The following is a 72089-nucleotide window of genomic DNA, read 5'->3' as shown; positions in this document are numbered from 1 at the left end:
TGAATTATGTTTCCTTCAAAGGAATACTAGCTAGTGGATCCACGTAGTTGCTATGTTCATGTATTAGTATTACCTTGGCAAGTAGTCCGCCTTCCTTCAGTGTAGGGTTCTATGACACCTCATTCCACATTAGCTAATGTGGTATATGTTGGTTAAGTCAAGATGTTACCAAAAGGTAAAATGAACTAAAGGATTGAACTCTAACTAAGATAACCTAAGGGGTTTAACTTAGCCTAGGTAGGGGTATGGACTGTACCTAAAAATTGCACTAGTTAGCCTTAAGGGAAGTCTTAGGAGGATGTTCTTATGTATGAATATGTTTATAATGGTACATGGTATGTATATGATGAACTTGCTCACTGTTGATACTATATGTTGAGTAGTTTCACTAATGAATATGTGTTGGCCTACATTTTTAAAGTATGATGATATGTACTCTTAAATTCTATGATATGTGAAGTAGGAGTTTGGTCATAATTCTTGTTGAGTTGCTTGATTGAGTAAGGTTACGGGGCTTTGCTTGGTCATTGCACTTGTTTACTTTATAGGGGTTCATGGGTAATTGTCTTACTTTCGTTATGTTATAATAAACTCTTATTAATGCCTGTGATTATTATGACTTTATGATAGAGTACTTGACTATGTATTCAATTATATGATATGCATGTTGACTTGACTAGATTTTATGTTGCTGGTCTTGTGATGTACATGACTATCACTTAAAGAATATGTCTTATTGATTTAGTATGATCTTGTTGAATGTGCATAATGGTTTCAAAGTATATTGCATACTTAATGAAATGCCTTCTTTTAGCATATTTTCATGATATGTGTGCATATGGTCTCATACTTGGTACAAGTGGTGTACTAACCCCATTTCTTCCTTTTCACTAACATTTTGGGTTTCGCTCGTTGAAGGGCTTTTGGATACGAATTTGAAGAAGACTTGGAATTCTTAATGATCCAAGTTGGGTAGGTCTTAACTTTTCGAGGTTAATGTAATTATCAAGCCTATGATGTTGCTTTAGTTTTAAGACTCTCGTGTTTCTTTCCTTTTCATTTGGATACTAAACGTTGTATGACCTACTTGTGGTCTTGTATCTTTGATGTATGGGCTAGGCCTAATTTGATATACTCTTATTAGATGGTTATGAGATGATAGGACTATTTGAGACTATGTTATGTTCTATATACCTATATGCAATAAAAGTAGAAGACTAAGTAATCTCCCTATATGAAGGTTCTATGTATACTCGATATATATCTATTACGTATATGTCGAGGTCTATGTAAATTTCAATGTTAAAGTAGTAAAAAGTTTTAAATTTTCACTAATTTTGACTTGTGAATGTAATCATCTAAGCTAAGAGGCTAGTCTTAGTCCTAAAAGAGGATGACGCCGCCGAGTACGTCTAGGGGGTTTTCTCGGATGTGACAGACTTTTTCTCATTTCACATATTCACTTGGTGCTAAGCTTGAACTACCTATTTAATATATTCAAGACTTTATTGATCATTAGTTAAAAAATTAGGCTTTAGTTACTTGATCCCTCATACATCATATAGCTCTAAAGTTTCTAAGATGATAATGGACTTTCATCATAGAGCCTATATTATGTGAGAATGTCCTTTCACATAATTCTATCATTGAAACGTTCATGTGTGTGTGCATTCATATGTGAGAAACACTTTCACATAGCACCTCTAAACAACACATGATCATACGTATCTAATCATATACATTACATGCATAGTAATATATAATTGTGCATATGAGAACTATTCAATTGACACCATGAATATATCCTACTCATAGTAATGCATGATAGTGTGTGTGTACATATTGGTCATCATGATCACACAACATCCTAGCTATTGAGGAAACCACACTCCAAAGGATCATAATACATATTCAATATCTGTCAAGTAATGAACAACTTCATATAAGAGTATTAGGGACTATAGACCACACACTCACATCACATCATAGGAAGAAAGAACATATTACATGTTAGAATAGAAGACTCCCTACATGCGTAAGATCACATATTCAGACAGGGTTCATATAAGTAGGGTTCATGCTACAAGAGTACTCATCACTACTATTCATGTAGACCATACCTAACCCTAATATGATCTTCACATATAATCATAACATCATCAACACACCTAGATCATGCAACTAGAATGGAAGACTACACACATAAATTCATAGTCATGATAATCATAATATCAATCCACTTTTACAACTATTGACTTCAAGGACATGATCACAACATGTAAAGATAGTCAAGAATTTAACACCGCCACCATAAGTGGATTATACCAAATAATGTCAATTCCAATAATAAATACTAGAAATTTAGGTCAACTTACCAATTCTCCAATCTATGATCACCATTGATAAATTCTCAAAAACTCATAATCAATTAAAATAGATAACTTTAGGATTAAGCAATATACTATAATATAATCATAATTAAATGATCATCTAATCAAGATCACAAGACCCACATTGGAGGCTAATTTGACATATTAAGGAGATCATGGAGTCTTCATGGAATTGGATTTTTAAATAAATATAAAAGCATTGATTAATCATAAATTTATCATTGGAATGACTTTGAAATCAGTTTGACAATGAACCCATGGCTAGATTGAAAGATAGCAATTTTGACCTTATAATCTTGTTGGAAAACTTTTGAAAGGACTCCTTAGATGAAAGATTTACTAAATATAAAGGCTTATCATACCTTAATACATATAATCTCACAAAAAATTTGATAAGAAAGTACTTGAATTCATCCCCTATCTTGATCTTGAGCTTGGTCTCCAATAGAGGTTCTAGAGATAGTTTATTTTGAGAGGGAATGGTTTGATTTGAAGAAAGAATTCTAATTTGGGTTTTACGCTTATAAAGTAACTTAAAATACCTAAAAACACCTCAAATAACCTTTCATGAATTAATTAGGATGCTAGGAAAATTTCTAAAAGTTCCCTTCACTTGGCTGAGACCTGCAGAAAATTGCATGACCCAAACAGCGGTTGCAAGCAATGACCCATCGAGTGACCAACAGACCGTCCTGCAGGTCTGTGGTTTTGGTCAAAGACTTCGAATTGGGGCATATTATCCCACAACTAAGTGTGGATCAATGCCTCCAATCGACGGGCGTTCATTGGATTACGAGGCATCATTTGAGCTCATAGATTGGATTTTGGCAGTTTCTTGCCAAGGTTTGGGTCCTCCTCAAGGTTTCTTAGGGTGGTCCTGGGGAGCCATGCTGGAGTTTTTTACCCTTAAAACAACCATATACATGTTAGGGTCTTATCCTATCATTGTGGACTACAAACAACACTCCAACACAAGACATACTTACAATGGCACACTAGCACACAAACGTCTATTTTCTGAATGTCTTGGTCGTCCTTTGACATTCGACTCCCAAACTCTTTAAAATTATTATGATAATTTGTGACACACTTAATTAACAAGTTAGTAACTCATAAATCTCATGTGAGTCACTATTTTACCCTAGTTCATTTTGAGATTGTTACATTAAGAGTCATGTCTAGAAGTTTAGAAGCAACTCAAAAAAATTTCATTAAAGTTTTCAAGAGTCATTAGCAATATTTTAAATTTGTTTTTAAGACTCAATTTTCAAGTCAAGTAAAGAGGAATGATTTGTGTTCATTTAAAAAAATGTTAAAAGGAAACTAAGTATTCTCTAGGAGTTCATAAATGTTTTCACATTTGAGCAAGAGGGAACATCGATTCCAAGAGAGCCTTTAAGCTAAGATTTGAGTAATTATCTAAAACCAAAGAAAGAAGTTGTTTTAAAAACATATGAGCTAAGAATATTTTTGTAGTACTATTGAGCACCGATATAGGGATGCAAGTTCGTATTAACTCAAGTCTCCATAAACCATGTAGTCATCATGGGTATTAAAGAATCATATTATTTTGATGATTACTTAAGTTAAGCTGGTGGATCCACTAAAATAAGTAGTTCCATGTGTTGACAAAGTAGAGGACAATTTTTGAAGCATGGTCAAGATGTTGTATCACAACTTAGGTCATAGTGGTGGTTGTTAGTTAGAGAATCTCACGTAGAAACTGTATTACTTCGTTATATAAGTAAAGTTGAGTTTGTTTTTGCTTTTTTTTTAATGAACTAAGTTGTTTTCCACTGTTTCACAAGTATATATGCAATATATATATATATATATATATATATATATATATATATATATATATATTGCATGTGTCTATCTGTTTTATATTGAGGTAAGTTATTCCCGTATTAAGAAGAGCAAAGGTATGTGTTCCCTTCTTATTCTTTTCAAGTTAAGTCTTGTTTAGAATTCCAACTCACATACTCATACATCCTATGTAGTGATGTTATTTGAACTACATTATCCTATGATGCACACACGAGGTACTAGGATCGGCATTCTAGTGCATCATTGATCCAGTAAGCAGTACACAATCTATTGGAAATCCTCCTAGCATTTCTGAGGATCCATATCATTGTATTCTAGTTAGTTCATTAGGATGTTGTGGATTTTTTCCCAACCTCAATCTTAGCTGTTTTAAGAGGTTTCATAGAGAATTAGATGATAGACTTTTTGAGTCTTTTCATTATCATTTATCATGTACTAAGACTTAAGTTGTCATTTTTGATAAGTTGAATGTTTTATCTTTAAAATGTTCTAAGTTATCCTTTAAATAGTTAAGCTAATGCATTAAAATCCTGATTTTACTTTTTTAAGTCTTCCGCTGAGTAAGTAAACTAGGGTTCTCCTAAGAATAAGAAATGGTCTTTGAGTGTCAGCCACGTCTGGGGTGTAGGCTCTGGGCGTGAAAAACATGGTATTAGAGCATAGATTTTAAGTGTCCTAGGGAGTCTATAAACCCATGCATGTAAAGTCCCGTTTATTTGTGTGAAGCGTGCCACGTCTATATTTAGGATGCTGCAACACTTAGGAAATTATATCACTTCTTGTACACTCTTTTAGTGTGTTAGAAATTGATCTCTATAAAGTTTCCTTGTAATTATGTTCAGGACTATTTCTAATAACCATGCCTCCACGAAAAGCAGTAAGAGTTTGTTCAACGAGAAGAAATAGTGAAGCTTAAGATCAAGGTGTACCTAATGCACCAAACATGCAACCTCAAGGAGAAGTCACCAATATTGAATTCCGTGAGACAATTCGGATGTTAAAACAAGTAGTGACTAATAAAGTCGGGAAACAATGAGGATCTCAACAGGAAGAGGCTGACACTTGAAGGATTTCTAAGTTTTTTTAAGGTGAACCCTCCAAATTTCACTGGCTCAAGCACTACTTAGGATCAAAAGAACTTCATTGGTGAACTTAAAATGGTGTTCAATGTGATGCATGTTGCTGAAACTGGGAGAGTTGAGATAGCGGCATACAAACTGAAAAATGTTGTTATGACTTGATTTCATTAGTGGAAAGAGGGAAGAGATGAGGATACACCACCTGCGAGTTGGGCTTGTTTTAAAGAATCTTTCTTGGGGTGTTTCTTTCCCTTAGAATCTGAAGAGGCTAAGGTAAGACAATTTCTTACAATTAAGCAGGATTCTCTAAGTGTGTAAACCTGTTCAGCATTATAATATATTTTTACTGGAATAAAATGAGTTGACTTAGTCAATCTATCAACCACTACTAAATCGAATCAACTTCCCCAAAGTCTTGGAAAGACCAAACACAAAATTCATGGCTATCCTCTCCCATTTGCTTTATGGAGTAAAACCTCTTGATGTCATCAACTATATTATCTTTATCACAATTACTACTTTTTTCCATCCTAAGTCCGGAAATCACGTGGAGCTCCGACTAAATTCGGATCGCGCTCTCAAGGCCCATGGAGCTCTGACTACTTATTTGTAGCTATGCACCATGAAATTGACAATAGGTAATACACTACGATCATCCTAAAATAGGGCATGTTAATTGAATTTATGTACAACTTTTACAACAATGTTTATCTCATTGTCAATGCACAAACTTCTAGAAGTGAAGTATTCACAGTCGTAGCAAATGTTACTCATATACACATGTAGACTATATGCCGTTGAAATAAATTAAATAAGCAATAAACCTATCAACCTGAATATTTTTATATGACAATCGTATTGACATTAATAGATTTATTGTTCAGACAATATCTATAATTGTCGCATCATTCACCACTTTAGGCTTGCATTTCCCCCTTCTGATTTATTGTAACTAATTGCACATCCATTATAGTATTATTTGTATTGTTTTGAATGTGTGAAGGGATACATGTGCAAAAGACATTTCCAGAACTAAAAGTAATAAAAGATATTTGACATTTCCTTCATTGACGATCTCAACATAGTAGCCATTTCAACAAATAAATCTGAAACTCATAAGAAACATACTATAATATAATGCATATTAATAAACAATTTTGTTTCCCCATTTATTAATAAGGTTGCTTTTATGTCCTTAACTAATTTTGTACTACCGTTTATTGTATTATCATAAGCGTTTTTTTATAACCAAATAAGAAAAATATTTTTTTCGTAATTAAGTATAGGTTGTAGCACTCTATAAAACACATAGATCTCCATTAGTCATCTCGGTTCCAACTGATAATTGAGGACATTTATTCATCTGAAGAAGGTGAATTGATATTTGTTCATAAAAATGGAGTTCATGTTGATAACATGTTAAGAAAATAAGGTCAAAAATAACAATATTAAAGATGAAACAAGATAAACAAAATACGTTAATGTATGTATCACCTCTCATGATCGTAATTATATTATTACTTAGAGGGTGGTTACAAAATTGTCTTAAACATGATATTAACTATTTATTTCATGGAGAAGGTTATGAACGTGTAGGATATTATGGATAATGTTGTGGAGGTGTGGGAGTTACTCTACAATTAGTGCCCAGACGTGGAACTCTAAAAGTTCAATTCTCTTGTTAAATGTTAACACAAAATGTTGGCTGAGCATATTCCACTATATTTGAATAAAATCTACTTATTTGTTGAGTCCAGCCAGCCAGAGAAGAAACCTACAAAACTTGACTCTCTTGTTTGTGAACTTTCTTGCTCTCTTCTTTGAAGCACTCTTAGGAACTCATCTGAACTTAAAGTCCCATCACAATCTAAATCAAACATGAAAAATATCAAATCCACCACGTTATCGCTAAGTGATATGTTGCAAACCTGGTAAGAGACATCATTAGAAAATTCATAGTGAAGAAGGAAAGAGAAGAGGTTGTATAGACTTAATAAACATACTTGATTAGCAGCTAATTTCAACTCTTGTTTTGACAAAACTCCACTTTTCGCATAGCTTAAGATGGACTGTGAAAATGATGGTAGTTCTTTGCGTAGCTCAGCTAGGTTCATGAATTCCTTGAATGTAATGCATACATCTCTAAGCTGTTTTTCATCATCCAGATCTTCTACTCGGTCAAGAAACTTGTCGATGTGACTTATATCAGCAGATGCAACCATTGATAAAGCAAAATCTTTAGCAGAAATGCTTCCTTGTGACTTATAGTCATAATGGGCAAATTCTAATCGCGATATCTGAAATCCATAAAGGGAATTTGAATCAAATCTATCTTTTTTAGAAGTAACTATATTGTATTTGTTGGAGATCGAAAATCATACTTCATTATGTAAATCTCTTAAGAATTGAACAAATTTTTCTTGCTCAAGTCTCCCTTTGCCATCTTTACCAAAAAAGTACTCCAATAGACCTCCTTCATCTACTGAACCTGTGACTTTCAATCCAAATCGCATTCCATTTCTATGTCGAGCACCTTGTCTATTAGAAGTTCGCATCAGTTCCATCATTCTCTTAAATTCTTCCTTGTCAACTCCCCTGTTAATAAAACTAATCAGAACACCTGCAAGACGCGTGAAGCATGTTTTTTTCTAAAAAAATCTCGCAACATACCCGTCATTGTCAATGTCAAACATTTGAAATGCTTGCGAAAAGCTAGGTTCCGGGATGCTCAATAGTGTGACGAAAAATATGTACCTGATCCAAATGGAGTTTGAGTACTTATTGATACGGAAGAGCATGATACAGTAACTAGGAAAATTTCAAGAAAACTCACTCTGGAAATGATATAAGTCCATCATTATCTGTATCAAAGAGCATGAAAAATTGTGAAGGAGCACAATGTAGCTCGCTTGAAGCGGATTCTCCTTTGAGATTACCTCCTCTAATACCAGTTGTTTGAGATGGTGGAAAAACTGGAACAACTGCTCGCATTAAGTCCCCTGGAGTCATATACACTTCCCCACCTGGTTTTCGGTAAGATGCAAAGTACTCAAACACCTACAATCAACAATTTAAAGTCATTTAATAACGCATCATAATACATGTATAATTTATATATCTTGCTTCATGGATAAGTTTGGAATCAGATTCCTTTCTGATGCAAAACTGACAATGTGGCTAATAATATTCCTTACCTTTTCAGGAGGACTTTGCAATCTCAGCCGTTTCTCATACTTGAAGAAAACTTTTTTCCGGTATGAATCTGAAAATCGAAAAAAAAAAATTAAGACTGTAAATGTGAAGAAATGAAATATTTTAGGAAAATGAAAAAAAATATATAGATATTACCTCCAAATAAAAAGGTGGACTTCTTGCCGATGTCTTGTCCAGAATCGGCATAAGAAATATGATGAGAAGAAGATGAAATGTAATAGAGAGCTATGGTTGATGCAGCAATAACGAAGCCAGAACCGAAAACTGTCGGATTTTCATCAGAGGCATTTGATTTGGTGAAGATGGAACGGAGAAATAGTGGATTTTGAGCAGCAGTAACGACTCGAATTGCCGGCTTAGATGTTCTGAAAAATGCTGAAGAATGCATAGTAGTAATGTAATTACAAGGAAGAAAGTTTTCAGAGAGTAGGTAAGAAAAAAGGGTGATCCTTGGAAAGGGGGAAATGAGAATAGTATGGGAATTGACCAAGAAAGAGAGTTATGTTTTTGGTTCTGCTTTTATCGTAACGGTTTCCAAGGTAGTTGCTCATCGGTTTTGTGCACATCAAATTAAACACAATCTCCAATTTTAACCATATGCATTTTTTTATTTGATTTTTTTTTTTTGAATAATTCATCTTTGAGTTATAAAACAACAATTAAGTACCAATACCCAATATGTATTCAACGGATAGTTGAGAAGAAAATTACAATGTCACTTTATTTTTAAAAATATATTTTTTAATTTAATTATTATATTTCCACATTGAAAGATTAATAATTTTTCAGTTACTCTTTTTGTTTTTGTTTATTAAAATACTAGTATATGTATCGCGTGAATCATATTAAAGTATTATTTATAGTCATTTTAGATTGTAATGTCTTTGTTTAAGCAGATTAAATCATAGTACTTTTTAAAAAATTAACTAATAAATTGTTCCTCCCAATAGAATGATGTTCCTTGTCCAAAACCTTACTTAAAAAAACTATAAGAAAAGAAACTTTCTACTGAAGGAAAAAAGAGTACACATATCTATTAATACACATCTAGGTTGCCTCATTAAAACCGTTACAAAGAAAATTAGTGAGACAAAACCTCGTAAGGGAAAAAGAGTACAACGCATATTAACTCCTCTTAATGAGAATATCAATTCAAAAACCTGAATCTTCGCATTTCAAGCTTATGAACCATCTTCTTGAAAGTTGCAGTTGGTAGAGATTTGGTGAATAGGTCACCCACCTTGTCACTTGAACCAATCTTTTGCACATTTATATCATTATTCTTTTGGAGTTCATGTGTATAAAAAAGCTATGTGAAATGTTTTATATTCTAGCTACTTTTATGAATCCTTCCTTAAGTTATGTTATGCATGCTGCATTATCTTCATATAAAATGGTGGGTACTTTATCACTCTCCAGAGCATATTTTTCTCGAAAGAGATGTATTATAGACCTTAACCCCACATATTCTCTTCTTGCTTCATGAATAGCTATTATCTCAGCATGATTTGATAAAGTGGCTACGATAGATTATTTTGTAGATCTCCAAGATATGGCAGTCCTCCCACATATAAACACATAGCCTCTTTGGTATCGAGCTTTGTGTGGATCGGATAAATATGCATCAACAAAATTATGGCAACATTTGTTAGAATAAAATAAGCTCATATAAGTTGTCCCTTTAAGATATCACAAAATATGTTTGATCTCATTATAATGTCTCCTAGAAGGAGTAGAATCATACCTTGCTAATAAATTTATAACAAAAGTCATATCAAACCTTATAGTATTAGCAAGATACATTAGTGCACCAATTGCACTATGATATGGTACTTCAGAATCAAGGATTTCCTTATTCTTTTCTTGAGGTCAGAATCGATCCTTATTCACATTAAATGAACGAACAACCAGCGGAGTACTAAATGGATGCGCTCAATCAATAAAAAATATTTTCAACACTTTTTCTGTTTAGGTAGATTTGAACAAAAATATCATTTGTCAAATGCTCAATTAGTAAATCAAGACATAATTTTGTCCTTCCAAGATTTTTCATCTCAAAATCGTTCTTTAAATAATTAATTGTCTTTTCAAGCTCTATTGGAGTTCCAATAAGATTTCTGTTATCAACATAAATAGCAAGTACAACAAATTTCGATGTTATTTTCTTCATAAACACACATGGACAAATTGTATCATTTGTATAAACTTTCTGAACTGAATACTCACTAGGACCGTTATACCACATGCGTCCATATTACTTCAAATCATATAATGATATTTGCAATATAATTGAATACATTTCCCGAGATTTTGAATTACATGATTTAGGCATCAGAAATTCTTCAGGAACTTTCATGTATATCTCATTATCAAGCGATTCATAAAGGTAGGTTGTAACCACATTCATCAAATGCATTTTAAGTTTCTCGTGGACTATAAAATTAATGAGATAATGCAATGTTATTGCATCCCTAACGGGTGAGAATGTCTCTTGATAATCGACACTAAGCCTTTGTGAGAATCCTTGTGCCACAAAGCATGTTTTATATCATTGTATTTCATTTTTCTCGGTTCCTTTTCACACAAAATTCATTTACAACCAACATATTTAATACCATTAGGTGTTGGAACTATAGGTCCAAAAACTTTACTCTTGGCAAGTGAATTCAACTCCAATTGAATTACTTCTTGTCATTTTAGCCAATCATTTCTCTGTCGACATTCTAATAATAGAGTGAGGTTCAAGATCCTCATTATCTTGCATGATTTTTATGGCAACACTATATGCAAAGACATAATCAACCACTATTTCTGATCGAGTTAGATTAGTTTCAACATATCTTAAATTTACAAATAGTTCACTATTTCCTTGAGTTTAAAGTTCATTGATTCCTTCTGGATATCAGAATTATTAAAATGTTGAACTTCCATATGAGATTCTTTCATAGTGTTATCTTGGTATTTAATCTTTCTTTTTCTAGGATTTTGATCCTTAGAAACCAATGGTCTACCACATTTTAACCGTACTTTTGACTCTTTAGTTATCACACTAGTGGATGATCCTATAGGGACATCAATTCGAATTGGGACATTATCTGTAGAAATTTATGATTTAGTAATCCTTTTCAAATCTATAAATGTGTCTGGCATTTGATTTCCAATTTTTTGCAGTGAATAATCTTTTGTAATTCTTGCTCACAAATATAAGAATATGGATCTAAATGACACAATGAAAAAAAATTTCAAAAATCTCTTGTTTTGTTTAACTATTCCCCCCCCCCCCCCCCCCCCAGTTTTAGAAAATCCTCTTGTCAAACTGATAATTAGCAAATTCGAGTAGTAAATATATCTCCAGTCAATGGTTCAAGATATTGAATAATGGAGGGTGATTCAAACCTAACATATATTTCTAACATTCTTTATGGGACAATCTTAGTGAAGTTTGGTGGTGCCACATGTACATCACATCCAAAAATTCTTAGATGGGATATATTAGGCTCTTGATCCATAACCAAATGCAATAGAGAAAACTTATGATAATTTTTCGGTCTAAGATGAATAAGTGTTGTAGCATGCCATATTGCATGTCCCCACACATTGTAGGCAACCTTGTTTTCATAATCAATGATCTTTCTATTAAATGAATATGCTAAACTAATGGCTCGGCGAGGCCATTTTGAGTATGAACATGAGCAACGGGTTGTTCAAATCTTATCTCAATTAATAGGCAATAATCATTAAATGATTTGGATGAGAACGTTGCAACATTATCAAGACGAATAGACTTAATCTAATTATCAGAATAGTATGCCCTTAATCTTATTATTTGTGTCAATAATTTTGCAAATGTCAAGTTATGAGATGAAAATAAGCACAAATGAGACTATCTAGAAGAAGAATCTATTAGAACTATAAAGTATCTAAATGATCCATTAGGTGAATGAATAGATCCACAAATATCCTCATGTATACGTTACAAGAACGCAGTGGATTCAATCTCAACTTTTGTTGGTGATGGTCTCAATATTAACTTGCCTTGATATCAAGAATTACAAGAAAATTCATAATTTAAAATAATATTTAGGTCCTTTAATGGATGTCCATTTGGATTTTTTATAATTCGTCTCATCACTATAGAACCAAAATGTCCCAGACAATTATGTCAAAGTACAAAAGTATTGGAATCGGTAAACTTCTTACTTACTATAAAATGTGTCTCAATTGCGCTAATTTTTTTCGATACAAGCCAGAAGATAACGTAAGGAACTTTTCTATAACACATGTCCTCTCAAAGACATTATTGGTGATACCAATATATTCAAGATTTTATGCATCCATGGATTGAATATGAAAACCATTGTAACAGATATCTTTAAAACTCAACAAGTTTCTCTCAGATTTGGGAGAAAAGTGAAATTATATGATGAGTTTAGTTCCCTTAGGCAAAATTAAAATGACTCTTCCAAAACCTTCATTATATTAGTACTACCAAAAATTGTAATAACGTTTATTCTATCCATACTTAAATGAGATAAATATTTCCCATTTTAATGTCTTATATGTTGTACCAGAATCAATCAAACACATATATTCATATTTAGAATATGTTTAGAATCATCCATACCTTCACATTAAATGACATACACATAATAAACATATATTAAATATTATTTTTGTCAAAAGGCTATAATATATTTAATAACGATCAATATAATAAACTAATAACTAAATATTAGTTCAACCTTAATTTATTGCTTTCTCTAAGTCAATAACGAGTCGTCGGAAAAAAATAAAATAAAAATTATTTTTTAATCCTAGTTAATCACAAGCTGCATGTTTTTAGCATTAGATCAAGATAAAGACCTAATATAACACTATCACATCAGAATCATATAAATTAAGATGGAACATATTAATGAACTAAAAGAATATAACTAAAATAATTTGAAACACCAATACTTATGTAAACAACTCCCATTGCATGAAATTTATTTAAAATGCACGAGTATCCCCGAGTACCCCCCCCCCCCCACACACACCCATAGCCGAAATCTCAGAGACACACTTATACTATACTAAGGTACTATTACCCCTTGAACTTATTTTATGAATAATTTTCTACCCCTTTTTGGCCTATATGTCACTATATTATGGGCCAAGCATGTCTTGATATTTTTTTTCAAACTAATATCACATAGGCCGAAAGGGGTAGAAAATTATTTATAAAAAAAGCTCAAGGGTAATAGGACCTTAATTTAAGACCCCCAAAATGAGTTAGGGTGTCTAGAGACTCACTTGTACCTATAAGATTGTTAACATGTTGATTTACGTATTTTAAAGTATTCATGGGCTATTTGAAATCATTTGAAAGTCAAATGTTAAGGGACGACCAAGACGTTCGACGACTGTCACCAAAGGGGCCTTATGTGTTTTCATGTACTTACATGTGTTTCATTGGATTATGAAGTCCTTATGTGATTAAAAATAATGTTCATAGGAATCATGTTGAGTTTCATGAATTTAAGAGGCCAAACGTCCAAGAACGTTCAAGACGTTCAAAAGTTAGACCTTGAGACTTGCATGTGTGTGTCTTGAGTGTGCCTAGCATGTTTGAAGGTGTTGTGTAATTGTTTTGCGTGAAACTGATGTGGAGTTTCCTTGACATTAAGTTGTATATTTACGTTGAAAACATCCAGGTACGACTCCCCAAGGGCCCCGCAAGAAGCCCTCAAGGAGGACTCAAAGGCTATCGAGACACTGCCAATTGACGGAGCCAAAGGATACATCATTCCACAAACGCCCCGTTGATGGTGAGGCATCGATGGAAACTTAGCCTGGTGAAGTCTTAAGGCTATTGTCAAGCCTCAGACCCAAACAACGGTCTGCTGTACAATCCGTCGATAAACCTACTAGGTCTCGTTTGTGCCCATCGATGGTGACTGCAACTGCAACCTGCACACAATTTCATTAAAGGGGTGAATGGAAAATTCACCCCACCTTCTAACCTAACCCTAGTTTGTTTATTTGGTTATTTTTAGGTGTATTTAAGTGATTAAAACGTGACAACCCCATTCCTAATTCAATTGACAAAAAAATTAGACTTCCCTCCCAAACCAAACTCTCTCTAGAACCTCCATTGAAGGTGAAGCTCAAGAACAACTTAGAGCTTGGATTTCCATGGTTTCTTAACTATGTTTTATAGGTATTCTTCTACATTAAGGAATGGTTATCCTTCATCTCTAGTTAATCTTCCATCTAGAGAGTTCCCTTCAATGTTTTTCAATGGAAGTTCATGATCAAATCTCTTCTTCTTCAATCTAGCCATGAGTTCTTTCTCAAAACGTTTTTAAAGGCTTAATTATGATGAATTGATGATAATTTATTGATTTTAACGTGGATTTAAATCCAATTGCATTATGAATCTGCTCCCTTCCAACTCTTGTTTTAACTTCTGTATTGGCTAGTATGATCTTGATGTTAGGAGGATCGTAATCTGATTCAAGTATGCTAAATTGATTGTTATCTACTGCCTATCATGTATATGGATTATGAATTATATGTAATGGATCCAATGTGGATCAAGTCTTATCATGTATATGGATTATGAATTATATGTAATGGATCCAATCTGGATCAAGGCTTGAAGATTTGGTTGTATTGATTTATATTCTCCTATCTTCTATAAATTGCTAATGTAGTTCAATGTATCTTGACTCTATTGGAATTGACTTATGATGTCGTATAGGGTTAAATTGTACTTGAGATTCTTCAGATAATGTGTTATGATGATGAATTATCTGTTGTTTTCCTAATGTGGATAGATACTTGAAGAACTTGATCCCTACTTCCTATATTTTGTTAATATATGGCATTCACTATAACATTGACTCTATTATGCATGAATGTGGGATTCGTTTGTGTAGGGATAATTGTAACTTCTGCCTTAATTATATGTTATTGATAAGTTGTGGGTATGAATCCTTAATGATCAAAACAAAGGAGTGTTGGTAAGGATTGATTTACATTCCCTAGATGGTACAATTGACTTATTATGAATGTTGATTATGATGATCAAAGCAAGGAATACTAGTAAGTGATCTATGTCTCTCTACTCTCTAATGTGTTGTTTATATAGTGTACCTGTTAGTAGCATGATCTTGTAGTGTCTTACGCATGGTTTGTTTTATGATTAAAGTGCATTTAGCTACTGCTTTATATTTGAATTGTTCATGAAAAAGGCGTATTGATTAATGATGATCAAAGGTTGATGAATTTGTTAGAATGGGTTTTCCTCTCTACGTTTCTATAGAATTGTTAGTTGATATTATATGTCATTGTGTGGTATGATCCACTTAGTGTGGCGGTATTTACTTAATTGTCAATATATATGTGATGCGATCATTTCCTTGAAGGCAATTATACTATGAACTATGTGAAGCTTATGGCTAGTTTCCATGCTAGTTGTGATCTAGGTTGCATTGATAATGTTGCAAGTATATGTATTACCATGTTTGGGTTTGATTAGGTACTTCCTTAAATGAGTATAAATGGTTAATGACCCCTTACCTATGTACCTCTATATGAAAGTGTGAATATCTAAGGTTAGGAGTCTTAAAGTGTAATATGAAGTTAGCTTGTCTCATATTCTATTGTGTGATGTATGGTCTATGTTTGAATGTGCATTGTGGTCTTAAGAGGGTGGCTGACTCAATGTGTTGTTGATAGTCATTATGTGATCATGTTGACCAATGTACACACACTCACACTTCATGAATGCTTACAAGTATTATAGGTTCATGGTGTCTAATGAAAGATATTCTCATGTGCACTTGTGTCTAATACAATGCATGTAAAGTCTATGTCTATGAAGCATGTTATGTATTCCCTTAACTAGGAAAACTTGATAGGTGTACTGGTAGGGAAAGGGTATGGGACCATGTCTATGCATTGCATATGTGCTCCTTGATAGGATAGTTCCTAGGTTTGGCTTTCTATGTCCATGAGTATGAATGCATGGTTATGTTATGAATGTGCATAATGTCTTAATATTCACATCCAAGGAGCACCCCTTAGAAGTAACATGGAGTACTTGACCTCTCGGGGGTCTTATACAAGCCCATAGTTATCATTCATCGCATTGTCATAGGTAAATTTAGCGAAAAATTTCAAACTTTTCATAGCACTTCATATACTAGAAACTTTACCTCATATATACATAAAATATCACAAGTACATATTTAGACCATAAGTCTCTTTTTCATCCTAGACACAACATCATAAGAGTACTTCAGGGACACGATCGTTACAACATTATACATAACTTTACAGTAAAGACATGACTTGGAAATCCTTGGACTTAAGGACTCCTTTCCTTGAGCTTGAGGATCACATATCAAGCCCTTCACCTTAGAGACCTTCTTAAGCATCCATAATCTACACTTTGTATAAAAAGTAGAGAAGAATGGAGTTAATACAAGAATGCACTAAGTATTGCAACCATGCAAAAACATGCCTAAGATGGGACATTTTCTTAAAATCATACTTCATGCCTTTTTGAGTAAATCTTGATAAAACCTTTATACGATAACATTTATATCATTCACATACTTCATATAAACATATTCAAAAGTCAAACATCAGATAAAATCACATATCAAATTTAAGCCACCTTTAGGATGACTTTACAGTGAGCTATTCTTCTTTATAATGAAGTTCTTCGTTTAATTCCTTAACCTCCCAAGTGATCGCTCTCGTGATACTTGGTGAAACGCATCACCTTAACGTCACAAGGAAAACCATTACCATTTATATAGTCTAACACATACCATCATAAGAGTATAACACATGATAGATATTTTTAAGCCAAAGCCTTAGGAAATCTTATAGTAAACTCTATCCACTTTGCACATATATAACTTGCACTTCACATCACTACATTATAAGACCTAACACACAATACTACTCTAAGTCTATTGGTGCAATTTATATGTGAAGCCCCATAACCTCACATACACTTAGTAAACCTATCATAAGACCACAAACCTTAACACTCTATTTTATGCATCAACAAGTAAGTGAAGGTAACTTCATTCATGTCAACAAGACCCTCGTCATATAGTCATTAAGAATAACATGGTGCATATAAGGACAAAACAACATAACATAGCTCCATTAGGACTCTTACCATGCACTTCATCATAACCAATAGACAAATACAAAAATTCATGCATAAGAAACATATATATAGACACATGCATTAGAACACCTTCCTAGAACTTCCTTAAAGAGTAACTTGTGCAATATATAGGTGAATAACCATACCCCTACCTACACTAAGCAACTACCCTTAGGTTATCCTAGTTAGGGTCCTTACTTTACTTCTATTGTCCATTTTACTTTGGGGAAAGCCAACATGGAATTCGGTGTCATCCCCTCACAACAAGAGGTTGCCTTACTTGCCAAGGTAAGACATGAGTATCATGCTAGCATATTAGGTTATATCACTTGCTAAATCCTATGGGAGCAACATAGTTATGGAAACTTGGAGGCATATGTGTGAAAACCCTCATTCACTTTTGGAAACCCCCTTTATGCCTATCGAGGCATTGTAGTTATCCACCTTATGAGGATTATGGTGACCTACCTTCCTACGATGGGAAGGGACACCCCTCACTTCAAGTTCACTCGGCACTAAGCTAAGTTCCCTTTATTTAAAAAGTCTTCATGAACATTACTTTATAAAACATAGTCTATAGAATATTCACTCCCCATATGCTAGCTCATACGTTATAGATGAGAAGTCCTTTCATCAACCTATATTATGTGAGAAAACCTTTCACATGGACATAGCATATGTAAGAATCTATAGTTTATGATACTCTTGAGCACACCTTTCAAGAGCCCCTCTATTGACTAGATCATCATACATGTGTGTGTGTCCATACTTGTGAGCGAACCTTTCACATAAGACCTTTAGACCACACATATTCATACTCCACTTCATTCATGCATAAGTGTACAAGTGTAACTATATTAACCATGCTTTCATATAAACACATTTAGACACTAGGTATAATCATACTTCATCATACTACATACTTCACATTATAGCATGTAAGACATTTCATACCATACTCATGCGTTCATATCTATGTACATAAGAGACCAAACCTAGGAACTATTCTTTCAAGGTACAAATGTGCAATGCATAGACAAGGTCCCATAACTTTTCCCATACTAGTACACCTATCAAGTCATTCTAGTTAAGGAAATACATAACATACTTCACATACATTTATCTTTCATGCACAGTAGTAGACATTTAGTGAATATGAGATCCACCTTTCATAAGACACTAGAACCCTTTAATACAATGTAAGCATTCATGATGTGTGAGTGTGTGTACATTGGTCAACGTGATCACGTAATTTCTATCAATAACACCTTGAGGCATCCACCCTCTTAAGACCACAGAACACAATTTAGCATAGGAGGCAACACAATCTTCAAATTACATTCAAGACTCCTAGCGCTAGCTATTCACACATTCACATAGGGGTACATGGGTAGGGGTCATCAATCCTTAACACTTCATTAATGGAAGCACCTACACATGATCTAAACATAACCCATTACATGCTCATGACATTAGCAACACAACCTAGATCATAGTTAGAATAGGAAAGTAGGCATAGGCTTCACATAGGGTGATTCATCACCAACACACATTCACAGAATAGTTGCCTTCACGGCCATGATCATAACAATATATATTGGAAATAAAGTAAACACCGCCACCGTGTGTGAAACATACCACACAATGCGATACAAGTCTTCAACGACAATACTGTAGAGAAGTAGAGAAGTAGAGCAATTCTTCATAATCCTTTAGCCTTTGATCATTATTGACCATTACTACTCTTTCATCAACAATTCAAGTATAAGGCAGTAGATAAATATGCTTTAATCATAAAATAAACCATGCATAAGCCACTACAAGACCATGCTATAACTAGTACAATACATCACCAACATACTAGAAAGTACAAGGGCATAGATCTTTAACCAAATTCAATTGCATTGAGCATCAACCGTATTTCATCATTAGTGTCAACCTAGGACAGCAGCTAAGGACATTATCACCAATTCTAAATCATAAATTAATCATAAAAAGATTGAGATCATATTAAGTCCACTACATCATCAATTTATAGAATGCGAAGGGAAGTTAATCTCTTACCAATTCTCACTCACTTTGATTATAAAATAGTCATACTCACAATTAATCAATAATAAAAATAGACGGAAGTAGTTAAAGATACCATGGATTAAACGAAATCTTACTACAATTGCCAAGAAATCGAGATTACAGTGAGCATCATAGAATTACAATAGAGAGGAATTAGAGATCAAGTCTTCAAGCATAAATCTACATTGGATACGAACACATAATTCATCATTATAATATATTATAGGCAGTATCTAAATTAAAATTAACCCTATCCCAACTCATGAACCAATTACCATGGAGTCGAGATACATAAAACTACATTAGCACTTTATAGAAGATAGGAGAACATGCATCAATACTATCTAATATTCAAGCCTTGACCCACATTTGATCCATAAAATATAATTCATAATCCATATACATGATAGACAATGGTTATCTATCAATTTAACATAATCAAATTCCTATTCATGCATTATAATGTCAAGGTTACAGCGATCACATAGAGACATTGGCTAGTCATGATCAAATCTTTATACATTGATCCAATTGGATTATTAATCACCAATTCACCATGAATATACACAGTAAATAGTATATATAAGCAATTCAACATAATAGAATCACAATTCAATTAATAACAAACCATGACCACAATGCCCATGCAAGGCTAAATCGATTTTGGGAAGGGACATGGGTTCATAAAGTAATTGGAATGAAATTTAATATAAAACCAACACATTAAAATCAACTAATCATGATTAAGACTTTGAAAAAATGTTTTGATAAATAAATCATGGCAACGTCGAAGAAAAAGAGGTTTGATCATATTTTCTCTTTGAAAACTTTAAAATTGACTCTCCAAGTGAAAGGTTACTTAGAGATGAAAGATCACCATACCTTAATATAGAAGAAAAACTCTAAAACTTGATGAATAAACCATAGGAATCCAAGCTCCAAGCTTTTCTTGAGCTTCACCATCAATGGAGGTTCACGAGATAATATTTTTGGAGGGAAAAGTCTAATTTTGGTGAATTTGTATTGGGAGTGGGGTTGATCACTTTTTTAATCCCTTAAATACACCCAAAAATAACTAAACAAACATAGTAGGGTTAGTTTAGTACGTGGGGTGAATTTTCCATTCACCCCTTTAATGAAACAGTGCGCAATCATGCAGTTGCAGGCCACCATTGACGGCCTCTAGGTCCATCGACAAGCAGTCTGTGGCTTCAGTCGATGGGGTCTTAGGCTGTTCATTGGCTTAGCCTTATCGAGGATAAGTGACCATCGACTACACACTTTATTTGTCAACAAACGGGGCATCGTTTGGTACAGTCGATTGACACTGCCAAGGTAGTGTCTTGACAGCCTTTGGGTCCTTCTTGTAGGCCCTTTTGCGGGGCCCTTGGGAATTCGTACCCAGGTGTTTCTAACGTGAATATATATCTTAACATGTTTTATACCTTCCATGAAAGTTTCACCCAAAATGAACACGAAAAAAACCTCTAAACATGCATGGCACACTCAAGACACAAATGAACGTCTCAAGGGCTAACTTTCAAACGTGTTAGACGTTCTTGGACATTTCACGACCTCCAAACTTCATAAAACTCCATACACTGCGTATACAAATCATTTTAACTCATTTTAATACTTCATAAGCTCATGACACACACATAAGCATATGAAAACACATAAGGCCCCTTAAGTGACTTGTCGTCGAACGTCTTGGTCGTCCCTTGACATTTGACTTCCAAATAACTTCAAATCACCCAAGCATACTTTAAAGCACTGTATTAACATGTTAAAAAGATTATAGGAACAAGTGAGTCTCTAAAAATCCTAACTCATTTTGGGGGTCTTATAGTTTATCTAAAAGGATTTCTCATAAATAAATTTATGCATTGATGTATGAATATGTGTGACATTAATGTGTTATGTGAAAGGTATGTGATGTTTTTAATTTTTTTGTTCTGTAGACTTGTTGCCGATGGTTCAGGTCTTAGCGGATCTTACAGAGGTACTTTTATATCAGCAAGTATCCTGGATGGGGCAGGTATGTGATGAATTTCAATTTTTAAATATGTATTATAAAATTTATAATATGATATATTCAACATCAACTATGTATCATTAAAACCTATACTGATTGTTATATGTGTTAAGATTGCATACTGTCATTAGCTTATAGAATTGTAGACACGGAAAATGATTGTTCATAGACATGGTTCTTCCAACAATATAAAAATGTATTTGGTGAGAGAGAGAAGAAATATGTTGTATCTTCTAGAAATGAAAGCATATTAAAGAGGTGTAAGTATTGTTTATCAAAATATTCCTCATTTTGCATCCATATGACACCTTTGAAAAAATATTTGTTTAAACTACAACAGAAGAAAAACTAACACTGAGTATTCCATGGCCAAGGCTTATCGAAAAGAGAATTTTGAAGAATTAATGGCTAAATTGGAAAAATTAGATGACAGAGTTAAAAAGTATCTGTGGGTATTAAAGGTGGTCTAACACCATTGAACATGGGGAGAATGATGATTTCTAAATTGCAGAATGTATCAATGATTGAGTTTTTGGAAGAAGGTAGAATTTTGTTTGGTTCTTGAAATGGCAAAAATTAAGAAATAGCATCTTACACAAAGAAAACATTAGGGAGGAGGTTTAAAGAGATGTTGCTTATCAACGCATCAAAATATGCGAAATAAAGATAAACGTATATAAACTATTATATAACTACCCTTATTTACTATTATAACGATGTGTATAACAGTTGAAAAATTTATTTTTTTCACGATTGCAGGTTGTTGCATCTTCTGAAGTTATCTTTTCAGAAGGTGGGATAAGATACAACGTTTGTCTTGAGAAAAAATCTTGAACATGTGGTAGGTTTCAACATGACGAGACAGCTTGTGCGCATGCGATGACTATTTTCAAGAAAAAAATATTATAGATGTGCACCCCTACTGCTCTGATTACTACAAACTGAAGCATTAACACACACATATGCAGTTCCAATGGAACCAATGCCAGATAGAATTGATTAAACCATTTTGGAATGTGTTTTGAAATATGTTATCTTTGCCTCCAAGATACAAAAAAATGTAAGGTAGACTAAGAAAAAAAGTAAGAAAAATTTAGATGAAAAGCAAATCACAAACACAAATTGTTGTGGACGTTGTGGAAAAGAATGACACAATCAAAGAACATGTACTTTCAACTCGAAATATTCTTGATGATTAATTTTGGAGATTGCTTTGATTTTTAATGTATAATAATAGTTCTCAAATTTGACCTTTTATAAAGTACTTTTTTCATACTACTTCCTGATGCAATAAATGAAAAAAGTTTATACTTTTAATTCTAACTTCTTCTTTTTTTTTGAATTTTAATTTCTGATAAATTAAGTTTGTTATACATATTGTGTATTTGATAATTAATTTTCTTACCTTTCGTATTCAGCAGTTATGATATGTGTCAAAGTTATACGATATAACATGTTAAAATATTATAAATATTAAAAGTATCAAGTTGAATCATTTGTATCAAATACAAATAATATAGTATCAAATGTTATTTAAAATAAAGTTGAGATGTTTGAAGCAATTATGTATCAAGTACATAATAGTTTTTATGAAAATTTTGTATCAGCTTTAAGTAATTTGTATATCAATTCTAAGATATCTGATAAGTAAAATTGATAGCAATTTTGTGTATTTGATACTTAATATTTTTGTGATTTTAGTGTGAGATAGTAAAATAGAATCAATTGTTGTGATGTGTACAAAAGTCATAATATACAACATGCAAAACTATTCTAAATATTCAAAGTATCAAGTTTGCCTATCTGTATCAAGTGAAAAGACTATAGTATCATGTAACATATACATTATATTTTTTTTTTGTATATTTTGTATCTGACTTTTCTGAGTTTAGTCAATCTTATAATACACAATTTGTACCATGTGTTGTGACTAATACAATTTTGTTATTTATGGAAGCATTAGTGTATCATGTTTTGATCTATCTTACAAGATATTATGAGTTGTACATTTTAAATTTTTTATTTTTTAAACAAAAGATGGCCTGTCATTGATGAGATAAGGATACACACTTAGAAGTTTGGCATACCAAACTTGTACCTTTGGTGGTTAAGGATCAGTTGGCAAAAATAAAACTATACAAAGGCCAGTGGAAGTCACTAGCTACGGATCTAAGGAGGTTCAGAAATAAGGTTTCCATCCTTTGTTATTTTTTATCTGAAGGTGGACAAATTCATTCTATACAAATTTACAAGGCCCTTAACAAGACTAGGAAGATTAGTTCAATAGTTGAAGACATGGTAAATATCAGTTGAGAGGTTAATTGAAGCAAGTTTGTCCGGAGGTTGATTTATCTCTCTAAGGCAGTGAATAATGGTGAAACCATGCTCTTCAACTATTTTTTGAATCTTGTTAACTGGTATGTACATTCTCCAATGGATACTCCAATTTCCAGTGATAGCTTTAGCAAGTAGAATGGAGTATGTTTCTCCAATGATCATATTTACTCCTCTTTATATGCATAGTTGCATTCCATGTAGCATGGACATGGCTTAAGCCCAACTGCTGGTTCCTTCTCCAAGCTTTATAGTGAAGGCTATGATTACTAGTCCCACTGCGTTCCTCAGAATTCCACCTCCACTAAAGCTGCCATTAACACATGATCCATCAGTATTAAGTTTAGCATGCATAGTTGGTGGTCTAATCCAATTTACTCTTATGGCATTTTCATGATTAATAGAGACGTCAAAGTTTTGGTTAATGTTATCCCAAGAGTTCTCAACTTTAATCCTGCGAAAATTTGACTGTAAAGTAAAAAATAAAATGTTAGTTATGTTTCTTTTTTATCTATACACAGAGGGCTTAATTGTTTCATATTTATGATTGCATCTGCTCCTCCATAACTTCCAACAGATAAACATGGGACACTCTTGTGATGTATGCTGCCACCAAATTTAGGACTTTCTTAGTCCACCATTTTGTAGCAGGTTCTTCAAATTAATGTTGGTGTACTCTATCCCAATGGGCATTGCATGTAGCCTCCAAATCTTCTTTGCGTGTTCACCTGCATAGAAAATATGTTCTGCACTTTCCAAAGCGGTAGGAATATTATTGTTAGTGCGAGATAATGGGATACTAAGCCTTGCAATCTTGGCATCTGCGGGATGTCTGTCAATAATGGTTCTCCAAGTTAAGAAGGACATTTTGAATGGGATGTTCTTATGCCACATTTTTCTAAAAGTTGTGGTTCCAATACCCTTGTGCCTACAAATATTTCAGGCCGATGTCACAGTGAAATTGCCCGCACTAGCAAGGGACCAGACAGGTTTATCTTGTTCTTCATTGTTCAGATTCAGCCCTAATCTTGTAATAATGACCTTAATCTGATTGGGAGGTTGGTTCTGCAACATGCTTCAGTTCCCCTTTCCATTTCCGAGGATTTCTTTGACCATGACATTATGGACACTAAAACAAGGAGGGAGAAGTTTGTATAGGGGTCCAAGTTGGGACCAATTATCACACCGAAAATATACTTCACCTCTGCACACGATCCATTTGAGTTCATTTTCTGCTTTCTCCCTAATGTTACACATATGTTTCCCCCATGTAGATTGTCCTTTCCTCCAGGTAGCTAGAGCAAGATCAGTATTTTGGAAGTATTTGTGTTTCACAATATCAAACCACAATGAGTTTCTGGTTCTAAGTTTCCTCTATTTCTTGTATGAGAAAGCATTGCATACGTCGCCAATCCTTCTTATATTAATCCCACCTTCTTCAAAAGGGAGACAGAGGGTTCTCCAAGTAATCCAATGATGTTTACCAACCCTCCTCTTTGCCAGACCAAAAAAATCTAGCTAAATATCTTTCAATATTATCAAGAGTAACTTTGGTGGGTTGTATTACAGCAAGCATATGGGTGGGGATGGCTAAGAGTACATCCTTGATGAGAACAACTCTTCCCCCAGTCGAAAAAATATGTTATGCCACCCTTTGATTCTGTTAATAATGTTCTTGACTAACTCATTGAAGTGAATAGTCTTCTTCTTCCCACTAATAAGAGGTCACCTAAGATATTTTATGGGAAATTCCTGATGATTCATACAAGTAATGAGCTTTATCTTGGCAATAAAACTTTGCTTAGCGTTATTAGCTACAAAGAAACAAATTTTGTTCTTGTTAATCAATTGACCTGAAGTATTCTCATAGATGCGGAGGGTTCTAAGGCACATCTCAAGAGTTTCTTTACTCTCATTGCAAAAAAATATTGTATCATCTGCAAAGGAAAGATGATTCACATGGGGACCATTCTGGTGCATATAAAAGCTTTTGTAACCCCTTTCTTCTTCTAGACAGATCATTAAGCATTTGAGATAATAATTCAGAGGTAAGTACAAAAAGGGAGGGGGAGAGGGGATCGCCTCGTCTAAGCCCTTTACCTGATTTGAAGAAGCCTTGTCTATCTGCATTGACAATAACAGAACACCAGTTATGGGAAATGTACCTGTTGATCAAATCAATCCAAATTTCACAAAAACCCATTTTCCCAAGTACCATGCATAGATACGTCCATGACACCCTATCATATCCCTTGGTCATATCTAATTTAATGACCATATTGCCTCCTCTATTGGGTTTTTTGATGTCATCATTGATTTCCTGGGTCAAGAGGATGTTTTTGGAGATAGCTTTACCTTTTATAAATCCGGATTGATTATTGGAAATAATCTTAGGGAGAATGGGGCTGAGTCCGCTATTCAAGATTTTGGATATGATTTTGCTTGTCATATTGGATAGGCTGATTGGTCTGAGGTCTGTGAAGTACTTGGGGGTTTCCACTTTGAATATCATGACTAGACATGTGTGAGTGTAGTTGGTGAGCTCAGCACCTCCAGAGAAGGTCTTGATAGCCATATGCAGGTCTCCTTGGATAAGGCTCCAAGCACTTTGAAAAAATCCCCCGCTGTACCCATCTGGACCTGGAGCACTATCTGGATCAATAGAGAATGTTGCTTCTTGGACCTCCTGGAATAAGGGGCTAGCAATAAGAATTTCAATGTCTTGCTCAGTGATTTTGCTTCTCAGTTGACCAGTGGACTTCAAATTCTGTCTCTGCTGCTCCGAGGAGAAAGTTTTCTGGAAATATTATACTGTTGCTTCTGAGATCGCTTCTTTCCCTTCAATCCGTTGATATTGCCCATCCATGATTTTGTTGATAGTAACTCTTTTCATTCTATTCTTCAACACCCCATGAAAGTAAGCTGAGTTAGCATCTACTTCCTCTAACCATTTGATTCTTGTTTTTTGCCTCAAGACATTCTCTGCACCATTAAGAATTTAGTGTATTCAGCTCTATCCCTTGATAAGGCTATTTTATTTTCCACATTGTTGTCATAGATACTCTTTTATTCTAATAGAACAATTTCTTGTTCCCATTTCTTAGGTTCTTCGTAAATGTCTCTGGAGGCTTCTCTGGACCAATCACTTAAGGCCTTGGCAGTTCTTTTGAGCTTTTGTTGAAGTATATAGAGAGAGTTGTCAATTACCTCTTCTTCCCAATTCGTATGTAATACCTACAAAAAAATCTTGGTGATTAGTCCAGACATTAAGGAATTTAAGTATTTAATGTTGTTAGTGTGATCATTATTCCAGACATTAAGCAAATGGGCATGATCAGAGGAGGCCCTTGATAGGTGTGTCACGCAGGTGCCTTCATAGATATCAAGCCATTGAGAGTTATACAACAATCTATCCAATATTTTCCATATAGTGTCTGGAGGGTCCCTTTGGTCACACCATGTAAAAGCTGGGCCAGAGAAGCTTGCATCTTGTAAGCCACAATCATCAATACAAGAAATAAAGTCTAAGTTATTATTTAAGCTAAAGGGTTGCCCTCCCAATTTTTCCTCGACATAATTGATTGAGTTAAAATCTCCAACTACACCCCATGGGGCATGTATCATTGTTGCAGTATTCTTTAGATCATCCCAGAGCTCCATCCTTTCCTGTTCTGTACACTTAACATACACAATTGTTAAGTAAAAGTCACTAGGATTATTTTGAGAGGAATTTTACACAAACCTGTTGTTCTTTGTTCTGCACCAAGTTAACATGAACTTGGTCAGACCAAAAGATCAAGATTTCATTGTTGATATTCTTGTAACAGTAGTTATAACCAATTTTTCTCCTAAAAACATCAATCTTTTCAGGGCCGACCATAGGTTTCTGTAGAATGATCATTGGGAGATTGTATTTTTGTTTCATAAAGTTCAGTCTCTCAAGGGAATCTCATGGATCTTATTCCTCTAATATTCCATGATACAGTGTTAAAAATCATAAACATTAGATTTCTAAATCTTAGTAGGTTACTGTTTTGCTTTTTTCTCTGATTTAAAGAGTTATCGACAATCCCTTTGCTTTCGTATATCCCTCTTGGGAGAGGTTGTTGTAGAAAGTAACTTCTTGTTGGACTTGTGTTTTATCATAATCCACAAATTCTATTGTTTTGTCACTACCCCTGGCTATGTCATCATCTGATTTGTTGCCTTCAATGCTAACTTGTGTCATTTCCAGGTCTTCATCCCAGGTGTTGTTTTGATTCTCTTCTGCCTCATCTACCAAGTCTAGTATATGAATGCTCACACTTTTATTGTGTTTGTAGGAGTTCATTTTTTTCTCCATAACCTTGTTCCCAGCAATTTTATCTATGAGGTTTAGGCCCAGAACAAAATTTGGTTTGACTATTTCTCCATCCTTTCCCTGCGGTTTGTTTCCTTTGTTTTAGTAGGTTATTTCCACATCTTTGGGGAGGGTGACCTTGGCAGTGGGCTTTCTTTTCCTGCTACTTTTTCTGGTAGTGTTCATGTTCATATTTATTTGAGATTTTGCTTCCCTCTGTTGTTCCTCCTGGAGTTTGGACAAGTCTTCTATCTTAACATTCTTATTGTTTCTTGTTCCCATTCTTTCCTTTTGAGCTTTGGTTTTCTGCTGCTTTGCTTTATTCTTTTTGTTATTTCTGCTTTTGATGTGATCTCTGATTGTTTTGATGATAGTTTGCTCTCCTTCTATATGAGGTTCAATGATCTACATACCATTATTTTCTTCTTTATGTATATGTAAGATCTTCTCTATTTGTGGGTGCATATGGTTATGTTATTTCAACATTTGAAGGCGGTATTTCTATGAGAGAAGGCTTGATGTACATTGTCAACATGAAAAAAAAAACATGCCAGTAATAGTAAGAAGTTGTCGACATCGTTTGCGGTGCATTTTAAATCGAATGTGGGTGCCAGAACCTAATATTTTGGGTGTAAGACCCATTTTTTGCACTATGCATCAACCCCAACAAAATGCCCGCAGGATTGGTTGGCCCAGAGGAAGTGACGATGAAGACGATATTCATTGCAAATTGAGTATTTGTGATTTAGAAATAGATTATCTAGTTAAATTTCTTCCGCATACTACTCTGTGGGAATAATTTAATTTAATCTGTGTTGAAGACGATGTTGATTTTATTGTTTTTTGTATTTATTTTGAAATTATATATGTGGCAACATATTATATTACATATGGTGAAAATGTTGTCTTCACTTGTTTCGTACTTATTTTTTAATTATGATATAACAAATTATGGTCGTACACAACACTCTTCATTGTTATACCTTATTATTATTGATTATTTATGTTCTAAATCAATAAATTTTGGTTCAAATTTCTATTTTTGCTTTCCTAAATCGATCGAATCGTCTATTAGTGTCTCCTTGATTTTTTATCTGTAGCAACATATGCAATTTCTGTTGTTAAATTCGCAACATATAACGAAATTGTTGCATTAATATAACAAAAGACTCTTTTGGGGCTTAATTTAATTAAATTGACACGTAATTCAATATATAACACCAATATATAGTCCTACACCATGTCTGAGTAACAAATAATGATTGTTAACAACACTCTCCATTGGATTATAGTAATTATATTTATAAAGACAATCATCTCACTAGTTCATCATACATTGTCCTAATAAATCCATATGATACTTATATAACACCCTTCTAAATCTGTATTCCAAATGTTATACCTTATTATTATTGATTATATATGTTCTAAATCACTAAAATTTGGTTCAAATTTTCATTTTTCGTTTCCTAAATCGATCGAATCGTTTATTATTGGTTTTTCATCTGTAGCAACATATGCAGTTTCTGTTGTTAAATTGGCAACATATAACGAAATTGTTGCAACATATAGTTATAACAAATGACTCTTTAGGGGCTTAATTCAATTAAATTGTCACGTAATTTGATATGTAACACCAATATATAGTCCTACAACATGTCTAAGTAACAAATTATGGTCGTTAACAACACTCTCTATTGGATTATAGCAATTATATTTATAAAGACAATTCTTACTAGTTCATCACACATTGTCCTAGCAAATCCATATGATAGTTATATAACACCCTTATAAATCGTTGTTCCAAATGTTGTACCTTATTATTATTGATTATTTATGTTCTAAATCACTAAATTTTAGTGAAAATTTCCATTTTCCTTTCCAAAATCGATCGAATCGTGTATTAGTGTCTTCTTGATTTTTCATCTGTAGCAACATATGCAGTTTCTGTTGTTAAATTCGCAACATATAACAAAACTGTTGCAACATATAATTATAACAAATGACTTTTTAAAATGTGGCCCAATGATAGGCAAAGCGCATTCTGTTTAACAAAAAGTAAAATAGGCCCAACCCGTTTTAGAATACGTTTTCATTTTCATTTCAAGAATAGGGTTTTCAAATTTTTCATCTTTGCCGATTCAGTTTTGACGCCTTTTTACAATTCTAATTTGATATTTTGTCAGTCACACTGTTCTATATTTGATTCGCTAATGTTGGTGTTCTTTATTTTTTTCTTGTATTTTTTAAGCATTACCAAGAAGAATTTTATAGAGGATACAAAACTATTATGTAGTTGTGTACAACCAATACAATTATCATAGTTGTGGAATTAAATAGACGTAGTTTTGCAGTCCTGATCAAATAACAAATTATTATGTTGCGATATACGCTTCAGCTGTAGCAACATATGACTCAAATATTTCTACATATAATCATTCGTAGCAACATATGATTCACATCTTGCTACATATAATCATTAGTGGCAACATATGCAACAAATGTTGCTAGAGGCGAATCATATGTAGCAACATATGCCACATTTCGGGATGGACGAATATTGCGATATACGCATCAGCTGTAGCAACATGTGACTCAAATGTTGCTACATATAATCATCTGTAGAAACATATGACTCAAATGTTGCTACATATAATCAGTTGTAGCAACATATGACTCAAATATTGCTACATAAAATCATTTGTAAAAACATATGACTCAAATGTTGCTACATATAATCAGTTGTAGCAACATATGACTCAAATGTTGCTACATAAAATCATCTGTAACAACATCTGACTCAAATGTTGCTACATATAATCACTTATACAAACATATGACTCAAATGTTGCTACATATAATCATCTGTAGCAACATATGACTCAAATGTTTCTACATATAATCACCTATACCAACATATCAATCAAATGTTAATCATATGTAGCAACATATGTCATATGTTGTGACGGACGAATGTTGTGATATACGTATCAGCTGTAGAAACATTTGAATCAAATGTTGCTACATATAATCATCTGTAGAAACATATGACATAAATCTTGCTACATATAATCATCTGTAGCAATATATGCAACAAATGTTGCTACATATAATCATATGTAGCAATACCTGACTCAAATGTTGCTACAGGTGAATCATCTGTAGCGACATATGTCAAATGTTGTGATAAACATTGTCTTTAAGATAAAATAAAATAATATATTTGATAAATTAAACATTGTCTTTAATGATATTATCCCATTAGCCCAAATATATTGCATTCGTTGAATTAGACTGTCACATAACGTTGAAATGGGTGGATGTAATTCTGTCCAACCAATCAAGTGCTCAATGAATGCAATGAAATATGATCCGCACGCCGATCCATTTGCATCTTCTACCATAGGTTCTATTCGACCGTTAAATTCCCATGGTTGAGTGAGCAACTTCTCTGGCAAATGATTAATTATTCCACTCTGCTTCAGTAGTTAGGCAGCAACTTAAAGACAAGTTGTATGAGTGTGAAAAATTTTTCATGTTCCATAATCACCAGGTTGCAGTCATAAATATTGATCACTCCCTCGTGAAAGAAAATCTCGATTGTCACAAAATGGTTACCCGAAGTGTTCATGACTGTCAAAATCCTTTTCGCATCAATCCAATCCATGCCTCCAGGTGTTGGCCTAATACCCCTGACATATTCAATCATATCGTCATCCCATACAAAGTCATCTAGTAACTGACTCATCCTTTTACCACCTGACATTATTGCATCATCGCTCATTTGATTATATCTATGTAGGAAGTTCATACAGAAGTTAAGATCCAGGATTCTATCTCTGGGATCATAGTAGAGCGAGTATTTCCAATGCCTCTGACGCATGAGGTTAAGGATTTCGTCAATATACTGAAATAAAAAATAATATTAAATAGTTAGGAAGAGTAATCACAGAAAAGAGATACAAATAGTTATAATATAAAAATTAGGATTACCCAGTCTTTCCACCAAACTGTTAGGCTTGTCATGTTCCTGAAATCTTGACCGGTAAAAATATGCATTCCGTATTCCATTCGAATATACTTTGCACCGGTCACCTTAATTACTGCTTCTTTTTCATCTACAGAGGGACGCCTATAAATATTCAACTTTTTATACTCCGTCACCTCTTCCTCCATTAAGGCCCTTGAAATTTCTCCAGACATCTTCCTCTTCAAATTTTGCATTGCCTTGGCAAATGATTCTTTTCTCCGCTTGGCCTTTGGTATATGCATGCACACATTCTTTGATACAATGCCCTTCACACCCATCTTGTTTTTTAATTCATTGACAGCTTCACTCAATTTTTGGAGATACATGATAGAATCTTTATCATGTTTTTTACACTTCTCACAGAGAGAGCCACAAGATCGTCTACAAGAGGTAGCCCCTTCGTGTTGTCCTGCACCAGCACCAACACAACCAGAAGCAGCAGCACCAACACCAGCACCATCATCAACATCAACACCATCATCAGCATAAAAAACAATTAATTCATTATTGACTTCATTAGGAATTCTCTCTCTCTCTCTTTTGATGGTTGTTGATCCAGCCAACACCATTTTAACTCTATCCACAACATGATCAAAAATGTTTTCAACCAACCCTAGAGTTATTAGATATGACATTTGCAATTCCTCTTCTGTTGGGGTAATCCAAGGATGGACAACCTAAAATAGTAAAACTGAGTCATCAGTAAGAATTTGTTGTTGCTACAGATGAATTGTTTGTCTCAACATGTGTCACAAATATTGCTACAGATTAATCATCTGTAGAAACTTGTGTAACATGTTGCAACACATGACTCATCTATAACAACATGTGACACAAATGTTGCTACAGACGAATCATGTGTTGCGACATATGTCAAAAATATTGCAACAGATGAGTTGTATGTGGCGACATGTGTCACAAATGTTGCTAGAAATGTTGTTATAGATGATTTATGTTTTGTGACATATGTCACAAATGTTGCTACAGATGAATCATCTGTAGCAACATGTGTCACGTGTCATAACACACGACTCGTCTGTAGCAACATTTGTGGAACATATAGCAACAGATGAATCATTTGTAGTAACATGTGACACAAATGTAGCAACATATGCATGTAATATACTAATAATAACTTACTGCATCAAAATGAGGGTTAAAAAGATCTTAAATATGCCCTTCTTTGGTAGTTTTTGTTCTTGCCATCAACCATCTCATCATCCTTGGGGATGATCTCTCTTCTGCTGCAATTACTTGGTGGGTCAAATAAGGTATGACTTCAAATACCAGGCCTGTAATAAAGGAAAACCTATCAATAATCAAATGTTGAATTATTACTTAAGAAAATATAAACAGATTAAAAACATTCAGTTTTACCATGAAAGCCCATGGAAATCCAAACAAGTTGCTGATCTTTCTCCTAAAGGCCTTACCATGTAGTCGACAGTTAGATGAAAGCTCTCATGACCCCATGGGTAGTTCTTGAAAGCTTCAATATCCTGACAAAAATTGACATACTTTATAAAAATGTTGTTGCCCGGATCCTTCGGCAAAAGAATATTATGTGTAAATCAAAGTAAGAATAATGAATCCTTGTGCTTCCTTTATATATCCTCCCATTCCAACAAACTTAATAAGTTAGAGTTTTTAAAGCTTTTGCCAAAAAGGGACATCAAGTCATTCTCCTCAGTTGGCAATGACTGTTGTCCTGTTTCTGCTACTTTTTAAACTATTTTCTTTCATCATGGTTTTGTTTTACAATGTATTCAGGGATGGGCGCAACAAGAGGATGAAATTTTAGCCCTGTAACTATGGAAAACTCTCTTATGCCAAAAGAAAACTGACATGCCACAATAATTAATTAGAATCTCATCCTTCTTATTGGAATTTTCAAAAATGAACATTCTTTTCAGAAGTTCATACACGATGGTCATTTGAAAACGTGAAAGTAGATTAATGGGTAAATCAAGAAAATGACCAAAACAACTATTTCTGAAAAAATCTTCCAATTTGACGAAAGCTCTTTCCAGGACTGACCTAATGATGCTTTCACCATTAGCATCAGACTGCAGATGCATAGGAAAGTGTCTGCATTGATGATTTAATCCCATCATCACCACTAGCATTGAACTCTTCACGAAGTTCTTGTTCTTCTTCATGAACTTCATTTATTTTTTCTTGTTGTGCCACAACTACTACTTTTGTATTTTCCCCTTCTTCTTCCTGAACTTCATTTATTTTCCGTTGTTCCTCAACCTCTTGTTTTTCATATTCTTCCTCCACTACTTGTCTTTTTTCATATTCTTTTTTACAAAAATTCTACTTCTGCTTGAGAAGAAGAACTACTTCAGTTGCAAGTTTTTCTAAAAGTTTAGTATTTTCGTTCCTCTTCCTATGAATTTCAGACCTAGCCTTCTTTTGGATCTTTGTTTGGTCAGATGTATCAATATTAAGTTTTCTTTTGACAAGAGACTTTGTATCTACAATCATAAAAATAAAATATTTGAAATTCACACACACATGAGATACAACCACAAAGGCAATAAGCAGATAAGCAGATGCATTTCAAACCCTAATTAAATGTTACCTTACCTGAGAAGATATATATCAACGATAAAGTGGAAATTATGAGGAAAACAACGCCTTGCTGTAGAAGATGATCTGTGAAGGAAGGATTAATAGAAGAAGAGAAGATGGAGAAGTAGTTGGCAGTACAGAAGAAATAAATAAATTTTGTGGAATACAAAATGACATTTATAGAAGAGAGAGGAGAGAGGAAAAATGAAAATTAAAGTCGTTTAATTTTTTTTCTAATTTTGATGATTAAAACTGTGACATATGTTGCTACATATATAATATCTGTTGCTACATATATACGAACTGTTGCTACATATATTTTTTTCGTATTTTTTACTACAGAAATTACATATATAGAAGAGAAATTAGTATAAATAAATAAATCTTGTGGAATATGAAATGACATTTATAGAAGAGAGGAGAGAGGAGAGAGGGAAAATGAAAATAAAGTCGTTTAATTTTTTTTTATATATTTTGACAATTCAAACTGTAGACATATGTTGCTACATATATACTATCTGTTGCTACATATATACGAATTGTTGCAACATATAATTTTGTTGTGTTTATTACTACAGAAATTACATATAGAATATAAATTAGTATAAATAAATAAATCTTGTGGAATACGAAACGACATTTATAGAAGAGAGGAGAGAGGAGAGAGGGAAAATAAAAATAAAGTCGTTTATTTTTATTTAATTTTGACAATTCAAACTGTGACATATATATACTACCTGTTGCTATATATATACGACCTGTTGCGACATATAATTTTGTCGTGTTTATTACTACAGAAATTACATTTTAATTAATACTTCACCAATTGTTTTATACAACTTATCAACAAAAGGTAATTCACAATGATAGGATATGCATAACCACCTATCTAATCAATGGTTGTAAACTCAACATTTTCATTGATCTTAGTTTTTTTTGTTCTATGCATCTCTGGGTCATTATTGTTACTAATGTAACCGTTTCAAGCCTTTACAATCCCATAATTCCATAGGAGTGAAGCATATCTCAAGCGAAGGGTGTCAACATTAATTCCACATTATGGTACTTGTAATCCATTACTCAAATACTCAACGTACGCAGCAACAAAAATTCAACAATCTCTGCATGGTATATCATCAATCAGAATATATAATAACATCACATTTCGATAGTCGTAAGATAAAATAATATTGTGATACTTACAGACTACTGCTTTCTTGTTGGGCAATACCAGTAACATGACTGATTTCAAATGGGTGAGATTTATTCTTTCCTTGATAACATTTAAGAACTGACCAGTTGGTTCCCTTATTTTGCTCAAAAAATCCACTCAACTCAAGGTACTTTGGCAACATTGTAGCCATCTTTTGAATCTCGGAGGATAGTTTTCTATTAGAGCTATTTGAGGACATGGATTCGTACACTTTTATGCACCGTTCCTAGAATGCAACAACTGTCAAGACCCAATGGAATTCCCCATTACTATTTACAGGGACATAAACATCATCCGCCAAGTGCCAAGGCATTCAAGAAGGTATAGCATACCCTCTCATTATGTCAATGCTTTTATCCTCATATTCACTAGAATTGTCAATGTATTTGAAAAAACAACTAGTGGTGGTATATTGATATTCAGACTGAATCTTTTGCTTTGACTTCTTACGCAAATAGTAAAATATGACATTCACATACTGCACACATACATCAAACAAGTAAATCAATTTAATTATATATATTCATGTACTAAACAGTACATATAAAAGTGAGCATGAATTTACCTCATCATTCTAGCACATATTGGATTGAGACATCATGAGAACAAGTCCTTATTCATTGGAAATGCAACTACTAAATCAAGTTCGTCAAATTCAAGTTTTGAGCAATTGACTAAGTAGTGATCCTCCTTGTTTCCTCTACAATTGTATAATCATTATAAATCATTAGATATTGGACAACAATAAGAAATTCTAATAATAGTTGAACAACTTTACTTGCTTTACTTACTTACTTTTTTGCATGATGCTTGTAAAGACACTCTTTTATCCATTGCGAGAAGGATGACATTAGTTCAGTTAGACCCTCGCCATCAATGTTAAAACCTTCAAATGGATATTGTCACTTCACACCACAACTAACAACTTTGACTTTCTTCCCTTTCTTTTTCGCTTTTGCTTTTTCTTTCTGCTTCTCCTTCTCTTCTGCTTCTCCATCTCTATCTCCTTTGCCTTTTTCTTCTTCTCCTTCTCCCTCTCCTATTTTTCCTTCTTCTCCTTCTCCTTCTCTTCATTTGCCTTCTTCTCCCTCTCCTTCTCCTCTTCTACCTTCTTCTCCTTCTCCTCGTTTGCATTCTTCTCCTTTTCCTTCTCCTCCTTCTCCTTCTCCTCCTTTTATTTCTTCTCAATAATCATAGGAAGTGTTTGAGAAATAGATTTTTAACCTCCTATATTTCAAAGGCTGTGAAGTCTTTTTGGATCTTTGCACATCAATATTATGACACATTTCCTTAAAAATATCAGTGAACTTTTTAACACGACTGATAAAATAATGATTTTGCTGCTCACATTCTTCGCATAGACAAAAAAAACATTTCATGTTAGAAGATTGAGTTGTTGTCATGAATGAAGCTTCTTGTATCATTTCATCCACAAGGTAAATAAAAAAATATTGAGATTTTACAATTCATTATAAAATAATAATAACAATATGTAACATTTGAATCTTATGTGGCAACACATGACCAACATATCAATTTTACAATTCATTATGAAATAATATTAGCAGTATGTTGCAACCGATAGATAGTATGTTGCGATAAATTAACATTATGTTGCCACATATGTACCTGCTTTTGCGTAACATATATATCTTATGTAGCGACAGATGCATCATATGTTGACACATCTGTACAGGTTATTACAACATTTGAATCATATGTGGCAACAGATGATCAACATATCACTAAAATATGGCACCATACGCTAAAATCATATCAACAAAATGGACAAAAAAAAAGAATAACAACATCAACAAAAAACGACTTTTCACTGAATGATGAGATACATTTCCTCAAAATAAGAATTTTTTAAGTCGGCTGATTTTCTTTCAAAAATAATAAATAATACACACCATTAAGTCGATTATTCAGTTTTTATACCTACAGGACATTTTATTGTTCATTAATCCAAGAAAAAGACTTTGAAAATTATAATGTATTTCAAAAAAATAACTTACCCATTTCTAGTTGAACACGATTACAGATAACAAAGATGAGAGATTAATGGGGGACTGGAGAGGAAGAGTAACGACTGAAGAGGAAGAGAAACGACGAATTTCCAAATTTCTAAGGAAGAAGATGAAGAAAAGAAGAGAGAGAAGAGACGAAAGAAGATGATTTTTTTTTCTTTTTAAATGATTTGGTTTGAATTATTAAAATGTGCTTTTTTGTATTTTATAAAAGATTAGAATGTTTTGAAAATATTAATTTGGCCCCATAATTAATTAATTACGTTTTAAAGAAGATTTAACCGACTCTTGGTAAATCTGTCACCAGAAACAAAAACGAGACTTATTTGACACCTTTCGCTTAATTTGCTCGAGTTTCTTTTGTTTGTTTAAAAAAGGGGGTCCATTTTTGGAGTTGCATAGTACAATCTCCTTCAAGATGAATGTAGTTCCTCGAGGATAAGTTCTCATAGTCCTCTTCGTTTTCTACATCAATGAAAACATGTTTAAGATCAAATGCCCCAATTTATACTGTACTATTCAATTGAATTATATTGTTGAATTCTGCTCTTACGATGTCTATTGCAGGACGTGTCCTTGAGAATCTACCAATTATTGTCCATCTACATGTATCAGTAAGGATGTCGTGTTCTTCCTTTTTCAAGGTGACTACTAATTTACCTTGTTTTATTTCATGAGCCCTAGGAGGAAGTTTGTATTAAATACAATGGTTAGTTAGTAATTAGTTGAGTAGTTGGCTGGTTCAGCATAATAGTTAGTTAGGAATATAAATCAGTTATAACAAATTGTAGTTGTTAGATTGTAGTGGTTAGAATTATATTGATGTGAAAGTGTATGAAGTGATGTATATATATGAGTATAATGATCAGATGTAACTAACTCAATATAAATTACACTTCACTGTACATTTGTTTGTTTTCCTTTTCTCAACACGTGAATCTCTATTGAAGGAGTTAACATGGTTTCAGAGCTTGGAAGTGAATCAGCAACAATGGCAGTCGATCTTGTTATTCCTTACACACATCCTCTCTATTTTCATCCATGGGATACTCCAGGGTCTGTTATTTGTCCTGTTAAGTTGACAGGATCAGAAAATTATGGATTATGGCAGAGATCCATGCGAATTGCTTTAAAAGCGAAGAGGAAGCTAGGTTTTGTGATGGGAACCTGTAAGAAAGCAAGTTTCGAGACTGAGTATCATGATCAATGGGATACCTGTAATGCAATTGTTCTCTCACGGCTTATGAACACTGTATCTCCCAATCTCTTAAGTGGCATTGTGTATGCGTCTGATGCGTCACTAGTTTTGGAAGATCTGAAGGAATGATTTGATAAGGTTAATCGTGTAAGGTTTTACCAGCTACATCGAGAGATTGCTACGATTGCACAGGGGATCGATACTGTTTCAGTTTATTTTACAAAAGTGAAGGAACTGTGGGCAGAATATGATGCAATGGTGATATTTCCAAGTTGTGAGTGTTCGAAGTCAAAGGATTATGTTGAGCATTTGTATCAACAATGATTAATTCAATTTCTTGGAGGCTTAAATGAATCACAGTCGCAGTCTAGGAGGCAAATTCTGATGAAAACTTCTAAACCAACTCTAAATCAGGCGTATGCCATGATTGTTGAAGAAGAGAGTCAAAGGTCTGATGTGGATCATAATTCTCGGGGAATGAAAGCTATAGCTGAAGGAAATGATATTAGAGCTCTTTGGACTGCTAAGCATCCACCAAAGATTTGATACAAATATCCAAATGCTTTTTGTGATCATTGTAATACAAAAGGCCATATGAAAAATGATTGTTTTAAGCTTATAGGATATCCATATTGGTATAAAGGTAAGAAGAAAGATGGATCTAATGTGCAACACAATGTACCACCAGTGTTTAAACCTAAGTATGGTAGTCGTAATGCAGGGCCTTCTTATGGAAATTTATCCTTTTCTCACAACCATAATCCTGCAGGAGAAATTCACATGTCTGTTGGAGGAAATGGTCACACAGGAGTTGGAGCACACAGTCATGGTCATGTTGGATTACATGGATCTCATAATTGTTCAGGATCTAATATCCGTGCTGACATGTGTGCTCATGGATGTGGATCTACAGATTCATATAGTTATGGAGGTGGTGGTATTAACACGGCTTTCACAGGCAATCAACTTAATCACTCTAATTCATACAACTATCCTTCAACTAATACTGCAGGTATTTTTAACTGCTCAGTAATACATAATTCATCTAGTCATAGATGGATAGTTTACACAGGTGCAAAAAATCATATGACTTCTACTCCAGATCTGCTTTGTGAGACGCAACTTCTAGCTTCAACTGAGTTCAATAAAGTTCATTTTCCTAATGGTCAACAAATACCTATTGTTTTTAGTTGGAAATCTAGTTTGACACAGGGAGATATATCTCATGTTTTATATATTCCAGATTTTAAATACAACTTGTTATAAGTTTCTAAACTGACTAGAGAATTGCATTGTTATATGGTATTTTATCCTGATCATTGCGTATTCCAGGACCTTCACACTGGGAAGGTGAAGGGGACTGGTAGCGTGGAAAATGGTTTATACTACTGGTCACACAGTGTTTCTTCTACTGTTGTTTCTACTATTTCTCCTTCAGCTGCTTTGAGCATAATGGATACTGTTGATTTGTGGAAAAGACGATTAGGAGATATTCCTCACAAGGTTCTTCAGCAAATGCAAATACCACATATCTCTAATTCTTCAAAATTGTCACCTTTTACAGTATGTCCTTTGGATAAGCAAACTAGGCTGCCTTTTCCTCAAAGTTCTACTAGATCGAATAATGTGTTTGATTTGATCCATGCTGATGTTTGGGGTCCATATAAATTTCCTACTTATGATAGAAATATATATTTTCTTACTTTGGTAGATGATTGTAGTATAATGGTATGGATCTTCCTTCTCCAATTGAAAAATGATGTATTCATTGTATTGAAAGATTTTCTTCAGCTAATACAAAGGCAGTTTGGTGGTTATATCAAGAATATTCCGAAGTGATAATGGTACAAAATTTTTTAACTCTCATTGTAGTGATTTGTTTAGAACAACAGGTATTATTCATCAAAGTTCTTGTGTTTACACACCCCAACAGAATGGGGTAGTGGAGATGAGACACACACAGATTCTAAAGGTTGCCATGGCTATTAGATTTCAAGCTAATTTGCCTATCAGATTTTTGGGTCTATGTGTTCAAAATGCTGATTATTTGATCAATAGAATACCATCTACTGCATTATCAGGAAGGTCTTCTTTTGCTGTGTTTTTTGGCAGAGAACCTTCTTTAAATCATCTTATAGTTGTGGGATGCTTATGCTTTGCTGTCAATCACCATACCAATGGTGATAAATTTGACACAAGATCTATTAAGTCAGTTTTTATGGGTTATTCTACCACACAAAAGGGATACAAACTATATAATTTGTCCACCAAAACTTTCTTCATTAGTAGAGATGTCATGTTTAGAGAAGATCAATATTCATTCCAATATATTCAGGCTGAGTTTTGTGACTCTTCTTCCTTTGAGAATTCTGATATGTTTGTTTATGATGATCCTCCTACTATTCTTTTGCCTGAAGTATCTGTTATATCTCCAGATCCAGCTTCTACATATTTTGATCTAGATTCTTCATCTCCTACTCCAATCTCACATCCATCTGAATCTTTTTCTACTAATATTGAACATGATCTTAGAAGGTCCACTAAATCTTCTAAGCCTCCTGGATGGCTACATGGTTTTGTCCATACTGCTTCTCACAACCCTACACATTCATCTACTTGTTCTACTGCTCATCCTTTATCCACATATATGTCTTATGCCTCCATCTCCCCATCCTATTTTCAATCATTGTGCAATTTTTCTTCTATAAAAGAACCCACTTTTTATGATGAGGTTGTGCAGAATTCACATTGGCTTCAAGTTAAGGAACTAGAATAAAAGGCTTTACATGATAATCATACTTGGGACTTGGTAACATTGTCCCCCGGGAAGAATGCTATTGGATGTAAATGGGTTTACAAGGTCAAGTTTAATGCTCAAGGTGAGGTAGAGAGGTACAAAGCTCGACTAGTAGCTAAAGGGTACACACAACAAGAAGGTTTGGATTATCAAGAGACATTTTCTCCTGTTGTCAAGATGGTAACAATGAGAGTTGTAATTTCTTTGGCTGCTATGCATGGTTGGTTTTTACATCAAATGGATGTCTTTAATGCTTTACTTCAGGGTGACTTAGTTGAGGAGGTGTACATGGTTTCTCCACCTGGTCTGCTACAACAGGGGGAGTTATCAACAGTCTGTAAACTACAAAAAATCACTCTATGGTCTAAAGCAGGCTTCTCGGCAGTGGAATTTGAATCTTAGTGAGGCACTTATGGGTTCTGGCTTCATCCAGAGTCACCATGATTACTCCTTGTTTACCAAACCTTTCTCATTCTGATTTGGTTCTAATATTAGTTTATGTGGATGATCTTTTGATCGCTGATTCTTGTTCACAATTTATTCAAGCCACCAAACTTATGTTAAAGAATCATTTCAAGATCAAGGACTTGGGGGAGATGATATACTTACTTGGTCTTGAAATTGCAAGGAACAAAGATGGTATTATGGTGAGTCAAAGGAACTTTGCTTTGGATCTTATCTGCGATTTCAGTCTTGCAAGGACCAAACCAATTAGCACACCTTTGGAAGTCAATCAAAAGTTCACTAGTCAGGATTTTGACATAAATTGTGAAGCTCAGGATACACATGAAGATGTAGTTCTTAGTGATCCTACATGTTATCAAAAACTAGTTGGTAAGCTACTATACCTCACCATGACAAGGCCAGACATTAGTTATGTAGTGCAAAATCTTAGCCAGTTCATGCACAAGACTAAGAAGTCACATATGGAGGGTGCATTAAGAGTAATAAGGTACTTAAAAATGCACCAGGTTTGGGAATTATGCTGACATAAAAAATCTCTAAACAATTTCAGTTTATTGTGATGCTGACTGGGCTACATGTATAATGACAAGAAGATCTGTTAGTGGCTTTGTGGTGAAAATTGGAGATTTGTTAATTTCGTGGAAGTCAAAGAAATAGAATACTGTATCAAGAAGTTCCGCTTCAGCAGAGCATAGAAGCATGGCTAATGTTGTGTCAGAAGTTGTGTGGTTAATAGGCTTGTACAAAGAGTTGAAGAAAGAGTTGGAATTACCAGTTAAACTATTTTGTGATAGCAAAGTCGCACTTCAAATTGTTGTTTCCTATATCATGAAAGAACTAAACATATAGAGATAGATTGCCATTTTATTCGAGAAAGTACAAGAAGGGCTTATTCAGACAGATCATGTGCCTTCGAGAATACAGTTAGCTGACATATTAACAAAGAGTTTAGGGAGGACTCAAAATGATTTTCTAATATCCAAGCTGGGTGTATACAATTTGTTTGCATCATACAGCTTGAGGGGGAGTATTAAAGACAATAGTTAGTTAGTAATTAGTTGAGTAGTTGGCTGGTTCAGCATAATAGTTAGTTAGGAATATAAATTAGTTATAACAGATTGTAATGGTTAGAATCATATAGATGTGCAAGTGTATGAAGTGATGTGTATATATGAGTATAATGATCAGATGTAACTAACTCAATACAAATTACACTTCACTGTACATTGTTTGTTTCCCTTTTCTTCTCAACACGTGAATCTCCATTGAAGGAGTTAACAGTTTGATCCTCGATTTCTTGTGGTTTTGGTTCCGTATAGTTGCTGCATAATTTTGTTTGACTGTTTTGGTTCCCTTGTTCTTTTGGACTGACTGATTCTCCTGACCATTCTGATTTGGGTTTTGAGAGTTGGTCATTTGTGTTTCAGGGTGCTTGTCTTCGGATTGGGTTTTCGTCTTACTCCGATCTGGCGGGGCTAGTGGAAGGGCGGGGAAATGGAAGGAGTACTCCTCCGTTAGACTCATTCTCTGGCGGTGGTAGGATTGCTAGATAGAGTTGCCCACCCAAATGTTACCGTTAATTTTAGACAGAGGTAAGAGAAAAGTTTTTATAGAAAGGTTAGAGAAAAAGTCAGTTCCCAATTAGCACTTAGAAACAGAGAGGGTCCTTTGTCTGTACAATTATGAGTTGTACATATGTGTAAAAAACATATAGTATACAAAACTTAAGAATGTATTAAAAACAAAATTAATAGCAAACACACAAAATGATGAAAATAAACACTTTCAAATTTATAAGTATGAATTACTTAGAAGTATCATATAAACCTGGTGAGAGATACTACAAAACATTTAATGTATCTTCAAAACAACAAAGCTTCAACACTTGACAGTCAGTCAGTATGTAAAATACTATTTTACACTAATCAGTTCATCAACTGCTGATGGAAGGAAGTCACTCTTTATACTTGTAGGATCATTATTCTCGCTAACATATTCCTCCTTTGCCTTGTCGGTGCCATATTTCCATAACAATGACACATATCTTGTGTGAAAATAGTCACTTTAGAAAGAGATTGTCCCGGACTTTGATTTCATGGCTTAGAAATTCAGCAAATGCAGCTACATTAGTTACGCAGTCATTGCAAATAGGAAAAAGATACAATATAAATTAAATGAAATGTGTAAGTAAATAAAAGTGGACACAATACTTACATGTCTTTTTTCTTTTTTGGTAATATATATATATATATATATATATATATATATATATATATATATATATATATATATATATATATATATTATATAGAATTTTGGTTATTAGAATTTGGTGGGCTGTAGTAATTTCTTCGTCATTAACGAAGAAAAGAGGGGTTTTGACTTTGGGCTATTGGAATTTAGGGTGCAATTACGTTAATAAAAAGTTAACTTTCATGGAAACGTTTATTACTTCTATGGAAATATTAATGCCTACTTATTTGTTTCTAATGAATCATTCTTTAATATAATATTACTATAATATAGAAGTTATGAAAATAAAGAGGGGTGACTAATATAGTTAATTTTTTTGAATAAAATGAATTAAAAATAAAAATCTACTTTATGGGGGGACTAATGAAGTTAATTCATCTTTAACAGAAAATTCTTATCCGTTTAATAATTAATACACTTCTATTCAATCATCATTTTCTCTTAAAAATGAAGAATTAAATACACAAAAAATTAGTATGTTAACTTTATCCCTCTAATTGCAATTGACCAACTTTTTCGTACCATTTTGAATTTAAAATTTTGGTCAATTTTTTCCTACTACGTGTTTAGAACTTTAAAAACTACTCTTGTTTTTTAATATATATATATATATATATATATATATATATATATATATATATATATATATATATATATATATATATATATATATATATATATATATTAAAAAATTGACCAAAATTTTAAATTCAAAATGGTACGAAAAAGTTGGTCAATTGCAATTAGAGGGATAAAGTTAACATACTAATTTTTTGTGTATTTAATTCTTCATTTTTAAGAGAAAATGATGATTGAATAGAAGTGTATTAATTATTAAACGGATAAGAATTTTCTGTTAAAGATGAATTAACTTCATTAGTCCTATATATATATATATATATATATATATATATATATATATATATATATATATATATATATAATCGACTCACATGCATATCCCATTTAGTTTAAAATTATACCTCTTAATGCTAATTATAATTTCTCCTATAATACCCTTCACTTCCCATTATCTCAAACACATTAAATTATGATCCATTTTTATAATAAATTCCCATTTCTAAAACCTTAGCCTATATATTTGCAAAGGAAAAAGTGAAAGTACTAGAAGAACAACAACAATATTTATTGAAGTAAAAATCATCTACACATGATGATATTTTTAGACATATCATGCTTTGAGGTGATTTTTTTTGGGTCATTTCGTTCAATTTGATTTATTTGTCATATTTTAAACCTGAATTTTTTAGATTGAATGAGTTTTCTATTCTTTTTTTGTTTACATTTTCAATCTTTGATGATTCTTAATTTAATTTAATTTTTGTTGATTTCTTATTCAATATTACTGACATGCTTTTTTCTATTGAAGAATATATCATGTGAATTTATCATGCATCGTACATCATCTTGTAAAATGTGAAAAATAAAGCTCCTTTTAGAGGTTGTGAATATAAGTGTTTGAATGCGTATGTTAGGCGCATAAACTATAATACACTATAATACTTGTGCAGTATCATAAAATCTGAGCAATATATGAAATTTCGATGATATTCTAAAATTATATTCCTGTGATTCTAGTGAAGTCAAAATAGTTATTTTCAATGCATTCAACACAAATGATGTGTATGCTCATATCCTCTGAGATTCTAGTCAAGTCAAAATAGATATTTTCATTGCATTGAACACAATGATGTGTATTCTCATATCCTCTATTTATTCAATGCGCGTTGGTAGTTATAACAAATACTATTGAAGAACTAGTTAAATTGCTTACAAACTGACTTGAACATCATAATTATCCTAATTTCTTTGTTTACAAGCTTTAATGGTCGTAACAAGTAATACTTAAAACTAGTTAAATTGCTTACAAACTGACCTAACACCACATTGTCCTCCTTATTAGATATAGATAATCTCATGATTTTGATGTAACCTTAATCTTATTTTAGCTAATACCCACAGCTAAAGTTTAATAAAGTGGCCTTCACTACATTAATGTAGTCATAAAATCACTTTAGTGGACTAATAAATGCTTCGCCTATATCAAGAGCTGGTTGTTACATAGTCCTACACCGAACATTCAAAAGGAAAAATAATCCTTTAAAAGTAAAAGGAGAAGTGGATAGTTCACTTTTAGGGGTGTGGAGTTGAGAGTTGCACACGATTTAAGTCCAAATCTTAAATCGCTTTTGTAATCAGAAAATTTCTGTAAAGGGGTGGTTTTCCCGGTGTTTTTCTCCAATTGTGCCAAATAAAAGAAACATTGATGCCTATGCGTGTGTCCGTCTCAAAATTGAGTTTCTCTTGATAGGTTACAAGGTAGTGCCCATTGACATGAACGTGTAGAACCCTACTTTTTCACTTTTTTTCCGCGATATTACTCAATTCATGTCCAAATACACATTTCTCATTCCTACTTATGTTTTCGTAATTCAATGAACGAACTTGTATGTACTACTCATATAGTTTTTGTATGTTTTGTTTTCCCGATATTACTCAATTCATGTCCAAATACATATTTCTCGTTGCTACTTATATTTTCGTAATTAAATGACCAAATATGTATGTACTACTCATATAATATTTGTATGTTGGTCAAATTCATGCTTTTAAGTTTAATACTCTCTTTTAACAATTTTAAATGTGATTTTGTGTTTTTGAGAGCCAATTTGAATATTATTTATAAAGTTAGATTAGATTATGTTAGTTCGATATTTTAAACAAAAAATTTAGATATTCATAAATTTTATGAAAAGTATCAAATATCAATATATGATGAAAAAATATTTCATAAAATATTAGTTAAAGTTCTTATAATTTGACTCTAAAAAGAAAATCTTGACAATTAAAAGTAGACGGAAGAGTAACTCTCAACGATAAAATAAAAACAGTAGTTATATTTATATATTTATTTTGTAAAATGACAAATATAAAAAAAGAATGACATATATTGATACAAACGGAGACAACACATAAATGAAAACAATGCTTATTAAATAGTGTCCTACTTTGACTTTTTTTTTCTCCCATATTACTCAATTCATATCCAAATACATAAATAATGACAATTTTTAAAAATATTTACACGACGCTCGCTTATTTATTCATTAAATATTTATATCAAATCAATACAACTTATCCTAAAGAAACACTAAAATAATTTAAAATAACTTTAACAATAATTAATTAATGATAATAACTTAATTGTTATTAAATATATTTTTAAAGGCAATTAACATTTTTTAAAACGTCACTAAAACATATAACAACATTAAATTTAATTACAATAAACTAATGCCAATAAGGCATTAGAATTCTTTGTCGTTACTCATACTTTATTGTTACTAAAAACGATTATTATATTAAAATATAATCTATCGAAGTAAATTATATGTTAATTAATCATAGGATTTTTTGAAGTTAAATATTTGTTAACTAACTACATGATTAAGTAAAAGAAATATATATGTTTCATGCATAATACAAAATGTTAGTGAAGAAACTTACAATATAATAAAATTGCAAGATTACAATTGAAAATAAAATGAAGAAATAAATCATTAGGTTGAGGCACGAATATCTCGCTCTCTTTAAGGAGATTCAAGCCCGCTGGAGCATAATCTACATCGATCCAGTATTAATACTCTTGACTTGTCTACTCCAGGATACAACAGTCCAACATAGTGTATAACTCAAGCAAACTCCGAATTAGTTGAAGAGTCCAAAGCCCCACAAAAGAACACCTTCCTTCAACATATAATACTCTATTTTGTATAGTGAATATAATTGAAGACTTAGAATATTTTTTATGTCTGAACTCTCTCTTTAACTACTGACCTCAATATAAACCACTCATTTTTTTCACTCTATATTTTCTTGTACTTCTCTTGTTTCTTCTCCTATCTCAATACAAATGAAGACTACACTATTATAGGTGATGAATTTTTCCTTGCAATCAATAGGAGATAGTTAGTAGTAATTTTGCCAAATGAATGACTCAAATGTTACATAAGTTACAAGACATAAATATAGAATAATGGATGAAATGAAGCGTTGGTGGTTACATAAGTTACTAAAAACTAATGACCATACCAACTTGTCACGATCCAATTTCTCGAGCCATGAATGCACCTACTATAACCCACCAGTAGGTAAGCCAAACCGTAACCCAGAACAACACGTAACGGGTGTGAGGATAGAAACTAAACAAGACTAAGCAAAATTACTATAACAACATAAGCAAATCGAAACATAAATACAATTAAGGATCCCTCCCAAAGCCTGGAAGTGACTAATACAGAGCTACCAACAAAACGAGTACAAGTCCCAACAGTGGACCACCAAAACTAGACTGTCTCGAAAAGTAAAAGACAAGTCTTTATATAAACAGATGGAGACTGAAATAGTACAAAACGCCGTGTGCTCACCCCTGTCTCCAGACCAGAAAGGCTCCAAACTCGATCAACGCTGACTACTGGTGCTCGAACATGAATCACGAAAATAGATGCAGAGCGTAGCATGAGTACCAAATAATAGGTACCCAGTAGGCATCATAGGACGACTGAACTAGAAAAGTAAAGCGATATGAAAAGACGGAATCACAAAACTAGAGGTCAAGAACGGAAGGCTGAGTAACACAGTAATGCACACGAGTGTATAAAGATCTAACTAAATTAATATAAGTAAGCTAACTACACCCAACTGGACCCACCATAAGCCCAGAAGGTACACTCGTGTGCAAGTTTAAATAAAAACTTTAATGGACCCCCATAAGCCCGACGAGTACACAAAATAACTATAACTTAAGGAGGATAGAACTCGAAGCCAAAGAACACCGAACCAAAAAGTAGAATCTGACGGTACGGAGGTCGGCCCTTGAACCGAACGTTCACCAGAATTACACAAGTAGCCAATTGCAAAATATAAGTAACTGAGGCCGGACCTCTAACCGGATGCTCTACATACTTGACACCGGACCTCTAACCGGATGCTCTACATAAGTATGTGTATGGTCGAGGCCGAACCTTAAATTCGGATACCCGACAAAGATGTCAATATAGCTGCTGAAAGAGTCTTTATCTATCTATAATCATATATACCCGTGGAACACCATCCATACTTAGCTAATCAATGTAAGTCCTTAAAGCCGAATCGAAACTCAACTTTGAATCACGGAGCGGAATTCATTGTCACTGACAAAACTCGAGAAGCCGTAATCGAAGAAATAAGAGTAACTATCGCTGGAGCGACATCATCGTCTAGCTAAATACCAAATTATCAGACTCAAGTCTGCTACATCAGTCTACAATGATTTAAGCCGGCCGAGCGACGTCGGGGCTAAACTAAGTCCTACCGACTTTGAATCATGCATTTCTAAGGAAAACACTAGTCAAACCTAAACTAAGTCCCAACATACTTCTGATAACCAGTATTCAAACACATAAGTAATCGATATAGCAAAGAAAGTCAATTAATAACAATAAACATGCTCACAGTGACCCGATAATTCTCAGAAAAAGGCCGAAAATATGATTTTTAACACGTATGCATGATCCAATAACTAACCAACCCAAATCCCAACTAATCAACATGCATTCACATGTTCAAGTTCAATATATGAAGAGAAACCGTAGCCTACCTGAACGCAGATCACGCGCGCTCCAAAATTCACTTCCCCGGATCTTTTACTTTCTAAAAGGCCTCGAAACATTGATCTTTCTTCCACAATTGATGAGAGTAAGAGGCACAAATATAATGTCTATCAATAGACATAACATGATATATAATATGACATATAATATATATATATATTTATTAATATTAAAATTTCACACCAACACAAATTAAAAGTCTATGAGAAACCTCCAGTTATGCGAATATTTTAAAATGATTTTATCTAGATGTCACATTAATCCAAAGCATTTGTTCTCTTTCATTTTTTTTCCTTGTCATTTATTTTAATTTTCATATGGTTATTAAATGCAAAATTACACTTAAATTATCAATGTAGTTTAGTTTTGACTTAATGGTAAAAAAAATATTTTAATTAATTTATTTACTTTTTGTAAGTTTCATATTTAATTATTTATTGTTCTATTTATCTATTTAAAGTACTATCATTTTTTACGAGTTTCAGACTTTAACTATCACTTTCTTTTAGATGAGCTTATAATGTATCAAGCACAACAAATGATACACAAAAAAGCAACCTTTGTTTCATTCTGTGAAGTAAAGTATATTAAATATCAACTATTTTAACTGTTGGGAGGTAAATCAAGTGAAATAATTTTCTCGGGAGTTGGCTAAATGCGAGGACAAACATTCTACAAACAAATAGTGAATCATCACTTCCTTTAAGATGAGCTTATAATGTATCAGGCACAACAAATGATACACAAAAAAGCAACCTTTGTTTCATTGTGTGAAGTATAGTATATTGAGTATCAACCATTTTAACTGTTGGGAGGTAAATCAAGTGAAATGATTTTCTCGGGAGTTGGCTAAATGTGAGAACAAACATTCTACAAACAAAAGTGAATCATCATAAAATATCAAAAAAATAATGTATTTCAAACTAAAACAAAATAAGTAAAAAGGTTGTTATATTTTAATTCCATCAATAAAAATGATTTTCATAAATATCTCAAATTTGGGCTTTGCAGCAATAACTTTCCAATTGCATATGCTTGATATACCATTTGCTTCTTTAACAGCTATCGCAGTATGTATAATTGACGCACATTCATATACCCAGACATTAAGTGTATGAAATCCAAACAAATGATACATTTTTTGTCGGAGGTGAACTCTTGCCTAATTGAATGCATTAACTTTGTGAATGCAAGTTGTCCTCACATATATTGTTTATAGCTGCCATCTTTTCTACTATAAAGAAATTCTCAATCGGAATTGATGCATTACCAAGTTGTGAGAAAAAAAATGAATGAAGTACAAAATAGACAACTGAATGGCATCATCAATGTTGTCCCAAGCACCCATTAAAAAGCGATCTACTAGACGTCCTTTACTTATGTTATAAATTTCACAAAAAAAGAATATCTTTTAACCAACCTATTAATTTTTCTTTTACATTTAAAACCAATTATAGTTTCAAAATCTCTAATATAAAATCGCAAGATATTTTGTTTTGCTTGACGAATATGAAGTTCTTCGTCTAGATTGTACTGCTCAACCTCTAAAGATATAAACACTTGGTGATTTAACCTTGATAGCTACATTTGGGAATGTTTAGATATGAACCAAATATAGTACCCTTGAATAATTTCAATACCTTCTTCCTTCATTAAATTTTGAGTTATAAGTAAGACCAAACTTTAGGGAGTACTTTAGAATATGTTTTATTACATATTCCATATTCTGCAATTAAATAAATGATGTTGATCGATCGTATAAAGTACAAATGGTACATACAGATCAACAAAGCAAATGCCATATACTTCACTACATAGTATATTTAACTATAATTGATACTAAATAATAACACACCATAGGTGTTACATCAAACCAATTCATTTTGTATACATAGACCTACAAGGCAAAGGCCATTGTATGTTTCACTATATTTGATAGTAAATAATAACAATTCATAACTGATACATAAAACCATTTATTATGTATATACATTTCCAAATATTTGATTATGATACAAAATGTAAAATATCATATTTTGTGCATTTTATCTCAGTATAATTTAAACAAAACTGTATAACTATGATACACTAAATATACAAAATACAATCTACATACCATACTATGATTTGAACACTTATCTTAAATACTTTTCATCCCAAAAATTTGACCAAAAACCTGGTATATGTGTACAAATAAGAAATTGATGCTCAATACCTTTATTTGATACCTAAATCATAAAAGCATTCAATCTTATAAATTGACCTTTAACTTTAGATACATTAACATTATCAATAACATAACAAAAAAAATATACAAAAATTATTATTCATGGATAACAAGTGTAGATTTCAAACAATATAGTGAATACAAAATTATTTATCAATAATGTATTAAATTAAAAGCGAAATAAAAATAGGGAATACTTAAAGTTCAAAATCGATATCAGAAAAAAAATACATACCATTGGTAGTATGGGGTCAAGATACAGGAGGGACAACCTTTCTACCCCTTTTCTTTGAAGTTTTGCATCGTCCTTTGCTTTAGATGATGTATGTACGTCCTTACTTTTTGATTTTGTCTACTTAAAACATCGATTTGTTATTATTGTCGGGTCGTGCAACCTCTTAGATCTCAGTTTTGCCCAGTTGGATCAACTGAATAAAATAAGAAATTATTGTTCGGTAATACTATATAGGTAATTTCAAAATTTAAAGACGGAGGATCCATAATATAAGAGACAAAATGATTAAGCATAAAACAAAAAAGAAAGAAAAATGAAGAAGATTATACTGTAAGATTAGAACGACAGATACAACTACTAATAATTATATAAGAAAAACTATAAAATACACGAAAAGGATGTGCTTATCCTTTTCTGCTATAGCTACGAACAACTGAATATAAGCTAGGCTGAGTCTTCCTCTCCTTTAGCTTATGACGTATCCACCTTATGGGAATACATCTTTTTCTTAAGCTAGGAGAGGGACCTAATCTCATATTTATAGTCTTAAAAGCCTTTAAACTAGTGGGCCTCCCCATCACGGGCTCATAAGTCTTCAACATGCCTACACTATTGCCAACCCACACATATGAAATGAAATGAATACAAGCCCATATGAAATCCACACAAATGTACGTCTTGTGTCTTGTCCAACCAGTATTAGCATTCAACTTGTTTTACTAAAACACAATAATAGTTAATGTTAAGTCCATATCTAATAAATACTTCTAATATGCTAAATAAGATCAATATATGCCTTTAGTAAAAGCCCTAATACCTTACGAGACCTATCGTGTCAAATCTCAATGCCCAAAACAAATGATGCCTCTCCTAGATTTTCAAATAAAAAACTTTACTCAATGAATGCTTAGTTTCATATAACATTCCTAAGTTATTGCTTGCAAGTTAAATATCATCAACATAATGAGTGAGAATTATGAACTTACTCCCAGTGATTTTGAGGTAGATGCAATCATCAATCTTATTCTCTACAAAACCCATAGAAATGATGATTTCTTCAAACTTCAAGTACCAATGTCGAGAAGCTTTCTTCATCCATAGTTTAACTTGTTCAACTTTCACACTAGATGCTCACTACCTATATTAACAAAACCATGAGGCTGCTCCATGTATACCTCTCATTAAGATTACCATTCAGAAAAGTTGTCTTTACTTCCATATGATGCAACTCATGAAAAAAAATGAGCTATCAATGCCATAATGAACCTAAAAGAATCCTTAGATGAGACTGGCAAAAAGGTTTTATTGTTATCATCTCTTTGTTGTTGTGAAAACCCTTTAGCAACCAATCTTGTATTGAAGCATTCAATATTTCCATTTGAGTCCTTCTTGGTCTTAAAGACCCACTTGCAACCAACAACTTTATGACCGTTAGGAAGTTCTGAAAGCTCCCAAACATCATTAGTTCTCATGGAGCTCATCTCTACACACATTTCATCAACCCACATCTTTCATTGAGTACATGATGTTGCTTCAGAATCAGTCAGAGGATCCACAATGTAACTTTCAACCTGATATGCCAAGTAGTCATCAGATAATGTTGATCTTCTTGATCAACATGATATCCTCAAATTTTGTTCAACAACAACATGTGCCTGAACCCCTTTTTCAATGATAGCAGGTGCCTGAACTGATTGCTCAGCAATAATAGGTTCTTGAACAACAATTTGTATAGGATCCTTAGCTTGCACGAGTATATGATCATGGTTCTCTTTTTGTGTAGATGATAATACTGTAAGATTAGAATGACAAACACAACTACTAATAGTTAAATAGATCAAGAACACCAATAAAGTACATGAAAAAGATGTGCTTAACTTTGTCTACCATAGCGACGAACAACTCAATACAAGCTAGGTTGAGTCTTCCTCTCCTTTGGCTTATTCGTTGGAACCTTATGTGAACACATCTTTTTATTAGGCTATAAGAGGAGAACTAGCCTCATATTTATAGGCTTAAAAATCTTTAACCTAGTGGGCCTCCCCATTAGGACTCACAGGTCTTCAACATACCTACACTATTGCCAAATCAGACACATGACATGAAATGGATACAGACATATATGAAATCCACACAAAATATACGGCCCGTGTCTTGTCTAACCAATATTAACATTCAAACTTGTTTTACTAAAACACAATAATAAGTTAATGTTAAGTTCATATTTAATAAATACTTCTAACAAGTACCTATTTTGAACTTTGCAGACAGTTGAAAAGAGTTATAAATCATTTGAAATTAAAATTGATTTGTAATAGATAATTGATTTGATAATTTGGAGAGATTGAAGCCGAGATTTTAGGAATTGAAGACATGAATATAGATTCTTGAAGAAATAATGTATCCGATAGGGTCAGTTTTGGGAAAAAGAAGGTAATTTTGTATTTTTAGTAATGAGTAGGCAAAAGGAATAATAGGTAAACTAATGTAGTGTAATTCAGTAATTTATCCTTTGAATTAAATGTTTTTTTTTGTTTAGAATTTTGCAACTCCAATAGTCTAGTCTTGGGTGAAAATGACAAACATAAACTATCTAGTCAGGGGTAGAGCTACTGTATTGGAAGGGTGTTCGAGCGAACTCCCTAACTTTTTCGTAGACTCTATATTTGTGTAAGAATATGAAACAAAATGGATATGTACATTTCCTGTGAACCCATAACCAAAAGTGAGATGGTTGACTTAATGGGTTTGTGTACCCTGCGAAATTGTTTGGCCCTCTGGTTGTGGTATTGAAACTTAGCAAGTAGATTTATTTTTGGGATAATTTCGTACGTGCTTTTATATAAAAAGCTTTCTTTTTTTTAAAAAAATAAACCCACTTAGTAGGCACAATTTATTTTAGGTATACTTTTATATGTTGTTTTTACAAAAAAGAAGTAAAAAAAAGTAGAAAAATAAGAATTAACTCATTGTACATGGGTTTAATATAGTTTTTTTCAAAAAAATAAAATAAAATTGGTAAATGTAAAAAATAGGAAATAGTATTTGTGATGTGTTGCAGTTTTACTCTAAAACAATATCTGATATTGATCTCTAATGAGACATTCAAAAAAGTTTAACTCAAATATTTTTTCCAAAAGTTAGCGTTCTAACTTTTATTATTGATCTGATTGCTACCATCTGGAATATGGCCTCGGGTATGTACTCTTTCTTTCTCTTTCCATTTTTTTTCTTATTTGTTTGCTTTTACACGGTATGACTATTTATTCAAAAATTGATTTGTAATCTTTGATTCTAGGGTTATCCCACGTATTTATACTTTATTTTATTAAAATAATTATTGTTTTATTTTTCAAAATTTTAACTTATCGTTCAAGTTGATAGTGAAACTAGTGAAATATTTTTTTAGGTATTAAAATATCAAAAGTGAATTTAATAATTTTAACTTCGCTTAGAACATTGAAGATTATAGTAAAAATATTCAAAATTTGATGTTTGTTATTTTAGGTTAAGATAGTTATTCTGTTTTGAAATTTAGAACCCACTTATTTGAAATTCTGGTTACTGCTTAAAAACATTTAACCTAGTGGGCCTCCCATTATGGGCTCACAAGTCTTCAACATACCTACACTATTGCCAACCCACACAAATAACATGAAATGTATACATACCCGTATGGAGTTCACACAAATATGTACAACCTATATCTTGTCCAACCAGCATTAACATTCAACTTGTTTTACTAAAACACAATAATAAGTTAATGTTATGTCTATATTTAATAAATACTTCTAATTAATGCCTATTTTGAACTTTGCAAACAGTTTAATAGAGTTACAAATCATTTAAAATTCAAATTAATTTGAACTAGATAATTGATTTGATAATGTGGAGAGATTGAAGGCGAGATTTTAGGAATTGGAGACATGGATTTAGGTTCTTGAAGAAATAACGTATCCGACAGAGTCAGTTTTAGGGAAAAAGAAGGGAATTTTATATTTTTAATAAAGAGTAGGCAAAAGAATAATAGGTAAACAAATGTAGTGTCTAGTCTGGAATGAAAATGACAAATATCAACTATCTATTAACTATAAAATGCAGTCATTTGAGAATGTAGATGGTAACACATACAAAAAAAATTGATCCCTAGTTGCCAATTCAACTTCAACGGTAAGAATGAAAAACATGAAATTTTGATAATCTTCGAAATCCAAAAATCTATATGTAATAGCAAATATAACACGACTACTATTAGAATTTCAATATTTGTCTAAATTTATTTTTTGTAAATTTTACTACCGTAGCTTGATATGTAAACTGTTGCAACTCAGTAATCAATTACATTGAGTAGCTATCATCTTTTTCTTTCTGCGTATATTTTGTTCTTTAACAAAACATGACCTCTATATTATATAATTTGGCTAATTATAGTATAAATATTTTCCAGTGATCCTCTTTTGGCACAACGATATAATGATTTGCACATAAAAATATGGTAGAAAGTTCAATGTAAAATAAAGCATTTACGAATAATACATTTTTAATCAAATTTTACAGGATTTAAGAACCAGTAAATAAGTTAATTTCTTATGTATTAGAGCTTTTTAGTGAGCACAAATTAATTTTCCTCCTTCTAGCACAGGAAAAGACTTGAATTACTACATACTATATTTTTTTAAGATTATGAGTACTAACTTATTTTACTAATAATATAATATTAAAAAATGGGAGTTGGGTGTACGAATAAGGGTACTTTTGGAATTGCTTGCTATTTTTACATGTCAGTATTTCTATATGTCCTTTCATGTTCATCTCTTTGGTGCCACATGAACAATCCTTTCAATTTAAACATTAACTAGCCTATCAATAGAAGATTTCGACAGACCAACAACCTTGTAATGTTTTGTCATCTGCCTTTCACCTAAGTTAATTTAATACACACTTTTTCCAGTAATTCCAAAAGCACCCTTGTTCGTACATCCAACTCCCATTTCTATTTCTATATATATATATATATATATATATATAAGAAATGGGAGTTGAGTATACGAATAAGGGTACTTTTGGAATTGCTATTTTTACATGTTAGTATTTCTATATGTCCTTTCATGTTCATCTTTTGGTGCCACATGAACAATCCTTTCAATTTCAACATTAACTAGCCTATCAATAGAAGATTTCGACAGACCAACAACCTTGTCAATATTTTGTCATCTGCCTTTCACCTAAGTTAATTTAATACACATTTGTTCCAGTAATTCCAACAGCACCCTTGTTCGTACATCCAACTCCCATTTCTATTTCTATATCCATATATATATATATGGATATATATATATTAGTAATGTTGTTATTGTTGGGATCTTCATTTTTTTAATTTTGTGTGAACATAATAACAAAAAACATGCTAAAAACAATTTGACTTTATAATTGAAATGATATGAATTATCAGCCACACAACAAAGACAATGGGTAAGTAGTTCAATTTCATATTCTTCAATATTTGATATTTCAAATTCTTAAAACAATAATGCACCAAGAACAAATCTAGTTAAATTCATTCTTTTTTGTGGTTCGAGTTAACAACTCCATTTTATTGATAACTGCATATGGGCTGCCATACCCATACAATTTTAATATATAATAATAAGAAGGGAAAAAACAAAAGTACCTCCTTAGATTATGACCCAAATCCCAAAGGCACACCTTAACTAAACTAAGGCTCTATTACCCCTCAAAATTCATTTTTTTTGTAATTTGTACACTTTTTACTTACATGGCCTCCAAATATCTTCCACGTGCTTCAACTGCGTGAAGTTACAGAATTTTCCACATAAGCCAAAAGGTGTACAATATTATATGTAAAATGAGTTCGTGAGTAATAGGTCTTTAGCTTAGTTAAGGTGTGTCTTTGGAATTTTGGTCATAGGTCTTCTCCCTAATAATAATAATAACGAATACTGTATATATAAAAATTAATAAAAGATACTCATAGTGTACATAATACATTATAAGAAATAATTAATAATAATTAAATAATAATGGGTTTTGAAATTAAAAGAAACATCAAATAGCATGTAAACTAAAGAAGTTAACATATGGACTCAAACAAGCTTCACGAAAATGGTATATAAAGTTCAATTATACCATTCAAGAGGTAGAATACAGAAGAGAAATGTTTTTTTTGTGTATTTGATTGATATGATGTGGTGTGTAAATACAAAAGAATTATGTGGTAAAATATCCCACAATATCAGCAAAACTTATGAATCCTATCAAGTAATTAAAGGTAAATATTAAGAGAATATACAATAATAAAATCAAAATTTAGGATTCTGATATGGAAAATATCCCATCATCAATTATCTTCTTTATGCCCCCGCAAGTTAGGTGGTGGTTGAACGACCGCTAACTTGGAAACAACCCATTGATTTTATGCTTTTGATAAAGATTTCGTAAGTATGTCAGCTAGCTGATAAGCTGAGTGAATATGTACTATCTGGAGTTGTTGACGTTGGACTTTGTCCATGATAAAATGGAAATCAATGGCTATGTGCTTCATTCTACTGTGGAAAACTGGATTTTGGCACAAGTAGGTGGTGTCAATGTTATCGCAGTAGATAGTTGGTATATTATCAAGAGAGAAATGAAGTTCATTAAGAAGATTGGTAAGCCAATTTGTCTCTACAACAACATGAGAAATTGAAGCGATACTCAGCCTCATTTGAAGATCGGGCAACTGTTCTTTGTTTCTTTGATGACCAACTGATTGGTGTTAAGCCAAGTAGAGGTACGATCATCATGATCCCCTACTCATTCTGCATCGGTATAAACATGAAGAGCAGTATTAGATCTATGGTGAAAAAGAAGCCCATAATGGATATTTGATTTGAGATACCGAATGAGGCGCTTCACTACTTGCCAGTGTGTGTGAGATGGCTGATGTATAAATTGGGAGAGCTTATTAACAGAAAAGCTTATGTCCGGTCTAGTAAATGCAAGATACTGGAGCTTGCCAATTGCACTTCGATATTTTTTTGCATCTCTAGGAGGGGAGCCATCATTCAACCTAAGAGAAATCGTGGTGGATAATGGTGTTGAAACACCCTGGCAGTCCTACATAGAGAACTCCTGCAAGATGTCCATTATGCACTTGGTTTGAGAAAGAAATAATCCAGCTGATTGTGGAAGGACTTTAATGCCTAGGAAAAAGTGTAGGGGTCCAAGATCTTTGAGTGAAAAACGGTTGGAGAGTGCGCTCTTGATGTTGTTAATAGTTTGCAAATTATTTCCTATAATAACAATATCATCTACATATGAAAGCAAGAAAATGACAGGGTTGTGAGAGTGTAAGGTAAATAAAGAGTTGATCAGAATGCGTCTTGCGAAATCTAGCAGAAATGAAAAAATTCGTGAGCTCGGTGTACCAAGCATGGGGTTCTTGTTTGAGACCATATATGGCTTTGTTTAGTTTGCATACATAGTTTGGATAATCATGATTCTCAAAACCTTTCGGTTGTTTCACAAATACTTTCTCAGTCAATGTACCTTGTAGAAAAATATTGTTTACGTCTAGTTGCTGAAGCGGCCACTTGTTTTATGTGGCGATGGAAAGCATTGTTCGAATGGTTGGTTGTTTGACAACTGGACTGAAAGTATCAACATAATCGATTTAAGGCCGTTGAGTGAAACCTTTGGCAACAAGGCGATCCTTGTACCATTGAATTGATCCATCAGGTTTGCGCTTGACGCGGAAGATCCATTTATTCTCTACAATATTTTGGTGATCAGATGGAGGAATAAGGTTCCATGTGTAGTTGCTCATCAGAGCGTCAAATTCACTTTGCATATCTTGTTTCCATTGTGGGTCCTTGCAAGCTTGTTTGACTGTGACTTGTGGTATTTGGGATGTAAGGATGGACATGGATGCATACTTTGGATTAGGCTTAGTGATTTAATGTTGGGAGCGGGTGACAGGGCGTCACACTGATAAAGACTGATCGGTCTAACAAGGGAAGTTAAGTTGAGGCGAGTGCTGCTGCTGGGGAAAGGAATTAAAAGGGGAAGTTGTGGATGATTCAGTAGTAAAAAAGGAATTATCTAAAGGGGAGGAAGTTACCCGATTTCATCGAATTACTGGAGGTTTGACGGAGGATGCACAACTATTGCTGGTGCAGTAGAGTCATATGTACGAACAACCAAGTTAGGATCGTCGATTGGAAGTGGACTTCTTAGAGTAATAGGAAAAGATATTGTATACTTTGGAGAATATAGAGTAGAGTAAGATGTATGCGAATCAAATGTGGAATTAAACCATAAAATATTCTAAGAGATATCCTTGTACTTGGAAAAGATATTTTCCACAGGGAAAATATCTTCCATAAATTTTACATCTCTGGAGAAATATATTTTTGAGGATTCGGGATCAAAACATTGATGACTATGAAAGTGAGTGGAGAATCCTAAATAGACACATGGTGTTGATCTTGATTCAAGTTTATTTTTAGCGTATGGTTTTAGCCAAGGATAGCATAAGCAACCAAACGTAGAAAGTGAGAAAATATTGAGAGTTGTACCAAAAAGAGCTTGATATGGAGAAATATTATCTGAGGATGAAGGAAATCTATTAATTATGTAAACAGTAGTTTGACAAGCAAAACTCCAAAATTGGGGTGGTAGTGATACTTGGTGAAGTAGAGTTCTAGCAGTTTCAGTAATGTGCCTATGACTTCTTTTAGCTAAGGCAATTCTTTGTGGGGTATATGGGGGAGATGATAAGTTTCTACTCCCAAATTCAACCAGAAGTGATTTTAGTCCCTTAAATTCTCCTCCCCCATCAGAGTATAAGGTGAGAATCTTAGTATTGAAAAAGTTCTCAATGAGTGGTCGAAATTCAGAGAAGACCTTGACTACATCATTTTTTTTGTATAAGTGTATAGATCCAAATATATTTGGTAAACTGATCGACAAAAATAACATAATAGCGTTTTTGATCAAGGGATAGAATGGGTGAAGGACCCCAAACATCGATATAGAGTGTTTCAAAAGGTCTTGAACTTTGCAAAGAGTTATGTGAGAAAGGAATCCCTTGGCTTTTATTTCAATGAAATGAATTACAAGGTTGAAAATTACAAAAACAAGGCAACTGGTAATTTCTCAAAAGAAGCTTCAAAAGACGGATATTAGGATATCCTAAACGATGATGCCACAGAGATAGAGGAACTTAAGAAGTGTGTACCATGTAGGATGTAGGAGATGAGTGTGTTGATGCCACAAACGTTGGACTTTCATACAAGTCATCTCTATTCCGGCCTTCTAATAGTGGTTCCCCCGTAGTCAGTGCCTTCACAACAAAAGAGAAAGGAAAGAATTCAATAGATGTTTGGTTTTGTTGACAAATTTTTGAAACAAATATAAGATTCTTTTTGATAGATGGAGTACACAGAATATTATGTAAAAAAAATGTATGGGAGAGTTTAATGGAGTGGATCCAGTGTGGGTGATCGAAATACCATTACCATCACCCATTGAAACTTGTTCATGACCCGTGTATTCATGTGGAGAGGCTATATTCTGAGAATCAGTAGTGATATGATGTGAGGCACCAGAGTCCAAAATCTATGGAGCATTTTTGGGAAAAGATCGAGCTGCAAACATAGTTTAGCATCAAAATGGTTATGCGACTTGGAACGACAAACATTTGCAGAGTGACCAAATTTTTCACATAATTGACATTGGATTTGCATTTTGGCCGACAAAGGAATAGAGGGGTTTCATGGCTGCGAAAAGTTTCCATTTCTTTGAGTGTGTCCATTGCTTTGTGTGTGGGGGTACACTATTGTTGCTTTCCAGAAGGAGTAGTTTGCGAACGCCATTGCGGCTGACCAGACCAGCGGCGAGTTTTATTAGTAGCTATTGTTATTGTGATTATTTGTTCTCTCTGCAACTTGAGCAGTGATTGGAGTTGGTGGTTGAATCTTTTCAGTTTGAGTAAGATAAAGTTCATGCCTAGTGAGCTTTTGAGCCAATTCCTCATATGAAATAGGAGAGTCTCTTGAACGAATAACAATCTTAAAGCCTCATAATCAGGTCCAAGGCCGCACAGAATTTTTACAACCAACTCTTCATTAGAAATGCGAGCACATGCAATAGCTAATTCATCAGTGATAGTTCTTATCTCCCTGAGATAATCATTGATAAATTTTTGATCTCGTTGAAATTTTGCCAATGCATCTCGAAGACTGTATATCCTGGTTTGAGATCTATTTACATATGTAGTATGCAAATACTCCCATGCTTCTTTTGAAGTTTCTACAGAGTTAACTGATGGTGCAATGGTGGAGTCAATAGATGCCATTAAGGCGTTGCAAATGAGATTATCTTGCTGAAACCAGATTTTGAAATTTGGATTGACGACATCTTGTGTGTCTTGCTTAATGGTTCATGACGGCACCGTTATGGATCCATCGAGATAGCTCATTAAGTCAAACCCATTCATGACCTTTTGAATTTGAGATTTCCATGTTGCAAAGTTTGCACCACCAGTAAGTTCAATTGGAAGTTGTGCAGTTGGGTTGATGTTAATGATTTGCGTTTTGGTTGAAGCAACATTCACAATTGTAAATGAAGTGTTGATTGGGTCATCATTGTTCAGATTGATGTCCGAAGCAGATCAGTTCACCATTGTTTTTAGATGGTTTGCAAAGGAAAGGGAGAATTTTTTTTTGAATAAGATGGGAAGATTATTACAAGTTTATACTCGTTTGAGTGTTAATTGCTCTGATACCATGAAGAAGCACAATACAGAAGAGAAATGTTTTTGTTTGTGTATTTGATTGATATGATGTGGTGCTTAAATACAAAAGAATTATGCGGTAAAAGATCCCATAATATCAGCAAAACTAATGAATCCTATCAAGTAATTAAAGGTAAAGATTAAGAGAATATACAATAATGAAATCAGAATGTAGGATTCTGATATGGAAAATATCCCATCTTCAATTAGCTTCTTTAACCATAACATCGTTTGAATTTAATAAAATTACAGTTGATCCGTGTATATGCCAAAAGATTAGTGGGAGTAAGTTTACATTTTTAGTCTTGTATGTTGATGACATTGCACTTGTTTCTAATGATTTAGACATATTGAGTGAGATGAAAGACTTTTTCTCTAGAAACTTTGAAATGAATTATATGGGTAAGACATCCTATGTGATAAGGATAGAAATATTTCATAAAATAGATCGCAAGATTATTGAGACTGTCTTAAAATGACTATATCAAAAAAGTTCTAGAGAGACTTAACGTGAACAATTGTTTTGCAAGAATAGTTCCTATTTAAAAAAAATGGATAAATTTAATCTTATGTTATGCCCAAAGAATGATGTAGAAATATAAAGAAATGACCTCATTTCCTTAATTTTCCATTGTTGGAAGTTTGATGCATGTTCAAACTTGCACAAGACCATATATTAGCTTTATGGTCAGAATGCTAGGAAGATATCAATGTATCCCTGGAATTTATCACTAAAAACCATAAAAAAAAGTTTATAACATGTTATGAAGCCACAATTCATACAGTATGGATGCGAAACTTTATTTCAGGAGTTGGGGTTGTCAACACCATTACCAAAATTATTGTGATAATGTTGCTGAAATATTCTTCTCTAAGAATGATAAGTAATCCAAATATGTCAATCATATGGAATTAAAGTACTTTAATGTCAAGGAAGAAATTCGGAAACAAAGAGTGTTACTTTAGAATATTAGAAGTGATCTCATGATTCTAGATCCGTTAACAAAAGGCTCACAACCAAAGATATTTAAAGAACATGTTAAAAGAATGGGTCTTGGTTGTACTTGTGATTGATAGATTTATGATGTTTTACACTTTGAGCTCAAATTATGTGTTTCTGATATACATTAATGAACACCTTGTTTCTCATAATGTGTACACATTACTATTTTTAGAAATTACAATATAAGTCTCTATGAGACATTATTGGGGATCGTGATGCTATATGTTTTTATAGCTTATGAACCTAGTACGATAAGTTGCTAATATAGTAGTACATGGAAGGAAGTATGTACCTTAAAATTTACGCACAACCGCTATTACTCGAATCAGTAGTTTGTTATATTGTGGTATGTATGATGAACATTATAAAAGAGATCTATTGTATGCGCAACTAATTCTTATTAAATATTAATGTTATATGGTTATTGGGCCAAGTGGAGAATGTAAAAATTATTATTTAATTATTATTAACTATTTCTTACTTACGATCCAAGTTTACTTATTATCCAAGTAATACCATAAATAATATTTAATAAGGAATAGATCTCGTCCGTACATTGGTTACTTGATGGAGGTACCTGATTAAATCATAACCTCTATAAATTTGTCCTCCCTCCACCCATTAGGGTCACCACATATTCTCTACAATAATTCCATCGCTGACAGTTGTGGTAACATAAAGTTAGGGCAAGGAAGTAGAAACCAATTTACGACTTACACTTCCGCTTTTAACTGTGATGATGTCTTTCTCATAAGGTATGTGCCTTTAAGTATATCTATGTAAGATTATTGGTTTCAAGATCCTGATATTATATTATAAAATATTTAATCTTACATACATGTGATTATAAAAATTACTTTTAAATTATTTAGAAAAATATAATTAAAATGATGAAAGTGATTCTCTATTTAATTTCTCCTGATTTTTTAATAACTCCCACTCAATCTTCATTCCTTCCCTTTTATTTAATTTTAAAATTTAAATAAATCCTTTTTAATGTAAAATATTTCTTAATCTTTTCCTTTAGTATTAATCTTTTTCTCTTTTTTTTTTAAAGTAAAATTTATTCCTAATTTTTGTGTTGCTGACACATGACTTTTTTTTACTTATCCTATTATATAAAGATATATATTTTACAAATCTAAGATTTATTTTTTAAATAACATTTAAATATTTTTGATACCATCAACTTTGAGTAATATTAAATAAATTGGAGTACATATGATGGTATATGAATTTAAGTTTGTTTCAGTTTTTGTATTGTTGCTTAAATAAACTAAGAAGAGAAAACCCAATATGAAGCAATGGAAACACCTATCCAGAGAACCTTTTGATGTTGTGGATAAGACTTACTAAGTTATGAATAATTATTTTATCAGATTAATTAGTCTAGATTTTTTCAAGAAAAGAAAAAGAGCAAGATGATTGTCTCTAATTGCTCTAATAGTGCCATGAGCGGCTAAATATAATTAGAGGACTCAAGCAAAATTTCAATTTGAGGTGTAAAATATAAAAAAACTTCGTATACATATTTATTCAAAATTTATTTTTCTTACGCTACTGAAATGAAAATTATTAGTATTTAATGTTGTTTTTTGCAGTTATTGATTTTAGGTAAGCCTTTATCAAATCAATATTGAAAAACATACTTTCATTGAGGTAATTATTATATGAGTTGTTATTTAGTACCATAGAATCTTGTTGAAGAAGATGCTGACTTGATTTACCCCATTTTTTATATGTTTGTTGTAATGCTTGAAACAAAATAAAAAAGAATTTGAAATTCTCTTTGTTCAACACTCTTCACCATTAATTCTTTTTTTTAACAAAAGACAACATATATTATATGGAGTAAAATATTTATTTATTTTTAATTTAAAATAAATATACTTTTTATCATAAGTAGTCAATTTTTCAATAAAATTTTAACATATAACTGTTTTTTGATAAAAATAAGGGGGCCTAAGTCATAAGCCTTATTTTACAAAGGCATAATCCGTCCCTCAATAGTGTTGATGGAGAACGAGGTGAAATAACAAGATTATGAAAGAATCCTTCTTATTTTTGGAAAACAAATAAGAATCCTAAACAAATAAGAATCCTACACAAACCCCTATACTTAGTTTATGGTGCAATTTACCATATAATAAACTCTTTTTGTTATTTTATTTAAATATTAATAATATGTAAATATATGCCGAGAAATAAATATTTCTGAAAATGAATTGATGGTATAGTTTTCTTTCCCACTATGTGTGGATAGTACTTAATCTCCTTTAGCTTTTCCCCAACTTCAAATTCTATCTTTTTCTCCAAATTTCAACAAAACATTATCCAACCATAGCAATTTAATATCTAAGCAGTCAAGAAATAAATACAAAAATAAAATTTATTGATTAAAGTTATTTTTTTAATGGTAAAAAAGTGCTTCTGGAAGTGAAACCATTGGGTGAAGAGCGAGGCAAGCATAGGAAAAGGTGAGAGTGGAAAACGAGCGGGTTGAATCAAAGACGAGTTGATTAAAAATGTAACAACCCGAAAAACTAGTAGGTGGAACTATAACCTTACGAGTTTGTTTTGTGTTTATTGTGGGGTCTAGAAGTTTAAAACGACTTATCGAGCTTAGGCTGAGGTGTTGAGGGGGGACTTAAATCCTAACACCCAAAACTTCCCAAAACCGAAAAGTTGACAAAAATGTCATGACCTACGGATTAGGCCTACGCCCCATAGGTCCATCCACACCCCTTGGACGACTTTCGTAGGTTAAGGCCCCAAGTTTCATGTTGCAGACCCAAACCATAAATATCCAGTACGACTCGTGGACCAACCAACGGTCCGTGGGTGGGGTTTGGTGAATCCCACCTATGTTCCTGTCCAAGACTCGACCAAGGTAAGAGTGTTTCTTAAATTTCTTTTGAGGTTGGTTACGTTAAGGGATTATTATTATTGATTAATGAAAGTATTTTAAGGCTTTTAAATATATTAAAACTCTTTTTCCAATTTATTATTCCAAACCACAAAATAGAAACCTCCCCTATCAAAATATTGTCTTTCTAGAAACCACCACCATTGGAGAAGAAGGAATCAAGCTCTGAAGGTTAAGATTTCATAGTTCTCCCTCAATTTTCATGGAGTTTCATCAATAAATGTATGTGAGTCTTTAAGTTTCATTCAAGGAGCCCTCTCATTTTTTTAAGAGTTCAAATTCCATAAACCCAGGGTATTTCAATCTACAACATGGTTCTGCTTCCAAAATGATTTCAATTGATTAATTATGATTTATTATGATGAATTAAGATTGGATTGATGGAGTATTTTTGTTTTATAATGAAAAATCCCCTTGGACCCATGAATCCCCCACTTTACTAAATTGACTTCATGATGTAAGAATTGTTGAAAATTGGCCAATAATGTGATTAACGGTTGTTCTAGGTGTAATTACATAATTCTAGTGTAATCAAACATGTATAGTTGGTTAACCTAATATTAGAGGTTAGAATTGATATAGCCTAGGGTTATGTCATTAAAAAGGCAAATAGAGGGTTAAAATGTGACATTCTAAGATTGATGAACTTCTTGATGAATTGCCTTAGACTAGAACACCTAGACATGAATTGCTTATAAGTAAAAATTTATGATACGAACTAATTTGATTAGGGTTACATGAGGGATCATGGTGGTGTAGTACTTATATTGAGTTATATGTCTTTTATGAGACATTGATTGAGAGTGAGGCTTGTAACATGAAGATGACTCCTAGGGATTTTATGGCAAAAGGCTAATGAGATTAGGATAGAGATGTCAAGGCTTTAAGAGAGGACCTATTATGTATGTTGATTTGTATATGCGCCTATTGTGAAAAGACTTCTCCAATATGACTTATAATATGATCACACAAGATTATGCATGAAATGAATGGATTACTTGACTTATGGCCGTATCTATGTTTCATGTATTGAATGCTATATTGTTGACTCAATATGACCCTTTAATGCAAGATATCAGGTGTACACATGAACATGGTATTATCTACATTTTTTTGAACACTTGAAGGGTGATGTATATATGATCATAATGTTGTTGTTGTGTCATCAAAAGGACAATCAGACACAAACACACACATGCGTGAATATGACTATGATGTGATTAAGCTGTGTCTTGTGGTTCATGGCCCCTGAAGGGTAAACTAATGAGGGTTTCGACATATTTAGTAGGATTGTGTATAAGCTTATGAATCACTTAGAAAGTGAATTTCTTATGATTTTGTGTAACTGTTGTATTGTTAAAAGGGAAATCCCCCATACCCTTACACATTATTATGCGTGAAACTATTATGACAATGGTGATTTTGTTGTATTGAATGAATGACTATTCTCATGAACACACTATGAATATGATGTGAAAGTTTTACTCACATATTGATAATTCTAAGGTCGAAATGACGTTCTCACCTAATGAATCTATGAGCTATTATGATGTATGTTTGTTTAAGTGCCTACTGCATTCTCTCATGAACATGGGCTTAAGAAAAAAATCAATACGAATTTTAAAGGATATTATGCTTAGCATCGAGTGGACATGAGCATGAGAATTTTTCCTTCACACTAATAGTTGGGTTTCCAATAAACTTATCTCATGAGATGCAAGCCTCCAAGTTAATAGTCAAAGCATCTATAGGAAATCTCCCTATCCCATAATTATGTGTTATCATTGGTATTTATCTAGTAGATCCACCTAAAAACTAAAATGAACATTTCACCTTAGGCAAGTAGGAAACCTCTTTTTTCAGTGTGGGGGTCGAACACCAGATTCCATGTATCTCACATGACATATGTTTATTAAGGCTATATATCCCTATAGGATAAGTATATGAATTTATGATAAGAAGATGAGTTATGTATTATGGTTCCTCAAGAGGTTCAACTTGAGTCGGGGTATGAGACTTCATTCATGCATTGAAAAAGTAGTCTCTGAGAGCAGGCATGGTATGTTTATCTTATGACACGATGATTATGAGATAAGGTATGCTTTATATGATTTGCGAATATAATTATGAACTTATTTATGACTTTTTGACGAGCTTTTCTAAGTGTGAGTGGGGGTATGCGACTTCACTTATGCATTGCACAAGTAGACTTATAAAGGGATTATGGCGTTGATTCAGTATGTTAGGAAGAATTATGAACTTATGTATGCATGATTATTGTGGCCTAAAAGTGATAGTTCTATTTGGATGGCATTATCATGGTATGTAATTATGTATGTGAACTATATCTTGTGAAGATTGGAGTATGCATTATGTTTTTTTGAAGACTATCCTTGTGATTATGATGAAACGTCATGTTGAAATGTGCAAGATTTGTCGTATGAGCTACATTCTCCAACTATTACAAAGATGTTTAAAAATGACATATAACACGATTTAAAATAAAATATCCCTTTATGTACGTTTTAAGAATTTTTATGCATGGATTCCAGGCATAATTCATTTTGTGCTAAACCATATTTATACATTTCTACAAAGTGTAGGGTTTGGAAAATTGGATTCCATCCCCGTGGCTAGGAATCTAGTAGATCAAGAAGTAGAATGGTGATTCCTCATAGTATTTAGGGCTTGACCGTATGTCCTTTATGTCTTTATTTTATGTTTTAGAGTTTTTGAAAGGGCTGTGTCCTTAAGATTGTATTCAAGAGTTGTAATTCAAGTAATATAGATTTTTTGAGACATAGTGTCATAGAAACTCTCTCATTTTATAAAAGGCTTCAATTGTAAAGAAAGGTTTTAAATTTTCCACATTTTCCCTTGCTCATGTGTTATGATATATACTGAGGCTTGTATGATTCTTATAGGAATCTTGTACCCAGTGTGACGTCTAACGATAACCTTGGGTCCTTACAAACTTGACATTAGAGAAAAAAGATTGTAACTTTCCAGAAAATTTACTTGTCTAGTGAAGGGTCTATTAGGTTTTTAAGAATATGTGTTGCGGTACATAGGCATCCCAATACCCAATATTGAGTAATATTGGGCATGTTAGAGAATATTGACTTAAGAGTGTTAGCAAATTTATATGTAATAAGATATTCTTTGATGTTAAAATGCTCCTATCCAAGCTTGTTTAAGGATTGTACTTGCAATGAAGACCCTAAACTAAAATTCTTGATTTCATAGCTTACACACATTAGGTACATCCAAGTGTCAAGCCTAAGTACCATGGCACATGATTATTTAAAATGATCATGTTGATCAAGCAGTGCCCAAGGACATAGTGAGGGTCCTTGGACAAGAAATGCGTAGCAACACATGTGCAAGCACGTGTGCAAGAGACCAAGCAACCAAGCCCCAACGGAATTCGGTTAGACGGTTAGGGGGAAGGCGCACGTGCGGGTAAAGCCACATAGGACCTAGCTTCCTAACCAGTCCTAGGATCTAACTAACTTACCTAACTAGATATTAACCTAGGAGTAATCTAAATAAACTAACTAGTGTACCTAGAATCCTAAAACCTAACTGGGTGACACTAGCGGGGTAACTAACTAAAGAAACATCCTAGTTACTAATCTAGGAGGTCAAAAAAGGTTGGTTATGTTCCTAGTGACTTAGGGTCACTTCTGTAATTACCCTAGGTCACTTATCTAATTAAGTTAGCAACTTAGTTAATTCATTAAAAATCCTAGTCAAAGCCGAAACACTTAATTTCAGTTTTGGCTAGGTCAAATGCTCTCCTATTTTTAATCAATTTAGGATGGGCGCTTTGGTAATTATCTAATTTATTTATTTAATTAAGTTAATTAGCCTAAGTTGAATTATTCAATATCAGTTCCTAAGACTTAAACTCACGATTAATCAGTAGAAACCTCACGACTCCAAAACAGTAACAAATGTAAGAAAGCTCTCCTTAGGCAATTCAAGGAAGATTCTTCCAAACTTTTCTTGCAAAGTACGGGGTGATCTTCATAGATTCGATTATACATTAAGGTATGAGTTTTATATCTTGGATTCCTTTCCCAAAGAGGCTTTTGAATTCAAGAAAATCAAACCTAGGGTTCTTCCCAATGAAAATGTCGAAATCTCTCTAGTTCTCCCTATTTCCAATTCTAGTAGTATATATAATGCAAATCTCGA

The 72089-nt window shown here is 33.0% G+C and overlaps 2 protein-coding genes across 3 annotated transcripts; one reads left to right on the top strand and one right to left on the bottom strand.

The window, feature by feature from the left end:
* Nucleotides 1-6747: 6747 nt before the first annotated feature.
* LOC101249219 (calcium uptake protein, mitochondrial-like) lies at nucleotides 6748-9284 on the bottom strand. Of its 2 annotated transcripts, none has more exons than XM_004231470.5 (7): nucleotides 8648-9284; nucleotides 8494-8561; nucleotides 8133-8356; nucleotides 7970-8053; nucleotides 7681-7894; nucleotides 7303-7596; nucleotides 6748-7227 (listed from the first exon to the last, which is right to left on the bottom strand). In XM_004231470.5, the coding sequence occupies exons 1-7, from the start codon at nucleotides 8898-8900 to the stop codon at nucleotides 7036-7038; spliced, it is 1329 nt and encodes a 442-aa protein (XP_004231518.1). In that variant the 5' UTR covers nucleotides 8901-9284; the 3' UTR covers nucleotides 6748-7035. The 2 variants fall into 2 exon arrangements, with proteins under 2 accessions (XP_004231518.1, XP_025884947.1); XM_026029162.2 differs by having other exon boundaries at nucleotides 6748-7166.
* A 29992-nt stretch (nucleotides 9285-39276) lies between these two features.
* Nucleotides 39277-40062, top strand: LOC138341991 (uncharacterized). The gene is made up of 3 exons (XM_069294174.1): nucleotides 39277-39570; nucleotides 39679-39774; nucleotides 39877-40062. Exons 1-3 carry the CDS (start codon nucleotides 39277-39279, stop codon nucleotides 40060-40062), a joined length of 576 nt encoding a protein of 191 aa, XP_069150275.1.
* Nucleotides 40063-72089: the final 32027 nt, after the last annotated feature.

This window comes from Solanum lycopersicum, chromosome 2, assembly GCF_036512215.1.
Source record: "Solanum lycopersicum chromosome 2, SLM_r2.1".
Classification (NCBI taxonomy): Eukaryota; Viridiplantae; Streptophyta; class Magnoliopsida; order Solanales; family Solanaceae; genus Solanum; species Solanum lycopersicum.
The sequence above is the reverse complement of the archived record's forward strand: the minus strand, read 5'-3'. Positions and strand labels throughout refer to the sequence as shown.

Excerpts from the sequence above, each read along its gene's own strand:
- LOC101249219 (XM_004231470.5), bottom strand. The coding sequence starts at position 8,900 with ATGCATTCTTCAGCATTTTTCAGAACATCTAAGCCGGCAATTCGAGTC. Across the intron at positions 8,357-8,493 it reads TGCAAAGTCCTCCTGAAAAG|GTGTTTGAGTACTTTGCATC; the intron begins GTAAGGAATATT and ends TGTTGATTGTAG. Across the intron at positions 8,054-8,132 it reads GGACTTATATCATTTCCAGA|GTACATATTTTTCGTCACAC; the intron begins GTGAGTTTTCTT and ends CATTTGGATCAG.
- LOC138341991 (XM_069294174.1), top strand. The coding sequence starts at position 39,277 with ATGGTTTCAGAGCTTGGAAGTGAATCAGCAACAATGGCAGTCGATCTT. Across the intron at positions 39,571-39,678 it reads TCTCACGGCTTATGAACACT|CTACATCGAGAGATTGCTAC; the intron begins GTATCTCCCAAT and ends AGGTTTTACCAG. Across the intron at positions 39,775-39,876 it reads GGGCAGAATATGATGCAATG|TCGCAGTCTAGGAGGCAAAT; the intron begins GTGATATTTCCA and ends AATGAATCACAG.